Source organism: Empidonax traillii, unplaced genomic scaffold (genome assembly GCF_003031625.1).
Source record: "Empidonax traillii isolate 1590-97213 ecotype Southwest subspecies unplaced genomic scaffold, ASM303162v1 scaffold25:size3598162, whole genome shotgun sequence".
NCBI lineage: Eukaryota > Metazoa > Chordata > Aves > Passeriformes > Tyrannidae > Empidonax > Empidonax traillii.
This window is the reverse complement of record NW_020955218.1, coordinates 1152235-1220405: the sequence shown is the minus strand read 5'-3', so window position 1 is coordinate 1220405 and position 68171 is coordinate 1152235. Positions and strand designations below refer to the sequence as shown.

The 68171-nt window shown below is 39.9% G+C and overlaps 1 protein-coding gene across 1 annotated transcript; it reads left to right on the top strand.

Annotated features, from left to right (window-relative positions):
- The first annotated feature begins 9270 nt into the window (after nucleotides 1-9270).
- On the top strand, nucleotides 9271-41480 carry ETNK1 (ethanolamine kinase 1). Its single transcript, XM_027905293.1, has 8 exons — nucleotides 9271-9531; nucleotides 19906-20165; nucleotides 20978-21118; nucleotides 22589-22731; nucleotides 29179-29262; nucleotides 31081-31241; nucleotides 33296-33369; nucleotides 34464-41480. Exons 1-8 carry the CDS (start codon nucleotides 9376-9378, stop codon nucleotides 34534-34536), a joined length of 1092 nt encoding a protein of 363 aa, XP_027761094.1. The 5' UTR covers nucleotides 9271-9375; the 3' UTR covers nucleotides 34537-41480.
- Nucleotides 41481-68171: the final 26691 nt, after the last annotated feature.

Genomic DNA, 68171 nt, shown 5'->3' with positions numbered 1-68171 from the left:
AAAAAAAAAAAAAAAAAAAAAAAAAAAAAAAAAAAAAAAAAAAAAAAAAAAAAAAATCCCAAGTTCTCTGTTTGTTTGCATTATAATGACTTGTAACAGACATTCAGAAAAGCTGCTGACTGGCTGTGTTGCTCACCCTAGGCATTTCTTTTATTCTGTAGGTTAAATAAAAAGCATGAGCAAGTGATTTTTATTATTATTGCTATTAAGAAGAGGGAGTTGGATTAGAAATAGTCATTCCTCTGGGAAGTAACACCTCTAAAATAATCTTGCAATAAAAAGAACCCCAAACAACATCCCTTCCCCCCAAAACAACAAACAAACAAACAAACAAACAAAACTCTGAAAACCAAGCAACACAAAACCAAAAGAGTCATAATTAACAGAGTAGTTGACATGCTGTTCTTTAAAAGTTAAAGACGTACATCAGTTGGAGACAGGATATCAAATATCAGTAGGGAGAGCAGCAGGAAACTTTTTCCACTGGATGAAAGGGATAAAAAGAAGAAAAACAAGTCTCGGTTGCATGAACAGCTGACTAAGCTCCTGACACACTCGAAACACAGCCAATTGTAACGATACCAGGGAAAACAGTATCTTCTACACAAAAATGCTGCTACTTAGAAACTTAAAATCAAGATAAAAATGTAACTATGAGAGTAACATTGAGGCAAAAGATACAGGGATCACAAGGAAGCAAAACGCTGCAGCGGCAACTGCTTGCAAACGATTTTCTGCAGTACCCCGGGTGAACCTCAGCCTTAAGGATTGAGGGCAGGGAGGCCCAGCTGACATAAAAATGCAAAATTCCAGCGAGTGAGAAGGACTCAGAGGCCCAGCTCTGCACCTCTGGTGCTTTGGGGAGGGGGGTGCAGCCAGCATGAACATTCCTTCCTTTTCACATGTTAAAAGCTTGGTGGATTCAAACGAACACAAACCTTTGTGGTATGTCACATCTTCAAGTTCCAAGGCTGTAGAGTTGGATCTGCTGTTCAAACCAGAATATTTTACGGGAAGATGAGAAAGAAACAGAATCTAGGAAAGCTGGTAATGATTAAGAATATGCTTGCTTACACAGCAATGAGGCTTCCAGTTCTCTTTCAGGGTGTTTTGATAAAAGTTAAACTCTGCATTTCACTTGTACTAGGAGCTCCTAGGAAGACACGATGTTCTTGACATAGAGCAACTCTTGCTACCTTTCTCCTTGATAACGTTCCTAATTGCTTAATGATTGTTGTCCAAGCTGGCAGGAGCCAGGGAAGCAATTCTTCTCATCTGTGCTTCTGTGGTTGTTGAGCTCTATGACCCTATGGAGGGGAAGACAGAGAATTTGGCAAAATTTGGCCCTTTACTTTTGGCATAGTTGCTATAATTTTCTCATATTTTATTTATTTTCTATCATATTACTGTTTTACTTTTCCAATAGGAATACATACCTTTGTTATCCTTAAACTTGAAATGTAATTTAATTAATGTTCCAATCTCTCCCTTAACAAAAATACAGACGAAGCTGACTAATTCAGTAATTTTTCTATGCTTAGCAACAGTTGCAAATTGCAAACAGAGAAGTCTGTAAAAGATATTTACAGCCTATGATTAAATATCAGGCTGTTCTGAGCTGTTCTTCTGTTATGCCCACGGTGCTTCTTTGGTAAGGCCCCTGAGACTCAATGCCCTGGGAGTAAATAAAATCTGTAGGAATAAATAATGAAATAAACAATCCTGAAAACAATAATAACCCATAGGACTTCCAAAACCAGCCTGAAACAGTGACCTGCAGCCTGTAGGCTCAGAATGGAAATGTGAACCTGCCCCTCTGAAAGGCAGATTTGCTGCTCCCCTATCCCCCTGAGAGCAAGATGTTTTGCCCTGGGGTGGAACCAGTGAGGTGCTGCCAAACTCTGGGGATGCTCATGGGCTCTGGAGGCCTCCTCAGCACCCCCTTTCAGCCCCACCTGCCCTGCCCTTTGGCTGAAGTGGTGGGATGAAGCCTGCCCTGCCACCACAGGGGGAAGCCCCAAGCCCCCAAATCCCCAGAGCACTGACAGGGGTGCTGCATCCCAAGAGGTGGGTGGAATTTGTGCCCTTATGGGTGGGGGGGATGGCAGTGAGGGAGCAGGGCTTGCTCTGAACTTTAATCCAGGCTCATGTGACCATTCAGACGTAGGCAGCCTGTTTCACTTCATTTGGCTCCTAATGAAGGAAACGATGGTGGTGATCCTGGTGACGGCAATGGAAGCTGAACAGGCGGCTCAAAGGTCTGCTCCTCTGGCGTAACTGATTTTAACCACGCTGGGATACAACAAAAGAAGGAGAAGACCACAGGGAAACAGGAACTGGCTAAAAACAAACTCCCTGAGATGCATTGAAAACCCAAGGTAAAAAAAAAAAAAAAAAAAAAGTGTGTCTGTTATAGAACAAACAAAAAGAAAAGGAAAATGATTGCAGAGCCATGGACTAATTTGGGGTGCTGTTGCTTGTTCCCTGGATGCAATGCAACTCCTTCATTAAGGAGCTACCACTCTACCAATAGGAAAGGAACAAAGCAGGAAAACACTACATGAGAAGTAAGGCAGAGGAATCAAAAGAAAGAATAAAGAGGCATAGTCTGAACAGGTTATGCCAACTAAACTAGGTTATGTTAGTCAATTTTAATCTAGAGAAACTGGGATTACACACCTTTCAAAAGTGAAGGGACCTCTCCCCTCTACCCAGCTGAGAGAAAGTGGCAATTATAGAGACAAAATCTAAACAAGTTACTTCACTGGCAGTAAGAGAATGGAAAAAGGCTTAGCTTATCCTTCATTTAAATAAGAAACAACAGTGATTCTTTTCACCTGCAGTTACAGGATTTAAAACTATCTTTGAGATTTAAAATCTCAGTGAAATTCTAAAATTGCCCCTTCTCAAGTTATTAAGGGAGGGCAGACACAAAGACACATTGACCTTAATTCAGGCTATAAACAAGGCTGGAAGTAATGCTTAGAGAAAAGATGCACACAGGTGCACCAAAAGAGCATCCAGCTTGGAGTCCACTGGACACACAAGCCTCAGCACACAAACTCAAATGCTTACGAAAAGAATGTAGTGGTGGTGCCCCACACTCATCCTAGTTATCTGTCAACTTAATGTAAAGGAACTGGACATAAGCACAATAATGCAGCATAACTTCTGCATAATTTGGGGGGGTTTTCAGTTCTTAACTTACCGAAACTACCAAGAATGTTGCTGGGAATAGTGTTTTTGTGAGGAAGACACTTAAGCCAGTTTAGTAATTTCCTCTGTCCTTGACGAACACGGGACCACAACAATTTCCTGCTCTTTCTTTCCCCTATTTTCTCTCATCTACCCCCTTTGTCACACTTCCTTTCACAGAACCATGGAATGGTTGGGCTTGGAAGGCACCTCTGGAGATCCTCTAGACCAACCCCTCTGCTCAAGCAGGGACACCTGGAGCAGGTTGCACAAGATCAAGTTCAGGTGAGTTTTGAGTATCTCCAGAGAAAGAGACTCCACAGCCCCTCTGGGCAGCCTGTTCCAGTGCTCTGTCACCTTTAGAGTAAAGAAGTTCTCCTTCATAGTCAGATGGATATGCTGTGTTTCAGTTTGTGCCCATTGCCCCTTGTCCTCTCTCAGAGCACCACTGATGAGAGCCTGGCTCCATCCTCTTGACACCTGCCCTTGATAAGAGGCCATTGATAAGATCTCCTCTCCTTTGTCTCTTCTCCAAGTTAAACAGGCCCAGCTCTCCAAGCCTTTCCTCATAACAGAGAATCTCCAAGCTCCTAATGATCTCCATAGCACTCCTGTGGACTAGCTCAAATAGTTTCTTGATCTGGGGAGCCCAGAACTGGACCCAGCACTCCAGATACAGCCTCACCAGGGCTGAGTAAAGGGGGAGGATAAAACCCCCCTTGACCTGCTGGCAACATTCTTCCTAATGCACCCTGGGATCCCATTGGCCTTTTTGGGCACAAGGCCCATGGACAGCCTGTTGTCCACCAGGACCCCCAGGTTCTTCTCTGCAGAGCTGTTTTCTAGCAGGCCAAACCCCGGCCTGTGCTGGTGCAGGGGGTTATTCCTCCCTGGGTGCAGGACCCTGCACTCGCCTTCATTGAACTTGGTTAAGTTCCTCTCTACCCAACTCTCCAGCCTGTCCAGGTCTCACTGAACAGCAGCACAGCCTTCTGGTGAGTCTGCACTCCTCCCAGCTTTGTATCATCAGAAAACGGGCTGAGGGTACTCTTTGTCCCTTCATCCAAGCCACTGATGAGTAAGTTGAACTAGACTGGCCCCTGGAGACACCAGTAACCACAGGCCTCCAGCTGGACTCTGCACCACTGTTCACAACCCCCTGAGCTCTGCCATTCAGCCAGTTCCCAACCCACCACATTTCTCTCTTCTTCATTATTGATTCAGTTTGAATGTGAAGTGGCAGTCATTTATATGTGATAACCATACTCTCAGTCTCTTAAGATAATTCTGTACTCATTTTTTAATTGTTTTAATTTAGTTCAGCTATCTCCTCCCCCCACCCCTTTGTGCTGTAAAATTGATTAGAGATTTCACAAGAGAATACAGAATGACGTTCTGATAGTACTTTAAAAATAGGAAAAAGCATTTTGTGCTTCTTCTACAAGCTTGCATGACATTTAAATTCATGTTTGATATTGTCTTTTTTCACAGACTGTGTTTTGAATTGCTGATGTTTATAACTTTTCTTCATAGGAGGACATTTGATTAGTCAATAAAATGTTAGAAAAGCATAAATTTCTAGAAGATACAAAAGCCACTCAACTCCTCCTTCTATATTGCTGAAGGTAAATTTATTCATGTGTGCAAGGGATCCTAATCTGCTGAAGTAGACTCTTTTTGGGTCCTTACACAATGTGTACTTGTTGCCCCTGAGAAAATTACCATGATATGGTAAATCTTTGGACACATGTACAGTTCAAGTTTAGTCAAGGATGAGTCAACTTGTAATTGCTCTTTATATTTTAAAATACAGATATGTCTATTAAAATAAATGCAGGCACTGACCCTAATTATGATTTTTTTTTACTGCTTTATTTAACCTGTATTTTTGAGTAGTGTAATTAGTATGAAGATTTTTTTAATTCTTTCTTTATACCCGGTGGCTATGTTGTTTTATAAATGGCCCTAAACAAATGTGCAGTATGGAGAAATTGCAGTATTCCTTGCTAAGCTGCTCGTTTTGATTTAGTACCTGCTTAAGCATAAACGTGTATGTGGTCCTACCGACCTAAGCAGGTTTTGTCAGGTTTTGTCTCTTCCTGGTGTTGAGATTAATTAACAAACCCATTTAAGGGTTGTGCTTAGTTAACTTAGGTTTCCTGCAGGACATGTAACTGGGTAACTACTCACGGCAGTTCAGCCTACGAGTTCATGGACTTGGAGCCAGGGACAGCACAGAGGGAAGACTCGTGTGCATTCATCTGAAGAGGCCTGGGAGGTGACCAATCCTATTGGCACAGATGTCCAGACTTCCACTAGAAACTTCTGAGGTTTCCAGGTGAAATCCAGAAAAGCTGAAAGAGCTGGAAATGACTTCTCTATTCCCCAAGTAATCACATCTGTTACTACATAACATTATGCATCATGCCAGTGACACGTTGAAAAAGGAGTTAGCTAGTCAGGAACTAGGTTATCACGTAGAATGTGTTAAATGAGTGTCACTAATTGGTAGCCTACTAGAAAAATAAGCCATAAAACTGCAGTGAGCATTGAGGCTTGTACTCTGCTGTTGTATATAGCTTTCAAAATATACTTGAAAAAGCTATAACCTATTACTGTATCAAGCAGCTGCACAAGAGAGGAGTTTTTACCATTTCAACAACAAACCAAGCAGTATTGATCTTAGAGAAATTTCTAAACTGTCAAGATCCTTATAAAACAAACTATTGGCTTCACCAAGATTAAAATGAAATCTGTTTACTGAGTACAACGAATGTGACAGAATGATCAACTTTGTGTGTTGAGTGTTTCTGCTGGTAAATCAATATGTATGCTAGGCCACCACGCATTTTAAAAACCATTATGATAAATAAATAAATAAAAGCACTGACTTACAGTTTTACACTGTCTGTAGAGAGATGTGATTCATCTTGACACAAACAATACATGCAGGATAATGAACAGAAATGACATGCTTGAAAGCACTGAAGAAATCCTGTGATCAAAGGACTGGACTGGAAGTTAAAAAACTGTGTCCAGGCCTGCTGTCTGACCGGTCTAATGGCAGACTTAACCTTCTGATGACTCAGGTTTTTTATTTGTGAGATTAGGCCGACAGAAAGTATTTTGAGACTGTCTGCTATGCACAATGTTATAAAAATTAATTATAGCTAGAAGGGGTGAATTTTCCATTTGTAGTCACATTTATGCGATGAGTCGCCCTGAAGCAATTACTGAATCAGTGGCTTTGGAAAGCAGCCAGGTGAACTGCACCTGGGAAGTTAAAACTGGTTCTGAGTCTGATGTTGCTCTTTGTGCCTTTTTTTTTTTTTTTTTTTTTTTTTTTTTTTTTTTTTTAATTAAATTATTTATTCTTTTTTAAAGAGCTTGTAAAGCAACCAGCACTGATGTAAAGACAAGGTGGAAAATGTAGGAATAGGTTAAATGGCAAAACCTGGTTCTTGGCCAGCAGAAAGGAAGAGAATGGTAAAACAGTGAGGATAAGCAGACAGGCTGCCTGGTAGACAGGCAAAGCACCCTGTTTGCTTCAGTTCCATGCTGTGTATCTCTATGGTCAGCCCTATATATTTTGTAGCCACTAGAGTTCTCACTAAGGAATTTCACAGTACAGGTGTCTAAGAGGGGGGAAAATGAAAATAAATTTTTCAAAAAGGAAAAAAGTACTGTTCTTGGAACCTTGAGAAAGAGTCCTAGCCCTCAGAAAATGTTTTCTAGGGTTTGATATGGACACAGCAAATATTTGCATGAAACGAAAGGTAAAAAGGAAAGTTCATGTAAGTTCATAACTATAACTGCTATTGAACTGTTTCAAAACAGGAATTAAGAATTCCCAATGCTCCACGAGGACAAGCAAAAAGGATGTGTCTTTATACCATGACCAAAAAGATGAGGGTGTTACTGCCAAAGTGTTCTTGGTTCTTTCTATTTACTTCATAAATATTTAGTATACAGAAATACAGCTCCCATGATTTGGAAACAATCTAAGCACTATGGCTGCTCCAACTTCCCCCCTCTTTGTTTAAGATAAACTCTTAAACAACTTATGGAAATCTAGTTGGACTTGGGTAAGTTAGCAGGGCTTCTCAGAGCATATTATTCTCTGCTTATTGAGATTGAATCTCTGCTGAGATCAGTTCTTGTTGAAATTAACGTTTGGAAGCTGGAGCATTTAACCTTTGTTATTTTATTTCTACGAAAATGTCACTTTACCCTTAATCCATAAATAAATCTTAGTTTATCATCTACCAAACTGCCAGAAGCAGAGGTCACCATGTATCACATGCTTGATCGGGTAGAGTGATACCATGCTACTATGGTAATACAGACTTATAGGGCTAAACAATGTATAAAGGTGAATGTGCTTAAAGAAATCTATCTTTCAAAGCATTTAACTTCCAAAATATCCTTACTTTTAAAAAAGAAGAAGTGGAGTGGGCTAATGGAAGAAACCGGTAGGTCCAATCAGGTGAAATGGAGAAAGAAGATTTTAAGAAAGCAGTGAGTCAATGTACATAAAAGGCACAAAATCATAGGAAAGAGGGTTATGAAACCTGAAACAGTCTTTAGGAAACAGATTTAAACAAAGACATTTTACCACTAGAAATGTACTCAAGCTATAACATTTAGATCTGAAAATTATGGCATTTGAAATTTGATTCAGATGCTGATCTTCTGACCTTTTTAATCCTCGATAGAAAAAGGCTATTAATGTAAAATAACATATTTACACTAATAACACCAACCCATAAACTTTACATTTTCATCTAAAATACAACAGAAGGAAAATTTGTTTATTGAGCAACAAAAATAATAGGAATAGAAGCAATAGTACAGTTACATAGTGAAGTCAAGCAAAACATTTTGGTGACAAGAAAACAGGAATTCTTGGTAAAAGAGCCATTCACAAGTAGATGATCGTGGGTGACAGCATGGGAAGTCTAACAATGCACAGCATTTTAGGAGAGCAACACACATGAAATTCGTGAGAACTAAACCTGTAGAACTAACTGCTTCCCTCATGGCACAGTACATTTTGAGCACAAATTGTTTCTCTTTCCCCTGATGTGGGTCTATTTAGAGTAACAACTCTTTGGGGAAGTGACCAACCATTACTCTGTTTACACAGTTCTTGTGTTTTCAGCAAACTCAATAAAGCTGTTTTTACAGAAGAACTTCTTGTGTAGTATTTCTTTTGTGGGAAGATCACAGACTGTGACAGGAGGCAGGTACTCATAGGAATATTAGGGGGAGCATCAAAATATTTCTGAAAAGGATTGGATAATATTTTTTCTTGGTTAGTAAAATCCTGTGGTATGGACTGGGCTTTTTCTTTCTTTCTTTCTTTCCTTCTTTTTTTTGTTTTTTTTCTGAAAATAACTGAACTTCAAGGCAACAGAGTTTTCAGCGTAAAACAAGAGGAAGAGAAAGGAAGGAAAGAATGTAACTGTTCTGTAGAAGGAAAGAATATAACTGCTCTGTAGATGGACAGAATGTAACTGTTCTGTACTGCTCAGGGAAAAGGTGATCTTTGTTGGGATGTTCAAATCAGCCATACAAATCAGGTGCCCCGAGGGACCACAACCGGTACCGAACCGCACCCGGCTGGACCTGGGGAGCGGAGCGAGGTTCTGAGCAGGAACGGGCCCCGCGGGGCAAGGGCAAACAAAAGGGAAAGGAAGGGAGGTGTTACGAAGGCTGGCAAGCAAATTAAAGACAAAAAACCCCAAACGCAGCCGATAACCCCGGAGCCCGATTAGATCAGCCGCTTGCCCGGGGACTGGCTGGGCGGCGCCGCCGCAGCTGCCGGTCCCGCATTCCTTCACGCCCGGGGCCGCTCTCCCGCTCCAGCCCCGGGGAGATTTGGTTAATCCCCTCCCTGGCAGCCCCACGGCGGGCGGGGTGGCTCCGAGGGGCACCGGGGGTGCCGGGGGGCCGGGCGGGCAGGTGAGGGGCCCGGCGGGGGGGCGGAGGGCAGGGCAGGGCTGGGCCGGGCCCGGCCCCGCCCGCTCTCCCAGCCTGCTCCGCGCCGCCGCCGGGGGAGGTGGAGCCGCTTTATCGGGAGCCCAAGTGGAAATTTCCCCCTCAGTTGCCGGCACCGCCGCGGAGCAGACGCCAGCGAGAGCCGCCCGTCCTTGTCGCGCCGCGTCCCGCCCCGCCGTCATGTCCAACTACATCCACGTCCCGCCCGGCTCGCCGGAGGTGCCCAAGCTGGACATCACGGTCAGCGAGCAGGAGGGGCCCGGGTACCGCCAGGGCGCCCTGCAGCTCCTGCGCCGGCTGCGCCCGCACTGGAGACCCGAGGAGGTGACGCTGCAGGTACGGCGGGGCCCGCGGGGGATGCGGCGGCCCCAGCCCGGGCGGGGAGCGAGGCGGCAGAGGAAGGAAGGAACGGGGGAGGGCGGGCGGCCATTGTGCGGGGGAGCTGCCGCCTCGCTTCCTCCCCCGCCCTCCCTCCCCCGCTCTCCACCGCAGCCCCCTGCGCGGAGCCCCATTTGCCAGGCGGCCTGGCGGCGGGGCGGGGCGGCCAAGCAGCATCCCCGGCCCCCTCCTAACCTCCTGCCTTCCCGGCGCTCCTCCTTCCCACCGCCCGCTCCCCTCTGCCTCCTCCCGTGCCCTCCGCGCTGGAAACTCGGCTGCCCGCGTTAGGTCTGGCACTGGGAGGCAAGGGGACGGGGAGGTGTCCCCGAGCGTCGCCCTCGCCGTGCCCCTGTTTGTAAAGCGGTCGGGGACCTCCCTCCTCCCCGGGGCAGAGGAGGGATCAGGCCTCCCGAGAAGGAGGATGTAGGGGGAGCGCTCCCCGGGCGCCATGGGCGGTGAAGCCCTTGTTGGGCTCTCCCCGTAATCAATAAATATAATGAGTATGTGTCATGTGTTCTCAGCAGGGTTGGGTGTTAGGCTGACGGTATCTCGGTACGCACCAGCCCCGCTAAGGTCATTGCTCGCTTTTCTTAGCAGAAGTACCGCCGCTTAAGTCTCTGGTGTTCTCTAGGTGAGCAATCGTTTGTATTTATGACGAGTCATCTGCTGGAGGATTGGCTGCTTTTGTGCTTCTAGAATATACTTTAACTGGCCCCAGACAAGTCCTCAGCCAGTCTACTTGGCTGAAATAGCAGTTCAGTTGCAGCCTGTGGTTAGCTGAGCATTTTATTATACGGTTTTAAACTGCGTTATTCAGCAGTTATTATGTGGAGGTGTCTTATTTCAGTGAAGTTCCTCTGAAGAGAGCTGCTGAACCAATTTGTATAGAAATTTGAGCATGTCGAGGTAATGGCACATAATTTGACTGAAATTTTCTCGAGTGTCTTAAAAGGAAAATAAAACTCGACACATGCCAGTCCAATTAGTATGAAAATAAAGCTAATGAGCTTTTTCTAAATAAGTTCTTTGGGGTCAGTGGCCGTAAGTTACGCACAGTTACAACGTCTCGAGGTGCAATGAAAGTAGCTTTACAACATATAATGCTAAATAAGGTTGTTAGAGTTCATAGAATATCTCGAGTTGGAAGGGGCCTATAAGGATAATCCAACTCGTTGCAGGACTACTTAAACGTGTTTTTACTTTTTTAGCTCTCTGATGAGGGCAGTTCTCAACAGAATATTTGTTTTCCTTTCATGCAGGAATGCTAATAAATGAAATAAAAATATTTTCCTATTAAGGAGGGATTACAAACCTTTGGGGAAAGTTCTAGTAGGCTTAAGAAAAAAAATACTGCTTCCTCCTTCTGTCACCCCCTTTGCAAGAAGCAATTAACAGAATAAAATCCACCAGTACCATTGGTGTGGAACAGGGACTCGTTTGACTGGTCTTGCAGTAGATTAGTGTCTGTGGTTAGAGGTTTCTGTCTGAAAAATGTCTTTAGTTTTTAGTCTTTTACTTTAAGACCAAAACTTTTCAACTCACTGTTTTTCCTTTTGGCCAGCGGAAGAAAGTTCTATTCACAAAGCCCTTCAGTGGCCTTTTAACTCTTTAGTTTGAGTTTAAACTGCTGTGAGTACTTAAGCAAGAATGCCTGTGATTTGAAACTGGTTCTGTTGCCATCACTGCTGCTGGAACACATACATGATGCATATGAATTGCATACAGAAACATGTTGAACTGAAAAAAGACTGGTTTTGTGAAGAGGATGGAGTGAACAGAAGGATGCCTTGGAGTCCTCTTTCTAGAGGCACGTGTTTAGGAGGGAGATGAAAATGAGACTCGTATTGCATAGAGAGTGTGCCTAATCTGAAACAGCAAAGTGGACAGAGAACAGTGATAGGTGGAAGGAACCCCTACTTCCCCTGGTGAACTCTGCCATTAGCCGCCTTTGCTCTTACTAATTGTTCTGATCCAAGAATTATGAAGTTGAAGAGTCCAGAGTTTGACTTGAAAAAGTTAATTAACTTCTCTTGTAAAAATTTACTGTTGCGTGCTAATTGTTTAGTCAGCTGAACAATTTTGAAACAGTGTAGTTAAAAAATGTTAATGCTTAGTCCCCACTTTCTCAAAGATTTATAAGTAATTAATATTGGGAATATATTTTAACATGTAAAATGTTTTTTTTTTTCTTTACGGCATAGCATAGAACAGAAGTGTAGGATGGAGGATGAAAATTAAGTCTTCAGTGCTTAAATTATTCTTTTATTGCAGTATTTATCAGAAAGTCTATGATATCCAGAAGCTTTGCTGAATTGGAAACAGCTATACTGTAACCTATCTTCTTTATCTCAAGTTATGTGTAAATTTTTTTCCTACTACAACAAAAAAATAATTTTATCTCTACAATCACAGTACAAATATTCAAGTTATTATGCTTTGGTAAGGAGAAACCAATTTCTTTTGTCTCAACATTCATCTTCATTTAGGTACTTAGTGCAGAGGTCACCTGAAGATGTACTAGGAACTGTGTAGAACTTGTAATATTTTCTAACTCTTAAATTCTTATTTTTTCTGCTTTTTGCAGTAGTCACTTTTGATTCTGAAATAACATTTTTCAGGAGTCCAGGTTGGAAGGAATCTCTGGAGGCCTCTCTCCCAACCTCCTGCTGAAAAACCCACTGCTTGCTAAATTCAGAAACAGGCTGTGGTGAACATGAGAAACATTTTTTTTAAAATTTCATAAACAAAGCTATGCTTTTTATTCAAAACAGGGTCTCTGAGTTTTGTAAGCAGCTTGAATTGTGTCAGTGGGCGTTCCAATTTTTATGTTCTGAACAATTTTTATTAATGAAATATAAAATCTTAGTTATTTTAACTCTCTTTACTGTTTTAAAGAGGTTGTATCACCCTTCCTAATGTAAAAATACAGTCCTAGTTTGGAATCTGTTGCCCACCTCAAGAATTTTTTATTTTTCCTCTTTTGTGGAGATTTATTTGTGTTAGTATTTGAAGAAGGATCAGTGTTTCCTTACAGTAGAGAAGGTTAGTTACCGCTGCAGTAAGTGCGGATTTAGGATCCTTTTATCCCATGACCTGTTCCACCTCTTGTAGGTCTGGTTGCAATGAAAGATTCAGTAGGTTAATACATAATTTCCTCTCTGCAGTGTAGTGTTATGATGCAGGGAAACTAATTTCTATTTCTTACCATTCTGAAGTAATATTTAATAGAGAGAATAAAGGCTGCCTGCTTTAAATGGTGAAAAACCTTCACGTTAATAGTGCTAATTTCTACCACTATTTGGATAGACCAGCATGATATGTATGGGAAAAAAAAACCCCAAAACAGCTGAAAAGTAATTCAAAGATCTAAAATGATAAAAATGTTTGGCTGACAAACAGTGCTCTTGTCCTGGCTGAAACCTGAGGAGAGGTGGTAAAAATCTCTTTTCCAAGTGGGATCAAATTCTTCAATAAGACACTCCACAATCCTCCCTCTACAAATTCTGCAAGCAACTATCCTAATAATTGTGATTAGATTTGCTCTTTTAATTCTCTGACATAATTGGACCTTGTTTGTTTTCTGGTACTATATGTTTTGCAAGATTTACATGTCTTTGCACTTATCGACACTTTGCATGACTTTACTACTGTAACATTTTATAATTCTTTGCAGAGATTTGTCCCTGGGGCTATTAAATGTGAACACAGAGGACAGAGCCATGCTTATATAAAATTGTCCTTCAACCAGCAAAACAACCAACCCCTATTTCTATATATCCCAGATTAGCTTTTGTCCTTGTCTCTTAGCTGCTTCTTTTTGACTTGCACTCAATAGTTTTTCTTTAGGCAGTATTTTCTGGCTGCTAGTCTAATTTATTTGTTTGTGTTGGTCTTGGTATTCTCTTAATAACAAACAATTATGTGGTTCAGATTTCTGAGCTAGTTGCAGTATCTTGCAGTTTATTTAAACAGGCTGAGTGTGGGATTTTAAAGCATCAAAATAATTGAAACAGAAAATGTTAGTCTCTGCGAAAGTAAGTAAACTAACTATTTATTTTGTATCTCAGTGTTGTTACATTTTTTCAAGAGAAATGCTCACTGCTTAGCTGGTTTTGGCACATCGTGGTCTTCAACAATTGGGAAAATAATAGCCATGTAAAGAGGAAGGACTGAGTTCACAGAGAGACATACTGAAGTGCCAATACCTTTAAATGGAGAAGTGATGAGTGAAGGAAAGAATAAAAAAACTTTGAGTTGCAGAATGGGCTGCATTGCTGATGTGTTGTGGAAAAACTGTAATTTGAGGTGTGCCTTGAATGCAAAGTCACAGCAGAAAATACAGCCAGTATTGGATGTCTTCTGAGGCTGGATTGGTTTCTCCAATTTTTTTAAGCTTCTGATGAAGGTTGATAATGATAATCTCCTGTTTTAAAGGGTTTTTATGGTATCTGGGTGGGGCAGACATTGCGGTGGCATTTCGTGCAGTTGATGTGCTGTATCACAGTGCATGGTGTAATCCAGCTGTGCATGATACAGGTGTATCTGTTGATGGCTGTGGTTTTGATCACAGAGAATCAACATTTGTTTAGGCACAGCTTGGATGTGTCTGTGGAAAGGCATATCACTTTTGCTATGGACTTGTAACATGGAATAGGAAGGGAGCTATCTGAGATGATGCAGTCCCTGTTTTTCCCCTCCCTGCTGGCACATGGCCATTTCATATTAAAATACTCCAAGGGGAGGAGCAGCAAATTAGTTTTTGAGGTTAAAAAAATATTATAATTTATCTGTACCTGTTTCCATCGCTATCACAAAATTTGTAAAAATATCTTTTTACACTTTAATAATCACTTTAAAATTGTTAACTAGTTAGCTAATGTTGACTCTTTTCAGAGGGGAGTATATTTTTCAGAAAAAAAAATATGTAACTTCTCTGTAGTTTTTCTTTTTCCCCCTGACATTTTAAAAAAATAAAACCTTCGTGTCTTGTCATGCATTTAGATCAGAATCAGCCCTTGCAAGGGGTAACATATCTGCAGCATTTTATAATAGACTATTGAATGTAATTAGAAATGGTATTTATATGGAGAATATGGAGGATGTAAAACTTCAGTTAAGACCTTAAGGAAAAAAAAATCAGTGACAAAACGCCCAAAACAAAACCCACACACACCTTGAAGCTGAAGCATTAGATGGGTTAGTAAGCAAAAAAGAAAAAAAAGTTGAAGTGATAGCACCACTATCTATGGAATACAGCTTTGTTTTCTCCACAGTGCTGTCATGCAGAGCAGAAAGAGTTCAGAAAACCACTAGTTCAGCCTCTGGCCAAACTTACTGCAGAATAATGCCTTGAACTTACTGGCTGCCTGCTGGCCTCGGTGTTCTTAATGCCAAATGATCTTCATGATCATCTGACCATCAAAATCATGCAGACATGGCTTTCAGATGCAGAGTGTAATGAACTAGAGGATAAGGCTCCAGAACCTAGAGACCTTTGAATGATGTTTCTTGTAAGCCTTGCTGAGCATATGAGAATTTACCGAGGGCATTTTCCAGTAGTTGTACTTTGTCCTTGTTTTATAAATAGCTACAGAAAGAAGAGAGAGAGAAATAGCTCACCTTGTCTCTAGAAATTAAGTTCTTGACTTGTATGCTTACAGATATGTCTGTGTAGGCTATACTTTCCCAGGAAAACCCAAAATTAGACCTTAGAACAATAACTTGAAGTTTTGTGAAAATTAAGGAAGTACATTGGTAAAGTCTGTTCCTTTCTAGAGATCTTAATGTCAGTCTGGGTTTCAGCAGCAGAATCTGGGGAATCCCTATTTACTTATGCTGAAACTTCATCTCACTGTTCTGTTTTTACAGCAGTACAATACTGTTTCCTATATTCTCCTCCAATGAATGTAGTAACACAGTCTAGAAGGAGAAAATCTGCTTGGTTTTATATCTCTTCTGAGTCATAAATTTTTTCTACTTTGCCCCATAACAGTTTTATTTCTGGCTGTTCATGCTTGTTACACGTGACTGCAATTTTGCCCTCATTCTTCTCATTCTTTTGAATACCTGGAACAATAGGATTAGATATAAGCTTTTCATGAATCACCTGCTCATGATGTACCATCATGTACATCCATCATGTAACCTTTTCAGGGATCTAATAACCTGATAAGAGTGCCTTTGGGTAAACTCTGTCTCAAAGATGCTTCATGTCTTGCTTGAGTTTGCTCTTCCTGGTTCACCTGGCCTGTTTTGTTTGTACCATGTGCTGCTCTCTGAGACTGCATTTGAGTAACTCAAGCTTATTTGTAGCTTTCTTACCTTCTGTTGGCACTTCAGTAAAGAGTTTCTTTGTTCCCAAGGCTAGAAAGGCTTGGATTCAAACTAGATTGTGGGCAGTATAAATGCAATTTCCAGAAATGTTTCCAGAATTTAGTTTGAGCTGTCATCTCACCTGAAAGTGTGTATTAGAATGTGTTAAGTATACGAAACAGTAATTAAATATTTACAGATTACAGGAGTATCAGAATCTTGCTGCTGGATTTATTTTTTTTTTTTTTGCATTGTTCTTGACTTCTATTGCCTCTTTGTGTTTATTGATTTATTTCCTGAATTTTCTACCTGCTATACATTACATTCTGTAGGTTGTTCCATCTTCTTCCACGTGGCCCTGAGAGTTTACTGACTCTTGTCCATGCCTTCAGAGTCCATTCTTTGCTTAAGCTGCTGAACTGATGCTTTTGTTACAGAATGTCTGTTTTGCTCTGCTCCATCTCAGATTATGTTTTGGGCAAGGCCCCCTAAGCTGATTCTCGAAATGCTACAGTAAAGGCATTCTGAATAAAAGAATAAAGAGACTATTATGTTCTTTTACTGATAGAAAACACTAGATGTTTTCTTATGATGGAACATGGAAATCATCCACTCTGAATGTTACTAGAAAAGTAAGCAAGGCCTTCTGCTTTTTTAAGAAAGAAGAACTAAAATCCTCCTGGCTATAAATAATTACTTGTAGCAGCATGTTACGAATAGATGCTAATAAGTAGAGTTCCTAAATTATCAGTTGAGGGAGTCCAATTTCCTTGTTGCAGATCTCTTTTTATTAGCACTAATGAGACTTGTTTTAAGGGCATAATAGACCTGTGAAAGAAGCTGTGCAGTGCCCAGCAAATTTCTGTTCAACATCATAACAACTCAAATTCTTACTGTATCTTTGCATCAGCACTACTAACATCTGTTGTTGGTTTTTTGGTTTTGTTTGTGGGTTTTGTTTGGTTTTTTTTTTTGTTTGGTTGGTTTTTTTGGTAGTACTGGTGTTTCTGATGTCTTCAGGTCCTTGTCAGTACTGCCTGTTGAAATTAGGTAGCCCAGTATCTATGGTGCTAAATGGAACAGTTTTGTCAAACATTGTAACATTTATTTGCTATCAAGACTTTAACATTTTAAATTTCTTGTCTCCTGAGTTATTAAAATAATAGTTAATCATAAAATGTGCCCATAAATTGTGAAGTTGTAATTTTGAGTCAGTCGAGGAGGCTTTGTAAGCCGTTTTATTTGAATTTATATTTTCTTAGTCTGGATGAAAGTTCCATAATTTGCTGAAGCTACTTCTGCAAGATTGAGTGTTTGTAACTGTTTGAGAGAATGGAGTACCTTCCTATCTTATGCTGTTCTGCATCTTTCCTCAGGAACTTCAGGTGTTTCTTATTTGTGATGACAGCTAAAGCTTCCCCAGTCCTTTTCTGTATTGATTGGTGAATCTGTTCACCTCATCACATAGGGATGTTGAGGAAAACAAGGTGTATTAGCTGAACCACAGCATTTTCTGTTGTAAAAGTCTCGTCTTTCCTAAATAGAGAGACCTCAGCCAAGTTAAGAATTTGTTTCTTTAGTAGTTCAAAAACAACTGTTCCTTATGCTCGATTTCCCTAAACCCCTGAGATTTGGAAGTGGTAGTACTTTATTTTTCAAAATAAAGGCTATTCTTGAAGAGGAGGCAAGAAAGAGCCAAGGTTTCTGAATTGAGTCTTGCATTAAAAAAACCCAAGCAAAACCAAACATAAACACTAAACTGAAAAAAGCCCCAAAATTCATAATAAAAGAAGCCAGCACCCCAACTGTCCAAGGTTCTAAGGAATGATGATGCCTGTACAAAATTTGTTTGTTGACATGTGTTTTTAGAAAAAAATACTTTTTTGTTAACTATTAAGGTTCAATATCAGATCTGAAATGCAGCAGATCACTGCATTTGTCTGTATTTTTGTTCTGGGCCTCACTTAGGGCTTGATGGAGAAGCCATGTTGGAATGCCTCGATGGACATCAGTAAATAAGAAATTCAACCTGTTGTCATTGAATACTTAGTTTTCCAACTCTGATTAATGGGTTTCATTTTTAAAATTACAATTAACAATTAAAGAAAAAACCAAAAAACAAACAAAACCCAAAGTGTACTTGGTATGATTTTAGTATAAATTACAGTTACTGTGAGAACCTTGACTTAAAATTCTTTACTACTTAAGGCTGCAGGTGACTTTGAGAAGGTATGAAAGCATTGGTGTTCTTGCTTGTGGTGTTGTGAGAATATTAATTGTCATTCAGTCACTTACTTAACAACTAAAGGTTAGTGCTCATCTAGCAAGTCCTTAAGCATTCAGGTCGAGTTTACAGAGTGCAAAGAGTCTGAAAGTGGCAAACTTGTTTCCTATCTCACAGACTGTGGGAGGAGATTAAGAACTGCTGTTACCCTTGCAGGCACTGAGTGATGTCAAATGCCTTGACCACATGCAGTGGGATACAAGGAGCCCAGTCAGTAACTCAGGATCTAGTCTGATTGCCAGGCAGCATCTGCTCAGCTGGTCTAATGACTATTTTAGGTGTCTTGATCAAATGTGAAAGAAGTGGCAGTTAAAGAGTGGGGGATTTTTTTGGTCCACCCCCTCCTTTCCCTATTTGGGAATGTGTAGTTTCCATACCTCCATCATTATTTGAAAGGCAGTGAGTAGGTTGTCATTAGATGTAAACATAACGCTCAAATATTGCTCTTATTTTCGTAGCAAGTCACTTGCTTTGTCCTTATTATAGTTGGGCATCCATGATGAGACTGGGCAAAGTCTAGTAAAGTGCAGGGTTTTAAATTACGTTTATGTACATCCTAATGCTACGGACTTAAAGTGCTTTTTAAATTTTTTAAAATGGTGTATACCAGTTAGGAAGTAAAATGGGAAGATAGTGGCCCTTGTCAGCAGCTTTTAAATTTTGAATGGTACTTAAGGCTAAGGTCTTGAATTTCAAGTACAGTCTCAAACTTGTGGTGGAGCAAAAGTGACTTCAGGGATTGTTCTCAATCAGTAAATCCTGAGGGCTGGTGGGAAGGTAAGAAACATCAAACTTGAACTGTTTATTACCTGAATTTTCTTTTTTAAAAACACTAGTTTAGAACTCCAGGAGAATATTTTTTTTTTTACTAGTTGTCCACTGACGGACAAATATTAAGGTTCTGAGGTGAATCAAATTTGTCTTGTTTTCATGCTACCTGTATTGATGGATGTTTTCATATTGGTTTAGGATTGGTGCTTTACTGGGCTTTGATTTCAACCATCTTAAACGATCAGTTTTACAGCATCGTTCAGGTTGGAAAAGACCTCTAAGATCAAGTCCAGCCATTAACCCAGCACTGCCAAGTCCAACACTAAACCATGTCCCCAAGTGCCACGTCCACAGGCCTTCTGAACACTTCCAGGGATGGTGATCCCACCACTTCCCCAGGCAACCTATTCCAATGCTTGAACACCCTTTTGGTCAAGAATAATATCCAATCTAAACCTCTCTCCTGGTACAACGTGAGGTCGTTTCTTCCTGTCTTACCACTTGTTACCTGGGATAAGAGTCTGACCATCACATGGCTACAACCTCCTTTCAGGTAGTTGTAGAGAGCAATAAGGTCACCCCGACTCTCCTTTTCTCCAGACCAAACAACCCTAACTGTCAGGTACTCTAGACCCTTCCTCAGCTTCCTTGCCCTTCTCTGGACATTCTCTGGTCCTTCAGAGTGGTTATGTGGAAACTCATTTTACAACCTTGCCATTTACATGTAGCATTTCTGTAGTTCACTGTAGCATGTTTTCGGATTGTCCTCTTCTGTTTCCATGTATTACTGATAAAAATCCCTGCAGTTTTTTTTCCATGATATTCCTCTGTCTTAAAGATTTCTTTTGTTAATGCTCAGTCTATTAAACATTTGTGTTCGGGGAACTAAAGAATAACTCAGCATTCTCTTTCTGCACATTGAAAACACAGATCTGAGTTGTTTATGCATTATTTTTACTTTCCAGCTGTTCACTGATGGAATCACCAATAAATTAATTGGCTGCTACGTTGGTGACATAACAGATGATGTCGTTCTAGTTCGGATCTATGGAAATAAGACCGAGCTCTTGGTGGATCGAGATGAGGAAGTGAAGAGTTTCCGTGTGTTGCAGGCCCACGGCTGTGCACCCCAACTCTACTGTACTTTCAACAATGGCCTGTGCTACGAGTTCATGCAGGGAGAAGCACTGGATCCAGAGCATGTGTGCAATCCAGATATTTTCAGGTAAGCTTTTAAAATTATTATTATTGTTATTTTTTTTTAATTGCAGAATTTCATTATGCATTTATGGAGTTCTGTCAGGCCTAAAGAATCTCAAGCACAGTTTATGAGCAGGTGAAAAATAAATATTTCTATAAGCCTGCCCTAAGTCGATGTTTACACTCCTGACAGCTCACTGTGCTCTTAGTTAATAGTATTTCAGTGCTGAACAAGAGATCTTTGCTGCCTCCACAGAACACTGTGTACTCATTAGAGATGTTTATTGTGAGTATTTAAAATGTTCATTGCCATTAGAGAGGTTATTTAGCATGGTGGAGTTTTAAGGGGTTGGACTTTAAGGCAAGTACTTTCAGCGCTGTTTCCAATACATTCCTTTTGTGAGTAGATCCAGGAGTCTTCCATTGGGACAAAATTTAAACGATTAGCAGTGAAATTTTTTAAACAATCAGCACAGAAAGTGCTGGTGTCTTAAGATTTTAAATTTTCATGTGTGCATTGAAATGTATTTGCCTAACAAGGACAGCTAGTTTGAATCAATTCTTCTAAAGATGAGCAAGAGTAAATTGTGAATACAGGAGAAGTATGTGTGCTGTAATGGAACTCCAGTCCTTCCCCTCCCAGAGGTAGTGTTGCTAATGACCTTTTGAGTCTTGAAAGATTCTCCCCTGTGGCTGTGTTTATACTCTCTTTGAATTCCTGTGCTGCATTTTTTAGAATTTTTCAATTAAATATATTGTTGTTGTATTGCTAGGAAAAATATGATAGTCTGTCAGGTATACATTGACTATAACATTAATTTAACTTCTGTTTTTCAGACTCATTGCTAGACAGCTTGCTAAAATCCACACTATTCATGCACACAATGGGTGGATCCCTAAGTCTAATCTATGGCTGAAGATGGGGAAATACTTCTCTCTCATACCCACAGAATTTGCAGATGAGGAAGTAAATAAAAGGTGGGTATTTCACTACGTTTTTTCCTGACTTTTCAATCCTTCTGGTTAAGGGGTAGATGAATATTTAAGCAATAAACTTTATAAAATCCTGTGTTTTGTTATAGTCTTGTATATTCAAGTAGCTGTATATATGTAAATATGGTAGAGGTTTTTAACTAGTTTGGTACATTGTGTAGATATACGTATAACTCTTAGTCTGATTGGATACTTGAATAGTGGTAGCTTCCTTTGCTGTTTTTAAAGAACCAAGGTCAACTCACCTACTTCTTCAGGTAGTTTTTCTCCACAGCTTTTAAGAGAACCATCAGTCTCAAACTGAGAAACCTGTTTCCTGGGCTTGCAGGAGTGCTGCTGATTGTCCATTGTGACCTGCACCTCTTATCTGTTTTGTATGTGTTCAGCTTATAAGTCTGTTCCAAAACTGGGTAAAATAACAGTAAAGTTAGTTAAGTTTAGTTTGGGGACAGAGTGATCTCCCAAAGTGTTTTCCAGTGGAGGAAAAGGTATCCCCAAGTCAGTCTAGACCTTTACTATCATGGACTGTGAATAGTTGTATAACTTGGGTCTAAGGGTTTAATTACGTTTTGGTTTTAGTATCTAAATATAGTTGAGTTGTAAATCAAACTCTGGGTGTGAGGAGCTTAACAAAAAGTGAAATTGTTTCCAGAGGGTTCCACTGTCAGTCACTTGGAGACTGGGATGAGAGAAATGGCAAATTAGGAGCGGTGTTTAACCTAAATAAAATTTATCACTGTAATCTAAAGCTTGGGCTGAAGACAATGTTTCTCAGAGAGTGGAGATCCAACTTTTAAGCTAAAACTAACTGGAAAATGTTTGCACACTGTCAAACTTCATATTACTCAGGAAGCAGATTCCAGTTTAAAAACATTCTTCATGTAACTTTGAAATCACTGATACCAGCTGCCCCTCTTGCTGCACTGTAATAAAAAAATGCTTTAGCAAAGTTACTTTTCTTTTACAATTTAAATTTCTTAAGAAAACTGAGAGAACATGAGGAGTTAATAGAAAATCTAAAAGATAAAATGGCTATTTAAGTATATTTACTGAGACTAAACTAAAAGTTAATGTTAATTTTCTCTGTATAGATATATAGTACCTAGTACTTAGTGTTGTATATCCCTTTTGGAGGAAGTAATGTAATGTAAGCAGAAAGTGAATGAAATTCCTGCGATAACACATTTAGTCTTTGCTCCTTTAAAATTTACAGGACTGTATTCAAGTTCTATTCCTGATTTTTGGACTGCTATCATGTTTACAGCACAGATAATCTCCATAGAATTGTTTTCTGGGGAGGATAGAGGGAAATAATGGTCAAAATTTGACTGCTAAGACAATGGGTCCATTGCACTATTTGCAAGAAGAATGTAGAGGGAAATATTTCATTACAGTTGCTTGATATGGAACACACAGTACTAAGTGTTAACTCTCAATCTTCTTATACATGAAAAGGTTTTTAAGTGACATTCCAAGTCCTCAAGTTCTTCAGGAAGAGATGGCCTGGATGAAGGAAAGACTGTCAAATTTAGGATCACCAGTGGTGCTCTGTCACAATGACCTGTTGTGTAAGAATATTATTTACAACAAGAAACGAGGTAGGACTTGAACTGAACAATGAGTTGGCTTTGTTTGTGCTGTAATTGCATGTGCTGCATCAGTGGTGTTGCTTTACTGACTTGTTGAGGTGAACTCAGTTTGAGCTTTTAAAACTCAGTGCAATAGTAGTGATACCTGTGCAAAGACTTAAGTTGCTTAATTAGTCCAATTCTAATCTGTATATTACTGTGCAGAGGAAGAAAGTCAGCTGTTTTTTTGCTTTTCTTTAATGAACTAATGATTTTGTTAATCCCCAGCTTGTCTGTGTGACTAGGCTTCAAAATATGTAACTGTTGATTTTAATTCTACTCTGGTTGTATAGGGCTTTTTAGAAGAAAAGGAAATCATGCAAATATAGAAAATAACCTGAAGACTGTCTCCTGTAGTATATGTTTTGTTCTGGTTTGTGATTGTGAGCATACCCTTTCATAGTGAATTATATTAGTGATATTTAATATTACAGTCAGTAGCTCAATTTATTTTCTGCAGTAGGTACATAGATACCTTAAAAAATTTCTCTTATCAGTACATACTTTATTTAAACAGTTGTAGGCAGTACATGTCTCAGCTCAGTAACTCAGATGAGTTACTTTTTTGTTTCTCTTATAATACATTTAACTCATAATTCATGCTATTAAAATGTATAAAGCTTCTGTTTAAACCCACAGTTTATTGATTTTAGTGGTTTGAGGTTCAGTTACTAAGTGAATCAATTAGATATTAAAACAAACAAGGCAAAGTTGTGGCACTGAAATGGCCATTGTGCAGTAAAAATGCACAGTTTCCCTCCCATTTCAAATAGCTGAGCTTGGCTGAGTGCAACAAATTAATCAGATTATAAGTTTTCTTTTGAAGTAAGGGTGACATTCCTTCTGGTAGCTGTGTATGTGTTTGTGCCAGTTGGGTAAGATTGTTGGTATGTAAGCCCAAAGTGTTGAGGTAAATAACTGAAAGGAGCTGAAACCTTCTCCATCAGTTATTATTGGTCTTTGACCTATTAAACTTATATGCCTTAATTTCTAAAGAAAAACTAATAAAAACAAGCTGGAGTTGGTTCTAGTATGAAAAGTGGCCGAGCATTTTTAACACATTTCTGCATCATATACGCACTGGATGCGTGTGAACTGAGGAAATTAACTCCTCAGGTGATTTGTATACAAGTTTCCCTCTGAGTTATGCCACTTCTGAGGGGAGTTGCTAGTTCTTTTAGTTATATTGGTATGTACATATATATACACCTTTACAATGCTATTAATATAAATTTTAAATTCTAAGAATTCAGTACCAAGCTTCAATGGTTTTACTTAGTTTTAGTGATGGGTTATATAGCTCTGCTTAAAAAGAGGAGAGGGAAAAGCATAGGAGGTGTACAAAAAAATTGACTTGTGGACTTATATTGTTATGATACTGTAGTAGCAAAAATAAATAAATTTTTAACGTATGGTTTATTTTATTGCTGAAACTACCTTGAGTTTTAGCATTCCAGAACAGACCTGTTGAGGTAAAAGTAATTTTTATAGTTGCTTTTTGTAGCAGCACCACACAACAAAAAAGACAAAAATCCAAGGAATTCCTTTAAAAGGTTCACTATCGTGGTCAATAGACTTTAAGTTCCTAATTGAAAAACAAATGCTATATGCTTTTCTTTTTGTAAACAGAATGGAGGAAAAAACAATGCCAGGAGTGCATCACTTGTGAGCAATCCTACAGTAACAAGTGTGTGAGTGTTTAGAGTTTGGGGACAGGGTGGGGAGGAGGGAGGCATGTAAAGTACTTTGGCTTCAGGCAAGCTGAATACAGCTGTGGGGGGAAGACTTCGAAATATGAAATAAAGACATTATTAAACTTATGTTTGAATGTTGTACGTGCACTGTTGTAAAACTTGTGCAATCTGGGTACAGCAGGTACCATTTTCATAGTAACCAAGCCTCAGTGCCATCTGTAAAAGGAATGTTTGTCATTTGAAAGCTGTTTCATATAGTGCACTTTTTACAGAGCAGAAAGTGGAAGCTGAGTTTTAACTGCAAAGAAATATGTATATGTGTTGCTTGAATTCTGTTCAGCAGAGCAAAACCTTTCATTGGTATCTAAATAATTTTGCAAGAGCACAAAAGAATATCATTAAAGATGTGCTTCACTATAAATGGCATCAAACTCTATGAAAGTAGTTAACAGCTTTGGTGATGCTGTACCCTGACTAAATTTACTCTTCCATCTAGAAAGGCTTCTGTGAATCCAAAAGAGCTTGGTGACCCTAAGCTGGAAATAAGAGAGAGAACTGAACTTCTGTATTAGCTACTTTTTTTTTCTTTACTCTTGAGTAAAATTTATGCAAAGCTTGTAGGATTGTCTGGCTTTTCAGAAGCTGGCATGAACAAAAACTACTTGTTTTAGTACCACTGCATTTATCATTTTGTTTGTGAATGCTTAATTTGCCCATTTACTAGGCATGGGGGATGTGTATGTGTTTAAGCTACAGACTACCAACAGATACTAGGACTCACGTCTAATGCAACTACAAAGAATACGGCTTGTCCCAGGCCTTGTCCTCTGCATTAAATTCACGTTAAGTTTTCTGACTTGAAAGAAAAATGAGTTGTGCCACATACTGCTTTTAAGAGGAATCAGTCTCCTGTCCTTACATTTAATTTATGAGACTGGCATCGCATGTTGAGTGCTAACTTCATTTAATGGAGTTTCACTCATCTGATTTGAATTTTTTCCTGCTGTGGCTGAGAGAATCCTGCCTCTTGCTGTTTTGGTAATGTCCGTTCTCAGTCACTCAGGATATGAAAATCTGCAAGTGTTACTTTACATAACTTATAATTATCAGTCATCTACTCTTTGAAGGATATAGCTCGGAGCTTCACATTGCTTTTAATTACAGTTTTGACATCAAGAATACTAAAAATATGCTTGATGCTTGGTAGGGCTTAGTTATAGACCTTGTGTTCTGATGCTTCTAAGTTTTTTTTTAATTTTTAATTTTTTTTTTTAATGTGACTCTGGAGTTTCCAAAAATACCTGATGTTTTAAGAGTATTCAAATACTTGCTATTCAACATGATCACGTATCAGAATTTTTTTGTCTGTATCTATATGTGCTCTTTTTGAATATATGAAAATCACCTGGCAGAAAGTTAAGTGTGTTAGGTAGATGGCTGGTTTTGTTCTGTTTATTCCCCTTGTCTACCCAATGTTTTCTATGATCTTTGGTAGGAGTCTGTGCGTGCTCAGTGCTTCTGAAGACTGAGGTATGTTTAAGGCTTCTGGTTTTGATCTAAAAACCTGTTTTGTTTTGCAGAGCTCTACTGGGTATTTATAGCTAAAATTATTCTTTTGGGTATATGCCCCATTTGTGAATTTTCAAGTACGTTCGTAGCACAGACCATTGTTTTTGAAGCTGTCTTTTAGGGGCTCTGGCTCACCTGATGAGCAGGATGGGATGGAACTGAGGATACACCATTCAGCTGTGGTAACTACAGCCAGGACTTGCACATTGGAAGTGCTTACCCTTATTAGACAATTAAAAGGGAAGAGCAACTAGAAAGAGAGGTGTCATCATGCTCCTACCTGTCAGTACCTTGATACTGTTGATTACTGATAGTTCTATTTAAAATTTTGTTTCTGGCATGTATAACAAAACACATATTATTCTATTTTGTATCTTTCTGTGGTTTTTTTAGAGTACATTGCATGTTGTCTGCAGTAGGAGATCCCTGGAAGAGAGGAACGTGTTTCAACTTGCAATATTCAACACTCTTGATGTGTCTATTCCTGTTGATAACAGTACCTTCTCCAGAGAGATGGTAGAGCTTATTTTTAAATCATGTCTAAGAGCAGTGCCTCTTGTTGGTCTGCCTGCTCCCAGGGATATCAATGGGATGCGCAAATTCTTGGTACTTATTAGAAACCTCAGAATAAAAGCTACCTGCTAAACCACTAAAGTAAGCTGTGTCTTTGAGAAGTGGCTTTCTCATATGAGCTGCAGTAACTCTTAAAAGTAATTTCTAGTATTATAGTTATTTAAACAATTAATGAGAACTTTCTTCTGCTTTTTTTTTTTTTAAACAAGGTAGCTGGTACCTTTTATGCATTGTGCATTTATCCAGCAGCAAACTTAAAAGTTTTGGCTTTCTTTGAGTTTCACAGAAGGAACTGTGTGTCATTTTGAGCCTTCATGAAAAAATTAACTTTTAAGGTTGAGTTCCATAGTAGCACGAGTTTGAAAGGGATCAGTATAAATACAAGACTTTTTCACTTTGAGCTTTTGTCTTATCAGATGTGAGTTTGCCAAATTTTCTTCATCTGTTTCAGACTGGGTATGGCGTTGTTGCTGCCTTGTGGTGCCAGGCACTGTGCTAAATTGCACTGACTGAAAGCTTATCTCATTGTTCACATTCACTTCCTCATAGGACAGGTGCCTAGTAACAGCTTCAGCTTTATCTTGCTAGATTCAATTTCTGGTTGTATGATATGTTCTTTTATATCTGGAAGTGAGTTTTTCAAATGTTAGCTCTAACTAACCATGGATTTAATTAAAAATCCGTGGTAGCACGTAGGTATGTTGTAGGTGTAATCCACACATGAAAAATTTAAAGTATTTACATCCATATTTTACAAGCAGACTTTTATCTCCTGTGTTTGGATTTTATGTCAGGAAGGCAGTAAGAAACCTCTATAAATACAGACAATATTAAATGTTTGGGGGGTTCAGGAGATCAGTTCTGTAGCAGAATATTAACCAGGGTTGGGCTGTGTATTTTGTCTGGCTTGTAACTTAAAGGTGTGTCTTTTGAAAAGTAGCAATAAAGAACCAGTGGGAATAGCAAATGTATTAATTTGCTAGTCAGGCAGTGGCAGAAGTTCATTTGTGGCAGATCTTATGATCTTTGCTGCAACTGCTGTGAAATTTGTCCCTTCAAAGTTCTACAGAACTTCACTTTTCCATTGCCAACAGAGTTTCCTGGAAGGAGCTTGTTGCTTTGTAGACCTATTGGTTTGTTAGAGCCTAAAAGATTTAACCTCATAACCTTAGTAAGCAATCCTCTCTTTCAGTGGAAGGAAGGGTAAACTCTGACTTGGAGGATTGTGCCTATGTGATTTTTATTTATGTTGTGGAGTTTAATTTCCATTTTAAGTGCTTAGACAAGAAGATTTGTCCACCTGGAAAACATTAATGTGTTAGTATTTCAAATGCAGTAAAGATGAACTGCATATGCAGGAACATTTTTAATAATGTTCTTCTGTGCAAATTTGGCAAGGATGTTGGTGAAACTATTGTGTTTGAGATGTATGATATTCCTAAATCATAAGGAGGCAGTATTCTAGGCTCTTAAAATCCTTAGTCTAGAAAAAAATGTGTATATAATATACTTAATTTTAACGTTGTTCTTGTTTTTTTTAACCTGGAGTTCTGACAGCGTTGGTATCTGTAAGATGTTTTAGGTCATGTTAAGAAGATTACTCTCTGTAATAGAAGGAGTGTTTTATTAATTAAATTTGCAGATAGTAAAAAAAGAATAGGTATAGAGACAGAGAAGGGTGAAAAATACCTATTCAGCATAGCAATGAGAAATGCAAGACTTCTATTTTAATGTTCTAGTGCAAAGTTCTTATGTTTACCAGTTACTTCCTCCTCTGATGTTTTTAGTAATTTTGCTGGTTTCCCTTAAAATACAACAGCTCTAGCTTTTTACCTGTTCTATGTTGTTAATTTTTTGACACTTTTACGTGCTGTAGAAATTAAGTGAAGCCTTTTCCTGCGTTTCACTGCAGGCAAACATAATTTGGAAACATTTGGGGCTGTGTTTTGCTGTTTTGTTAACCCTTGTTTACATAATACTACATAGTTAGATAGTTTTGAGTACTTGAGGACTGTCTGGCAGTTTCTTGAGACCAGTTTAAGCCAGATAAAAAAAGGAACAGTTAAGAATAGTCTTGCTTTGTAAGTGTGGTTGGAGGAAGCAGGAAGTATCAATGTGTTAGAGGAAATATCAGCATTGTTGCAACGTGTTAGTAGACTGTGGTTTCGCTTCTGTTTGAGAATAAGCAAAACTTTTTTTTTTTTTAAGTCAGGGAAAAATTGATCTACTATTTCTACATAAAATTTAAATAAATAATCTGCTACTCTACTTCTTATTTTGAGGGTAAGGGGTGCCCTCATGTGGTAGAAGTTGAAATTCTCTTATTTAGATTTTAAACATGGAGAATTGTAAGCTCTAATTATTCAAGAGCTTTTTCAAGTGAATATTTAGGGGAATCTCGTATTGTAAAAATCACCTTACACTGGAATGTCTGAGTGCACACAACTGGGCACAAGAAAGATGAGTGCATAGTTTGGTTTGGTTTCGTTTTTCCCCAAAATCTTCAAAGGACACCAAAGAATTAGGGCTGTGACTTCACTTGATCTTAACTCTGATGTTGTTGCTGTTGTCTCTCACACAGGTGATGTGCAGTTCATAGACTATGAGTACTCTGGATACAACTACCTGGCTTATGACATTGGAAATCACTTCAATGAATTTGCAGGTAAGAATTGGATTTAAGAATTGGATTTCTGAGGTAAAGTTTGAATGGTTTATGAATAAAAAAAATCCCCAACTACCTCATTCTTGCACATTCTTTGTTTGTTTATCTAAATGCATGTTTACAGCTCTCAACTCACAGTATCAGAATATGCTGATGTCTCATTTTGCAGGCCAGTTATGCCTTTACTTTGCAGCTTCTCTAAGCCAGATATGGGAATGTCATGTCCTCCATGCTGGTAGAATTACATAAATACAGAACCCACAGCTTTCTCAGTGTCCTTCTGTCAAGTGACACAGCAGAGACTGTAGTGAAATACTGTTGATGTCACACCACAGGTATATACTGAGAATACTCTGTGTGGTTCCGCAGTGCCAAAAAACAGGATTGTCTGGTTTCTTGTTGGTCTGAATGGGTGTGCTAAGTACTTGCCCTGTCCTAAAATGAGAAGTAAAGGTAAGACTGTCATAGGAAAAAGGTGGTATTTCAGGAATAAGATGTTTGTATACTCACTTATTAACTAGTTCAAATTTTCTTGGTGAATACCTGTTCCATTTACTCCATAAGGGAGAAATAACCTCAAGTGTGTGCTGTGGTGTTTCAGAGCATGGGGCAGTAGCAGAAACCTTCATAATGATTAGTGCAAATGGAAAGCACAGTGTGGAAATTAGGAGCATTAATCTACAAGTTGTTTCACAATGTGAAGTTGAGGTAACTTAAAAAAAATCAAGATGTGTAGTTGGTAATTTTAATTGTAGAATTGGTAATTTAAATATTTGGAAAGCAAGTTAAATTCTTTTACTGGTTATAATTGAGTGCATTTGATTTTTTTTTGTCTTGCACTTCTCAAAGTCTTACATTGGTAAGAAGATGAAATGCACAAATACATTTCTTTAGCTATGAAGAACAGTTGTGCTTCACTTTTACTCTTCATCCAGTAAAAATCTTAATTATGTTTTCAAGCTAAATTTCAGTAGATCTGACACACAAAAGAGTTTAGGTGCAAGGGGATTGCACTGTTTGTAGTGTAAGACTTCAGGAGCATTCCAAAATCCCTGGGGAGTAATAGTGGGATTGAGCTGAGATGCAGGTGTGGGGCTCCTGCCACACTCCCTATGGTCTGTGACTAAGCATCTCCAGTATAGAAAGAAAAATAGGATAAAAAGGGGTTATAGAGATAAGACTTCTAATTCCACCAAACCCCGTGGAGGAGAGAGACAGACTTGTAGTAAATTTTCTTCAGACATGAGCTTTCTTAGTGACAACTGGATATGGCTCTCAACTCAACTTGGGATGTTGTTGCATACAAGTCCCTTTTCCTACCAAATATGTAGTATTTGATGTTTTTATGAGGGCTTTTATTTCATACTGCATATACTTTTTCTTGAAGCTTCTCTCAAAGCCCAAGTTGTTGAATCTCAGCATACAAGTAGACTCTACGTGGCTGAAAACGCAAATCAGATGTTGAACACTGGTTTGTGTGTGGGAAATTCTTGACAACATGTAACTGATAAAGTCAGGTCCAAGTAAAAATGCTGATTGTCCACAGCAATTTGTGCCTGTGTGTTGGGCTGGGAAAGGGAAAGTAGTCTAATAATGGACTTTTAAACATAGAGGATTGTAAGCTCTACTTATTTAAGAGCTTTCTTGAATGAATATTTAGGGGAATCTCATACTGTAAAAATCACAGCCTTACCCCTGGAATGTCTGGGAGCACACAGTTGGGCACAAGAAAGAGAGGTATGCAAGGAGCAGTGTAGGTACTTCTAATGGTTTTTTTAGACTACAGAAGTTTTTAATAGGTATTTGTTTCTTTTCTAGGAGTAAATGAGGTAGACTACAGCCTTTATCCTAACAGAAAATTACAGGAACAGTGGCTGAGATCTTACCTTGAGGCCTACAAAGAATATAAAGGATTTGGCACAGAAGTCAGTGAAAAAGAAGTCGAGATTCTGTATGTCCAAGTCAATCAGTTTGCACTGGTAAGTAAACACTTGATTAGACACACTGTGGACAAATGTAATTCCCAGTTTCTTAATCTGAGTGCTCTGGCACATAAAGAAAATCTTCTCTAAGAAGCTTACTTCCACTTGCTGGTGTGTTGCATGTTTAAAAATTGTCTGTAGAATATTCCCAGGGAAAGAAGCATTGGGCATTCAGGAAAGGAGGAGATGAGCTTTTACTGAGTGTTTCTGTTGGCTGTTCATTGGTGTGGCAAGTTTGAGTTGACCAGAGCTTATGGTGTATTGAACTTTTGTTTGTAGTGGTAAGAAGACAGAAGAGCAAGTTCATAAAGACAAACTTTAGAAGCCTTTTTAAGATAAGATGATAAAATTCTGTTAGAGTAAGACCAGGATATTTTGAACTGACTTTTTGATGCCTTGCCCGTCAGGGAAACAAAACACATCAAATGTAAATCACAGAGGTAGAACAAGTCAAGTCACATAGGTGTGGAATTAAATCTTTAAATGTCATGATGATATATACTGTTAGAAGCAGTTTGATGTTGTCTTTCTCTTTTCCTAAGCTTTTTCTTTGTGTGATTTCTGAACAGATACTTAAAAGGTTCACATTTTTCAACTAGCCCTGATCTTTTTTTGCCTAGACGATGCGATTGGACATGTTACAACAAAAGTTGCCTCTATTTTGTTTTCTCCTCAAGACTAACATGGCAAACTATTTGTAGGGGGACTAAGTCTAAAGAAACCACTCTAGCCTTAATTTAGTCCTCTTTCCTACTGATCCAAGCACACCTCTGTTATTGTAATACTCTGTTTTCTGGCAAAAGCTAATGGTTGCAGTGAGGAAAAAAAGTTCACAAAAAGATGATTATTAAACAAGTCTTTGAAAATAGCAGCTTGTTTGGTGCTATTCTTTTAAAAATGTCAGCTGTTACTGTTAAACTCAGCTGTCCCATTCATTTGGGGAAGTTAGAGATGCAATTAGGTAGGCTGATGGTCTGTTTTAAAATATATAGCATTGTTTTGTCAGTTTTAAACGATGGTCACAGTAATGTTTAAGAGGATAGAGCTGTGTTTAGAGAACAGCTCAAGGCTTGCCTATAGACCACACATGATGCTCAAATACTGTGTGACACTTGTGTCACTTCATGTGGGAAGCTTTGTCATGAGAAAATATGACCTAAAGTTAATGGATCCTGATGTACAATGCTGAACTTCTACTCTCTGGCAAAGTTATCTAAACTAGACGTACAAGATTCACATGGACATATATTAGTTACCGTGTTAAGATGCTTTTGGGTGCGTGTGCATTTTTGTGCCTTCTAAACTGGTCGTTACATGCAGTCTTTGGAAAGCCATTTAGGAAATTATTGTAAGCAGTTATTCACTGAAGTTTAAAGTCTGTAATTTGTAGCCTGGGTGGTCCAGAGATGTCTTTCACAAGGAGACCGTCATGACCATTGCATGTTGATTTGAGGTGTATTAACAATCAAATCATTAATGGTTTCGATCTTGAAGTGAACATGGAAGTAAGTTTGGAATGAATGAGAAGTTTGTGTCAAGGCTGATGAGTTAAAGGTTTTCTTACAGCACTGCACATCATCTTTGTCTAAGTCAGCAGTGAAAGTGTGTGTAGTTATAGAGGTCTAAGGGTGTAGTCAGGGATTTGAAAGGAATTTCATATTTGTACTACATTTGAATACATGTGAAATCATATATATTTAATTAGCAGAAGTGGATAAGATAATTGAATTTCGGTGCATTTTAAAAGTATAGTTTATATAGTCGTACAAAAATCTGCTTCATAGGTGACCTATTTTATAAAAGCAACATTATTTTTCTTGAAAATGGCACATGGAGAGTTAAGAGTCCAATAGGTTTACTCCTCTGATTGCCAGTAATTTATTCTATAATACTGCTTACCAGTCTGTTTGGTAAAAAATTATCAAATAATTTTACAAAAAGTTTGTGTTTTGAGTGCTCTTTTGTAGATAACTTTTTTGTCGCAATGTGAGACTATGTCTGCAAGTTAGGTTGGAAATAGGCTGATTTTTCACTGATAAATTTTCTTTCAGGCTTCCCACTTCTTTTGGGGATTGTGGGCTCTAATTCAAGCCAAGTATTCCACCATTGACTTCGATTTTCTAGGGTAAGTGTGCTTGCTATGTACAAACATGGAATGCTGGGGGCTGGAAGGAACCCGGGGGGCCATTCCACTCCAATACCCCAACTTATCAGAAACTGAGACCTGAGAGACAGACCTGATCTGTGTGGTCATACAATAACATCTTTCAGAGAAAACAAGATAGTAAAAGCTGTCTGTGCTTTTTGTTGCTGAAAGTTCTCTGAGTAGTATGTGCCCCTGGGTTAAAGCTCATGGTATAAGAAGGCAAGGAACATACTGTTTTGGGGCATTTAGTGCTTTTTTTTTTTTTTTTTTTTTTTTTAATTGAAGAGGTAAGGGCTTAAAATCCAAGTTGGTCAGTGAGGTGTGCTGTCTTTCAGATCTGAGACCTACATTTCCAACTGCAGGAGTCAAAGAAATGGGATTCTTGTAGTAAACAAGCTCTTTTGTACTGATTGCATGGAGTGTTGCTCCTGGAAAATCCAACTATTTTTACAGAGTCTTTCTAACACTGATGAATGTTAAGCCCTGTTTCCTGAGGTGCTGGCCGGGGTGGTTGTGTTTCAGGTGGATAAGTGTGTCTTTGGCGTTTTTTAAATGACCTTTTATATCTTTGGAGTGTTTTGCGCTGACTAAGCCAGTTTGCTGGGTTTCGTTGTGTCATTTTGTCAATGAGACCACTGTGGGTTCCTGTGACTGATTATCTACTGCAGAAGTACCTGCGCGTCACCACGAGATGGCGCGACAAACTAAGAGAAAACACGGGCCACAGAACCCTGAAACTTGTCAGCTCTGAATAAAGTGCCATTCTTGTAATAATCAAGGTCAGAGTTCTGTGGGAATGTAGTTGGACAGTCCATTGAGAACTATTAAACCCACAACCACTACGTTTTGATAATCCCAGAACAACACCTGTTTTGCAAGCTGGGAGTGGGGTGAGGAAGTACCGGAACATCGATGATCTGTTCTGAATTTCTTCCTTTGGCAGCTGCTAAGGGTCAGTGTTGGAAACAGGGTCCTGGGGCCGGTGGTCTTTTGACTAGTACTACTTAGCATGGATGTTTTCATGTAAGGAGTTACCTGCTCTTCACTTGGACTCTCTCTCTCCCTTTCAATAGGTATGCAATTGTTCGGTTTAACCAGTATTTCAAAATGAAACAGGAGGTCGTGACGTTAACTCTTCCTGAGTAACGAAGAGGAGGACACTTGCCAAGTGGATGGACAACCCCTGGATCTTTTCTGAGAACAGATACTGGAAAAAAGCTAAACATTTGTTGAAGTGCTGTAATGCTCACTTGGTGGTTCTTGCTTTATAAATAATGCCTCTAAACAGTCCTTCAATGTTAAATTTAATATGAAGAGCATACATACTGCTGTTGATATAAAACGGATTAGAAACTTGCTAAATCTATAAAAAGTTGTAGAAATGGCAATTTAATTCTTCTTTGTAATTTAACATATGTTGTATGTGAATTATTTATTATAAGTTTAACACGATTCCATTGCTGCTTTCATCAGTTTTTGTTAAAGTTGGGTGCAGACAGTGAAGTTGTTCCAAAGGATTCATTTAAACAACTTATTTTATTGAAGTTGCATTAACTTATGCTAAAGAAGACATGTCAGAGAATATTACCCTTTTAAGATGAGTACAAGCAAAACGAGTGAATATAGACTTGTGAGATCTCCTGTGTAACTAGGCAGAAGGGTTAGGATTGTCTTTATTTTTCCCTTTTTTTTTTTTTTTTTAAAGAAAACTGTAGCTTTCCGTATGATGGTACAGGTGTTTTTTTTTTTTTTTTTTTTTTTTTTGCACAAGAATCAATCAGCTTGCTGAAGTAATAATGTTTTGGGTTTTTTTTTCTTCTTGATGTGTTAAGCTGCAGAAATGTGAAAGTTCTGTGGCCACCAGGTTCTCTGAGGGCATGTACCATCTGTAACTTCCGTGCGAAAGCTGCTTGTTTATTAAGTGTTCTCTTGAAAGCAAAAGACCACTATTCCAAATCTATATTCCTTTTTGAAACTTAATTCTAAATTTGAACACTATTCTGGTGTCTGTATTTGATGTGCTTCAGTAGGATCTAATGGAACAGATGTTGAACTGGAGACGAGTGAGCAGAGATCCTGTTGCACTGAGGAGCAAGACACAGGTTTACAGTTCATGTGTTGTTGACATCTTTCTGCTTTGTCATCTTTTAACCTTGGATTCTAAGTCTTAAACGCCTGGTCCTGTAGCTGTGCAGATTCTGGTGTGTCTAGTGGTTCTTTTTTTTTTTTTTTTTCTGTCAGCAAATCGCTTTTCAAAGTCTCCAGTTTGAAGGACAGTATGGAAAAGTGTATGACTTGAGCAACTGGGCTTTGATCATCACACACACTTTCTTATTTCTTAAAGCTATTATACCAAGAATGGTCTGGATTACAAAATGTGAATTGAAAAGACAATGTTTACTTAGTGGAATAATGTATAAGTTTGTGTGGAAAAGAGGCTTTAACTCTGAAAGGGGGGTGGGGTGGGGGGGTGGGACACGAGAAGGGAGAAAAAACCCACAACAGAAAAATCAAGCTCACCAATGCAGTGTGGAGCTGGGCAGGCATGTACTCTCTACTCTGATGATACTCTGAGAAACTTTGCACTTTGGTCACATAAGTGCCCACATGTACAAAGTCTGTGCGTGTGCAAGTACACGTGCAAACACAAACTTACTTACCTGAAGAGTAAATATTATGGGGAGTCTGTTGTACAGACTCCAGCAAAGATATTTATTCAAAATTGCTTTATGGCACCCTGCTGTGTGTGTATGTGTGTATCCCGTGTACACACGTATATACATACATGCTTTACAAAAAGCTTGGATCGATTCAGGACAAAGAAAATTCATGTGAATGAAAAACTTTCACCTTTAAAGACCATTTTAAATGGCATTCTGTTCTTTTACAAAAGCACGATTTAGGATTTTTTTTTCCCTCCTATTTGTATTCATCTCTGAATGTTTCCATTTCGTTTTTTGGGGTTTTTTTTTGGTGTTTATTTTTAAAATATTTTCTTCAGTCAAAACCTTAAAAATTCTTATACAAATGGGAGAACTGGGATTTTTTTTTTTATAACTTGAAATGAGGTAACCATTTTCATTAGCTGGAGGCTACTATACTGGACAAACTTTCTTTGTAGTTGAAACAAATAGCTAAAATAGACATTTATAATTTACTTTGTAGCAGTTACCAAGGATGTTGCTAGAGCTCATGAAGGCACTGAAGACCTTAATCTTCTGTACTTTCTCCCTGTGGACATTATTGACATGTGATGAATAATACCCTGCTGTCTTGTATTTCCTTTAAGTTCAGCAAGATGTGCTTGGAAGTAAGACTGATCAAGATCTCTGAACTCTTTTATTAGTTTTCTTCCAAATGGTGGCTTTATTTCTGACAGCGTTGCTTTGTATTTGTGAAATATTTGAAAGAAGGCAGTGAAGTTCACTTGGTCTTGGGAAACCCAACACCTGAGTTTCCCAATGGCTTGCAAGACACATTCCCTTTTCAGGTACCAGTACTGCTTGCATTTGGAGTTAGTTTAGTTTTTGTCAGTAGTATTTCTGCTTGTGTAGCTCAAGTAGCAATAACTGTAGGAGTGGAAGTTTGCTTCTGCAGAACCAAAGCTTTTCCTGAGTGCAGCTCAGTCTCATCCTTGTGAAGTTCCACTGAATCCCATAAAAGCACTTTGAAGCAGGTAGTAAATATCCAAGCTTTTCCTGAGCCACTTAGAAGAAGCACAAGGACTGCCGCAGGTTACAGTGGTGGACTTTACAGTAACGGTAGAAGATTTAATTTTGCACGTTGAAATTTAATTTTACACACTTAAGCGCTGCTTTGCATCAGCTTTCCTTCAAGACAAGTGCAGATTAAACCAATTTGTGATCAATTCTGAGGAAATACTGTAAAACATCTCCCAAAAGGAAATGCCAGTTACCTTGAGCCTTGTTGCACATCCCTTTGAGCCAGTAGCACTTGGATATTCTTGCTTGCTGAGGAATATCTACAGGTGCATTAAGTTTGAAGCAGTAGTTTGCAATGGCATTGCAGGTAAGGTAGCTTGAAACTGTGAATACAGGACGTTCTGAATGTAAGTTAGGTACTAGAGAACATGTACTTGTTTCAATTAATTTATCTCAGTCTCTGTAATACCAACATTAAGATATTTGAAGGAGGACAAAAAAAAAAAAAAAAAAGACTGAGCTCTAGAAACATCCTGTATTAGTTTTGACTGTGACTTGCCAAGAAGATACTCTGTTGCCTTTATGTTACGCTAAGGGCATGAATGCCAAAATTAATAATTCTTGCTGTAGTTAAGCCTATATTGTAAATATAAAGAGGATTATTAGTAACGGCATTCCTGCAGAAATAGCATCAAGTCAATAGACCGTAGTGGCCTGGTTGCTTTTGTAAAGCAGAATAGTGTGAATTTTTTTCTTCTCATTTCTGCAGTCAGATCTGGCTAATCCAGGCCTGATTTCATAGGTCACCCAAACACTAAAGATTTCTGAACGGTAACTAGTCTCCTGTCACATAACTTTAAATACCTTCATTTACACTTTTTGATTTGCATTTTAAAAGGACATACCAAATTTGCATTAACCAGGTCTGACTGTACGTGTATATACAACAGTGTAAATAACCATTTGTAAATTAGTGTGAATTGTACTGTATCTTGCATTTATGGACTTGTGTATTGCATTGTATTCTCTCCTATTTTGTAGAAATTTTGATGTAAAGAAGAAATCTAATTCTGTGTGCGGACTTCTTTTGTTAAATTGACCTGTAACACAACATAGTAGTTTTATGTTAAGGTATCCATTTATAGCCTTGGGCATCCAGGGTCTTTTTTTCCCCTGTTAGCTTTTTTGACAACTTGCTCTTGGGAATCATTCTGGGAATAAAGGAATTTATACAGTACTTAGATTAAAAGAAATTCTGTTCTAATAATAGTGCAAACCATGCATCAGAGGTACATGTAGTCCTGTGGGATAGGGAAAGCTGTTAAAATTGTTTACTTAAACTTCCAAAAGTTTCCTATACGTTCTTGAATGCTGGTGACTTCAAAACATAAGTGTGTTGAATTGAAGCACTCCTAAAGTGTGTGCTCCCATGGGGACAGTGGTTGAGGTAGTTGTGATAGGAGTCCCCCAACTTAAATATTGATGTTAAATATCCAACTTAAAGAAGGATAGAACCTTATTCTAGAGTTAGTTCCTAACTTGTAAATGCTTATACTGAGTGCTCAAATCACCAAAATAGTTCTGCCACTCAAGTTTCCTCAATGCTAGAACTATTGGTACTCCCTTTAGACTATCTGAAAGTTAGCTGAGGTATTTTCCCTGAGCGCCACTCCCTCCCCCTACTCCCTATGCTCACAACCCTGCTTGGTTAGGGTAAACATGAATATAAAACTTCCTTTCCATACTTAGCCATCACGATTTCCTTTTTGGACTAAATTTACTTTCTGTTTTGTCAGTACATAACTTCTCATCAGAATTTTTTTGTATAGGAAGTCCCTTTCTGAAGAGGCCTTTAACCTTGGAAACATAGACAATGAAGCAATGTTTTTTCCCTGACTATATTCCATCACTGTTGCCTTTCACTGTCTCTTTTGAACCCCATTGTGCCCTTCAAGCTGTTGGTTTGTTCTTTTCACTGGTGTTTAACTCTGCTGGAAAATGCTGTGCAAATCTCATGCTCCATCTGACAAATTGATCTTGATACAGTTTGTACAACGTGTCAGCCTTACCTGTGCATATCAGTGGTGACACTTCAGATGACCAGGGTCCTGGGAAGGGAGTTTAATCCAAGAGGTACTAGTCAAGAGGAGGGATGGGCTTGGTAAATGTAAGTAAAAGGAAATCATTTACATGGAAACTCAAGCTTCAGCTTTTGGTGTAGCAAGGTATTGTTTATGCTTGTTTACTTGCATGGTTTAAGGACAAGAGCAAATTGTAAAGGGTAAAGTTTGCTTCAAAATAAAGTTCAGATTTTTTTAAAGCCTTAGGTAGCTAACAAAAGCTTACAAAATACTGTTTTGTTACTCTTACCAAAAGAAATCTTAAATTTGGGTAACTTTTTGATTAAATAAAGCTTTGTTCTAAAACCCAGTGGACTATAATCTCTTGCTTGGAGCAGTCCTTCCTGTAGTTTGAAGAGGAGGTTGACCACATCTTTCCTTGTCTGTGTTTGAGGTGTCTGGGTGTCCTTTGTGTTAATGTTTTGTGTTATTGACTGTGTTCTAAGGTGTGCTAGTTTGCTAAACTACTGGAATTGGGAGCTATCTCCTATCATCTTCCACACCAGATGGGTTGTAATCACTGTATTAGAGCAGAAAGCATTTGATGAAACCTTGAGGTAAATGCAAGGCCGACATGGAGCAGTCTTGCAGCTGATTTTTTTTACCCCCTTTTTATGACTGTGGGTGGCAAGATGATTGTTTTTAATAGTTGTGAAAGATATGAAAAGCCACGACCTTTAGTCTTGTGCAAATAGGTGTTCTGTTAGCCAAACACAATTTTTAAGAAAGGGTCTCTCAGCAGTGAGCAACCACACCATTCCAGGTGGCTTAAACCACTTTGGGGCTTAGAGACCTTGAGTGGGAAGGAAAATGTGTGAAATGCTTACACAGGCCAGTTGTATGAATGTGCTCCATCCAAGTGATGGAGTGAGATACTGGAAAAGGCACTGTTTGATCCTCTTCCCCCCCACACTTTTTTTAAGTGACTTCCTCTTGGTCTGATTTGTAGAGATTAAGTGTGATTAGGAAACCAGTCAACCTGGGGTGGGGGGAGAGGGAAGAAATGGTTCAAAAGATGATAATTTTAAAATCCCATCAGCCCCCCGTGCAGTTGATTAGTTGGCAAAACTGTGTACTGGGCTCTTCTCTGTATTTAATGGTGTAGGTGGTGCTCAGCACCAAATTCTTTAAGAAAAGGGTTTATTATTGCTGTGAAATGTCAGAATATGGACTGGGATGGCCCTGAAGCCCTTTAGGATCTTGGATGGCCAGACTTCACCAGATTACCAAGTTTCTGGTTCAAGGTTCTACACTTGCTGTTTCTGCAGCCTTCTAAAATGGTTGAGCTGCTGTTGCAGATTCCCTCTGGTGTGGAATTTAATTCACAGACATCCCAAATATGTTTGATATTTATAGAGAGATGACACAGAGGGAAACTTCATGGAAGTGAAAAGTTGTGTGAACATTTAGAAAGCAAACAAGTTACTTAAAATCTGGCAAACTTTGACAAAAAAACCTGAAATAACTTTGGGTCCTGCACCAACCGATTTTTGTGTCATTGTAAGTGCATTTTTCCTCTGTTTACTGGGGTTTTTTTCCCTACATAGAGACCTATGCAAAACACAAAATAAAAGAAACCTTGGAAGAGAAACGTGAAAAATATTGTATAAAATACCACAAACCACAGCGTGAACTGGAAAAAAATAGGTAAATGTTTCTAAGTTTTTGGTAGTAGTAATTAAGTGTTATAAAAAAATGTGTCCAGTCTTCAGTGTGTGATTTTTATTTTTTTTTTTTTATGGTAAGTTTCCATTTTTCATTTTGTATCTCAGATGCAGTCTGTGGTAGTTAATGCTGCTGCTTTGTACACAAGTGCTTTGAATAGTCTCAGCACCAAGAATGTATCCAATCTTTCTTAAATATGACTTTGAGTTAGAGTCATTAGTTCTGTCTAAGCCTCTTAACACAGCTGTCCAAAATCCATTTAAACATTTGCAGACACAGGGCCACAGCATATTAGGAATATATTCACTTTTTTTTTTTTTTTTACTGCATATTATTCAGTGTACTTTCAAGCACGAGTCCACTTGTGTCCTGTGAATAAACTAAGCTCAATTTATAAAAGAGCCTTTGTCATCTTCTGGCAGTGTCATCCCCCAAAAAAGTCCCCATGACCCTTCTTGTATGTTGTGGAGTTTAGGTGCATCATTTATCCATTGGAGTGAATTGTATTTCTTTTGAACTAAATGTGATTGAAGCTATTCTAAGGCCTTCTACCACTGATTAAATGAAGTAATGTACCTTTCAAAGAGATTTATATTGTGTAAATAATTTGAAACTGCAACAATAAAGTTTGTTTCTAACTGCACTGTTAGCATATATTGTGATGATTTTGCTTTCCCCAGGTTTGAAAATTTGATACGGAATACTTAAGAGTTCTTAAAAGCTTTTGACTTGTGTTCAAATGCATAAATCTCTCTGGGATTAACAACTCATCTAAAAATAAATACTTTGAGTCAGTATTTGGCTTATACAAAGTTTACTCTTAACAGTTTTGCATATGAAATAGGCTTGGTCATCGACCACTGAAATTTAACGTGTGGGATGCAGCAATGAGATGGAACATGACTGTCAGGGGGCATCACTACCTCTGAGGAAATGGAGGAAAGCATGCAAGTTTTGGGCTGCTCTGAAGTTTAATTTATCCCCACAGGGGCTGTGTTAACTCTGGGAGACCATTTTACAGGCTGATCCATGGTGCTGCAGCCAGGCTCTGCATCCAGTGGTACAAGGTTGGATACTTGCTTGGAGATCAGCTGGGATGTGTTCAAGGCCAAGGTGGATGGGGCTCTGAGCAATCTGATCTAGTGGAAGGTGTCCCTGCCCAGGGCAGGGGTGTTGGAATGAGGTGATCTTTCCTTCCAAGGCCAACCATTCTATGATTCTGTGTTTTGATGTACACGAACAAAACCGCTTCCTTCGTCTTGGTTGTGCACCCAAAGAGAATGATTTCACTAAGAGCGTGGATTTTACTTGGGCTTCAGTTACTCTCTGCAATTGCCAGTGGTGGATTTATTGAGGAAAATGTTTCTTGGGCCCAAGTCTGTGGTCCTTTAGGTGCCTGCCATTCTGAAAATGGACATTTCCTCCATACACCAAATACAAAATGTTGTGGGGTTTTTTGTAGTGGGCTTGATTAAGATGTTATTAGAGTTTGTGCCCATGTAGTAAGGGACAGATAGAACAAGCAAGTAAAGCAGTGTAGGAGGCTTGAGCCCCATATATCTTCACTTAAAGGTTTCTTATGTACATAACAATTCTGTCTTCATTTGCAAGGCCCCCATCTCTTCACTCTGCTTGTTTTCTAGTAATGATCACAGAGCAATGGTTTGTTCACATAACCAATGCACAAATGAAATTCTCAAATACCCCAAGCACTGCTGGATCTTGCTGACCTAAACAAGTGCCCTATTCTACTGGGCTTTTTGCTGCTGAAGTTCTACTACTGCTACAGGGTGGGTGAGTTAAGAATTGTTTTTCAATTTAGTAGAAAATACTCAGACTATGAGTAGATATCTAGGGTTACTCATCCCTACTGAGTTGCTGCTGAGAGCCAAGAGATGGTGTTTATCTGGCATCCACTACCCAAATACTCAAAGCTTTCCACAGGGAGGGCTAAGCTGTGGCTAGTTGTTGTTCACTGTTGTAATTGCAGTGAAAAGGAGATGTACTGTGCCGATGAACTAGTCCAAGGCAACATGGAATCTTTCTTTTCTTCCCCAGGCAAAAGTCCTTCATTCACAGCTTGGCCAGAAACTGCAGAGCAAGCTCTTACTTGAGCTAGAAGTTGTCCATGGGAAGTAATGAAGAGTTTTTGTGAGGTCATCCTAGAAAATACTGAAGAGGTTATTCATTTTCCTTGAGATAAAGAGCAAACTACAGGCACACAATAGGAGGGAAAACAGTGCCGTGTGGTGGATTCCAAGATGTAATGTTTTAAAATGTTAGCTTTCAAGTGTGCATTTCTAGGAGTTTTCCCTGAGTGAATTTGAAATAGCACATTTTACCTTATTAACAATAGAATGCTGATTTGGGTTATATAGGATGTCTATAGGATTATGGGTTAAGAGTTATGTTTAATGTGTCTATATTGTTAATAGATATGGTAAATATATATATATATATATGTTTCTTTCCCATTCCTTGTTAATATCCGCTGCAATTAATCTGCAGTTCACTCTCATCCTGGTCTCTTACCTTGCTATTTAAAATAAAGCTGCTCATCTGATTTTTAAATTTTTTAGGAGTGAAAGGAGCACTCACTTGAAAGGCCAAAGGTGATGTTTACTTGAAATTACTTTACGTCTGACCAAGGCAAGTCAGAAGCACACTCTTACTTTTTATCCTTACTTTCTGTGGATACCTTTATTTCTCTGTGCCCTGGGAAACAGAGCGGGCTGACAGACTCCAGCACTTACCCGCAGGTGGCAATGGAGCTGCAGGCTGTGTCTCATTGTTGAAAAAGCTTTTTCAAGACAGCTTATTTTTGTAGTGCAGCATGTCATACAGTGAGTTAAACAGGAAAAAGGGTATTCTTTTATCTCTCAATGAGTTGCAGCCAAGATCTGTAATTGCCTTGCTCTTAATGTTGCGTAACTGTTAGCAAGACTCAAGCCAAGCATTAATGAATTTCATCAGAACTTCATTTTTTAATGAGCATCATTAATCGTTAGTCATGCGTGCTACAACCTACACTTCTCTAAAGTGGGGGTTTGCCAATCGTGTTGCACTATAAAAACAGCAGCATGTCCTCCTCAGATTTTTATCAGTGAAATAACAACAAGACAAGATTGTGGAGAGAGCGAGGTACAAAAAACTCATTTATTCGACCTTTTAAACACTTAAGATGCTCTCTGAAAGTTGCTCTGCAGCTTCAGCTCGTGAGCAGCTGCTGCCCTGCTTTTCTCTGGGCTGTGATAATGCTGTGAGAGCTCTTGAGTTGCTCCAAGCCACAGCGTTGATCCGGCCTCTTCAGATGGGCTCACTGAGCTCCCTCGGCTCTTGTTACAAAATTCAGTGAAGCTTTTAAGGTAAAACTTATTTTCAAGCTTGGAAAAACGATGACTAGCAATCTACTGGCTAGTCTCTACTCCTTTGGATTGTGCAACAGGATGTGTTTAGAAGCTACAGAAGGAGTGTTGGGTTCCTGGCTGTCCTGGCATGCTTTTCCAGATTTAGCAATTCCGGTAATTAGTGAGTGGCAATGTTTTATCTGCACCAAACTGTCTTGCAGCTCGTTCATGCTTCCTCTGTATAAAGCAAAACTGACTGACTTGCACAGGTGGGTGAATTAAGTTGTTGTGCAGGTGTCAGACTGCCACTGCTTTACAATAAACGAAAGCTTTTCCCTTTTGTGTATACGAGGGATGCAACGATGGCTTGCAACCTCTCCCGGGCAACAAGTGGCAGGGCAAGAAGGCATGGCCTTAATCTGCACCAAGGGAAATTCAGGTTGGACATCAGGAAGAATTTCTTTGCTGAAAGGGTTATCAGGCATTGGAACCAGCTGCACAGGGAGGTGGTGGAGTCACCATCCCTGGTAGTGCTCAAGAAAAGACTGGACATGGCACTTAGTACCATGGTCTAGTTGACAAGGTGGTGATTGATCAAAGGTTGGACTCGATGATCTTGGAGGACTTTTCCAACCTTAATGATCCTGTGATTCTGACTCTGATCCAAATGCTGCAGTCTCTCGCTGCAGTTCCTGACTAGTACCAAGATTTCAGAAACAGATTAAAACAAATAAAATCAATAAAATGGCATCTAATAATACTGCACAACAATGAAAAACTATTTTCTGTACCTTAAACGAAAGACCAAGAAAATGTTTTGACCTAATCTTAACCTATATGAACAATGTTTGTGGTTCAAATGGAGGAGGTGTCTGAGGTAGTGCTGCATAGGGGGAAAAGTGAAATCATGGAATGACAGAATCATTGAGATTGGAAAAGACTCCAAGATCATCAAGTCCAACCTTTGACTGATCATCACCCTCTCAACTAAACCAGAACACTAAGTGCCACATCAGTTGTTTCTTGATATATAAGGGATATTAGTATATTCAAATAAGGGATCTTCCTTTGCAGGGGTCAGAAAGAAGAGTGTGTCTCTCTGATGAGAGGAGGAACTAGCACCATGGAGGAGAAGGATGAGGAAAGGATTTTGAGAAAGAGAATGGAAAAAAAAATATAAATAAAAAGGTAGACATAGGAGACAGTGAAAGGCTTAAAAATGGGCACATGAAATAAAAGAGAGCAGCAAAGATGAGAAGGAGAAGATATTGAATAGTGGCAGGATTAGATTAGAGGTTTGCTGCACATAATGAGTTTGCAACTGAGAAAAAAATGGAGACCTCGTTATGAAGGTGTCACAGTTAATTATTTTTATTGTTTCTATGGCATATATTATCAAAAGTAGTGGTGATTTTGGATATTTTTGTTTGATTGTTTAATTGGAGATCCAGTGGTATTCAGGGCTGCTTGCTACAGTGTCCCAATACCAGATCTACTTCCAAGTTCTGAGCTTCATGAATCTGAGCTAACGTGAATCTGGAGATCTGTAACTGCCCTTCACCTAGCCCAGATGATAATGCAGAAGCTTGAGGAAAAAATAGAAGGGCAAAACTGAACTTATAGTTCACCTCAGAGAAAACAAGAATATCTGGGATAAAAAGGTTTCTCTCAATTTTTAGCTGGTTTTGGCTTTAGGTGCAACGTGGTGTCATTGCAGAATTCCTCAGAGCCTAGTTTTCTACGGCTAAAATGAGCGAAATTTGCTGCAGCTGGTTTTGTGTTGTGAATCAGAAAGACTGAGATCTTTTTAAGTTACCAGTTAACATCTTTTCTGGGAGGGGATGGGGTTGTGTGTGGAAAGAGAGCTGTAAATGTTACCTCTAACTTTGTGTAACCTGGTCCTCAGCAAGGAAGGCCAGAGGAAGCTGACAGGGCGAGATGGCTGAGAAACTCAGTTAAGAGAAATAATATAAGGACCGTGTCATTGGCTTGATGAGATGGAGGATACGGAGCCCTTCATGCCAAGTTTTTTCAAGTCTTGTCATTCAGCATCCTGATTTACAGCTGCTTCATTTGAGAAATATACGCTTGTGTTAGGAACTTGCAGGTGGAGAATTTCTTTGAGTGACAAAAAAAAAAAAAAGAGTGGCATTTCAAACTTTGCCACTGAGTAATGTTCTTGTTGCTGTATTATGTTTCACAATGCTGGACCAAACAGGGTGTCACTGCTGCTCCAAGACTGCTTTGGGCTGGCAAAAAAGATGCATCTGAACAGCTGGGTTCACTAGTAGCAATGTGCATCTGCCTGAGCAAAATCACTGATTGAGTTTAACACCTTGCTCTGCTTCTAACCTGTTAACTAACCTGGTCTGGACAAGTTTTGTGTTCTCCATTTCTCTTTTGCTGCTGTATTTTATTTTGCATATTTAAATCGCCAAAGCCTTAGATTTGTCCTAGGTACAGATAAGTAATGGCTGATTATTCTGACCTGTGTCAGAGATACAAACAGTTACTACTGTCACAATTAAAACAAGGAAATCCCTTTCTTGATATGTAATTCTGCATAAGAAATATAACACAGAAAATTATTGCAAACAGTGTAAACATACCTATAAATAAATTAAATATTATTAAACTTCTAAATACATAGCATCGAATATAATTCTGTATGATACACTATTACTAAGCATTATATGTTTTGTATAATTATGTGTATTATAATAACATGCAATTAAATAAATTCATTAAAAGCCATCTTACTCTAAAAGCAAAATAATCAAAGACTTCTAAACCTGAAAAGCATGAGCAGATTTTGAAAGCTGAAAATACCAGAAGCTGATACAAAATTTTCTATCATTGTATTAGTTACTAAATTAATTGTGAACAATGTTCTACTAACATCAGTTCAACCAGTGTCTATCATTTGTACAGTAAAGAGACTAAAAGAAACCAGCTGGCTGGCAAATATAATTTCCTTGCCATGGGAAATGATCTGAAATTGCAAAGTGTTACCGTACTGTCACACTGTTCTGCAAAGAAACACATGGCATACAATAAATCCATTCTTTCAGATAATTCAATATTTTATTTAAATATATAATATTCAATTCACGGATGGGAAAGAATATCTCTGAGTTGCACCTCCTAACTGTTGGCTGTATTTTTTTAAAATAGAGCAGTAGAAGAACAAACATGATCTGTGCCACAGATGAGCTGATACCCAAAGCTGGTTTGCTTGTTCCTTTGTGTGTAAATCTACACACATAGGGAAAGAGAGAGTCTTCTGCCCAAGGACCTCATGATAAAAATAAAGGTCAGATTCCCATTTTACATGTAGAGAAGAACATAATAAAAATATAAATTACAAACCCAGCTTCACACAATGAGTTTTGTAGCACGAGCAGGAATTAAACACAAATATTATATTGATTAAGCTCCTCATTTCTTTCCTGAGGAAGCAGTGCTCTCTGAGAATGAAATGGAAATTTCCTGAGATCTTGGGCAATGTCTGAGGCACCAGGGAAGCTTTGAATGGGAAAGGAAAGCAGGTATTCCTGTTGCATCTGCATGAGTCTCCCTGGCACCAGTGCAGTGATTCTAAATCAGCTCTCTTCTTCTTCCTCTAAAATGAAGGCTAAAAGCTCAGTGTCCAAAGTTAGTACCAAAATTTGGAAAGCTGGAAATGCTTTTGTAAAATGTTGTCCAGGAGCATATTTTTAATCCAAACATCCACCTTTAACAACAGTTGACAATAGTGATGATAAATTCATGATTTTCAACATAATTTGACTCAATTACAAAATCCTTGCTATCTAACCTAATCTAGGTTACTTGCCCTGTGCAAGTAGTTAATGTGTGGATGTACATAGATTATAAATGTAGTGGATATTAAAAAGAACACTCTGATTTTTCTGTAACTCAGGTCATATAATTTTTTCTCCACTTCTGCTGGGCCAAACCAAATTAACTGTGCCTCCAGGAAAGCAGCCAATCTTGATTTAAAGACAGCCTGAAATGGTGAGTTCACTGCTCTGACAGGTACTACTTTGCTGTGGTCAGTCAGAGGGACTGGTAAAAGAAGTTGCTTCATTTTTCCTCTGAATTTGTCTGCCTTCAATTCTCTTTTTATAACTCTATCTTCTTTCTGACAGGCAAAGCAACAAAGCTCACTAACTTGGCTTATCCTTTCTTCAGTGTATTTTTCCATCCTTACAGTTGTGTGCTGCTGATACCAGAGCAGGACACCTTCTTCCTCTTTTGTTCCCCTCTCAGTATCCTGCTTGTTTGTCCCCTGCTTCCATTTCACTTTCTGCTTAGTTATTTATTGATTAAAACTCCTTGATGCTGCCTTGCCAAGGCAGAGTTGCTCTCAGGAAGAAAAGTCAACATCATTGTTCGTGGGGGCAAGGTCTGGATTTTCCTGACACCTGGTGTTTGAGTTACTGCTCCCCCAAGGTGATCCCCATCACACTAGGATGGCCCTGACCACTCTGCTGAACTCCTTATCACCTAGAAATTTTTCAGAAGTGTTTCTACATCCATTTCAGGATCACAGACGGTAATATTAAATAACACTGGCCCATGAACTGATCCCTTCCACCGTACATGTGAAGAACAGTAATAATTCACCACTGACAACTATTTTTTGAGATCTGTGAGTTAGCCAGTTTTTAATTAGAGCTCAGTGAAACAATTCTTCTGCAAAAAAGAATTCTGTTTGTCAAAATCCAAATGTTTTTCTAGAATATGTCAATTCTGACAAATATTTTTAACAAGAAAAAGTCAAAACATTTCATTTTTACTTTCTTGATTTATTTTAATAATATCAAAACATTTTGTTTTGATATAAAATAAAGTTGTTTTGACTTTATCATGTTTTCATTTCATTTTCTTTCTATATTAAAATATCTTTAACATGCTCCATATTAAATATACCAGCTAACACATCATATTAACATAAGAGAAACTCAAATGAGATGGATAAACATTATCCAAACGGAAATATGTTCATTGCTCTATATCAAATTGAAGGCAATTTTTAACCCATTGCTGATTTTGAAGTCACAAAATTTTACTCTGGTTTGCAAACCTTTCAGCCCCTCTCCACAGCTCTGAATTTTCTGCAAGGTAGATTTGCAATCTTGATCCATTTAATATCCACTCTATAAATGAGAAGCAGTAACAGTGGTTTAGTTATAATGGTAGTAACATTGCTCCACCTACTGAAGTGAGCTCATTTTGTCACTTTCTAAATGGAAAATTATGTATTTTAAAGGTTTGGGTTTTGTAAAAAAAGTTTTAGCTATGCAAGCTGTCTTGATCTGGGAGGCTCAAGGTTTAAGATGCTGAAGCTGTGGTCTGACACATCACAGACACTGCACAGGTCACTACACACCAGGGTTGCAAAATCAGGGCCATTTCAATGAAACACAGCCATAAAACTGAGGAGTTCTCTTCCAAATCTCCTGGTAAATGGATGAACAATGTGAAGCAAAGGCTAGAGCTGTGCTGCTCATCATTTCCCACCTACAGGAGCCCATCAATCTAAAGTTGTTTGCAGACCCACAGTCTTGATGTAGCCCCAAGCCTGGGCAGGACCAGCCTGATCCCCAAAAGTCAACTTTTGGGAGCACTTAATTTTTAACCAGGGCATTTTCTTGTCTCAGCTTATGATGTGGCTGTGGAACCTCCCCAAGCTGGAAGGCCGTGGTAGGAGATTGGCATCCAAAATGAGACCAAAGCTGTGGTTTTAGGCAGAAGCCCATGACTGGGTTGGACTGTAAGTCTTGGTGCTGGCTGCTGTGCTGCAGCAGCTTTCTGGCCACTGAAATATGAAAACCTGCAGAGGGACAAGGTCAGGTATCCACTGGTGGGTAGATGGGCAGTAAGAAAATGATTTGTCTTTGACTTTTCCAAGTTGTCCGTGGCTGGAGTGGAAGAGAAAAAGAAAAAAGAGATAATAAATTGAATGACTGAGAAAAAAAAGTTTGAAATAGGCATGTGAGTGGAAGGAGTAACAGTAAAGAGGGGAAAGATGGAGGCACTAAGAAAAAAAGACAGAAAGGAAAGTCATATATGGAGCCAAAGATAAGCAAGTTCTAGTATTTTCCTTTGCAGGTAGATAGTTAATTTGAGACTTATCATCAAAGAACGGGAGAAATCTGCAGTGGAACTGGCAATCAAGCATGTTTATGTAAGGACAGGCACAGCCCTTGGGCTTTTGGGGAGCTGCTTGTGTGGCCAGGACCGTGATAAAGTTGTGTGTTATGATATTCCCCTTCTGTCTATCTGGGGCATAACAAAATGAAGCTGTTCTGGATGAAACTGGTAGAAATATTTCAAAAAGTTCTTTAATTTCAACAATAGACATGGGTAGCGAAACTATGGGACAAAGACATCCCTGGCAGAAATTCCTGCTGCGATTCCACATTGCTCAGGTCAGGAAGGGGGATCTCATTTTTGATGAAAATCTTGAGGAAAGGAGTGGTGATACTTATTTATTGAAGTGGACAATATTCCTGGGAAGTACCGATGCTTACTGGGTAGAGTATCTAAATTTTTCAAGCAAAGCCTCTGTTTGCATATTAAATAGCAACAACTAGAACCAGGCTGATGCTGTCTCTTCCCAGGTGTAGCAGTGGCTGCTCCACTGCACACCCAACACAGCCAGGACACAGAAATACTGAAGTGCCATTGACACCACAAAGTACCTCACCTATCTTAATATCTACGGGTGTGTGTCAAAGAAACAAGTGAAAGACTTTCAAATCAACAAGGGTGCTAAAAACTGCAGGCTTCCCCCGACCAGGAAGTGTTCATCGTTTTGCAGTTCAGATGTGGGTAAAGAGAGGCACAAAACGAAGGTGATTTGCCAAAGCCCACTCCATGAAGGATTACAAATTAAAAGACAAATTCTAGCACAATGGGGAGCCTGTGGCAAAACTCCAGATGATGTTGGGCAGCCTGGCACACCTGACATCCCCTCACAGCCCTCCTTCTTGTTTGGATGTCTTCCCTCCCCGTAGAGCTAACGGAGCACAGTAATTTTTATAATGAAGGGCCAGGTCTTCAGCTTCTGTTCAGCCACCAAGCTGCAGGGAAATCCCTGGAGATTGGCAGGTTCTATGGAGCTGAAGTTCCAATACCTGTCATTTCGTGCCCAGTGCTCTGGGCTCCTTGTAGCAGCTGGAGGCCAGTGTTGCTGGTTGGGAGCCTGAGCAGAATAGATGAGCAGAAGCTAAAAAAGGGGGATTTTCACTGTTCTCTTGTTCCATGACTGGCTCTGCTTATAAGCCGGCACAGTATCCTTACCCAAACAACACATTGGATTCTTGTCAGCCAATTTAAAAATAGACCGTCAGGCACAATCCTGCCTTTTCCTGCAGTTTCTGGCTAGCATGTAGGTTCTTCATTTCAACTTCTCTCTCCCCCCAAGCTTTTCTCTTTCGCTCCCCTCCTCCTGTCCCTGCTGCAGCCTGGATGAGTGTCTGCCCATGCACGAACAAATAGTCCTGTTGTTGAGTCCGCGTAGGATGGTGACATCCCAACATGAAGCCGTCCCCACGCAGCTGGTGCTGGCAGGCAGCCCATCCCGCAGCTTCCCAGGTGCAGTCAGTGCCCAAGGAGCCCCAGCCGCCTCTTCTCCTACCACCACACAACATTGCAAGGGATAGCTGGAAAAAAAATCAGGTTAAGTCTCTTAAGGAATAACTTTCTTTCCGCTTCAGGCCCTACCACAGTGGAGAAGTATGGTGAGCGGAGAAAAGGCGGTCCAAGACCTGCTTTTCTGGTGGAAATGGCATTTTAAGTGACCGAGTGAAGTTAGGAATTGAGTGAAGATTTTGCTCTTGCAGAGGAGCTGAAGGCATCTGCTCGCTAATGAACGTGTGAAGGAAGCAATCGCTCGTATCGAGCTGCGGTGGAAGACAGCTTGCTTTAAAACCAGTGAGTCATAAATAAGCTTCAAGTGAAGCCTTCTCATTATCAATCCAGGCTGGGGGATGAGCAGATTGAGAGCAGCCCTGCCGAGAAGGACATGGGGTGCTGCTGGATGAGAGGCTGAACATGACCCCCAGAAACCAACAGTGTCCTGGGCTGCATCCCGAGCAGTGTGAGCAGCAGGTGAGGGAGGGGATTCTGCCCCTCTGCTCTGCTGAGACCCCACCTGCAGTGCTGCATCCAGCCCTGGGGTCCCTGGCACAGGACCTCTTGGAGTGAGTCCAGAGGAGGCCACCAAGGTGATTAGAGGGATAGAGCACCTCTGCTGTAAGGAAAGGGAGAATCGGCATTGTTCAGCCTGGAAAAGGGAAGGCTTTGGGGTGACCTGATTGCATCCTTCCAGTACCTGAAGGAAGCCTGCAAGAGAGATGGAGTGACAGGACAAGGTAGAACGGCTTCAAATTGACAGTCAGTAGGTTTACATTAGATATTAGGAAGAAATTCTTTACTGTGGGGGTGGTTGAGTACTGGCACAGGTTGCCTGGAGAAGCTGTGGCTGCCCCATCCCTGGAAGTGTTCAAGGCCAAGCAATCTGGTCTAGTGGGAGAAGTCTCTGTCCATGGCAAGGGAGTTGGAATGAGATGATCTTTAAGGTCCTTTCCAATCCAATCCATTCTGTGATTCCCAACAAGTATCCGGCAGGTGCCTAAACCCAGTGGGGTGGGGGGAACCAGGAGCACTGTAGTACAAGCCTAAACGGCATAATATAAAGAGTGAGAAACGATGACAGAGGCTACAGAAAAATGGTCATGAAACCCCTCCCCCACCTTGTGTGTAGAAAAACAACTGCTTGGTCAAAATGGAAAATTTGATGAAATGGATGTTCCTGGGGGAAATGTCTGTTTTCAATTCTGTATCATGTACCAAGACTTAAATCTGTTACTGTTTTGGTTTTCTCAAGAAAAAAATATTTTCTTAAAAATTTTTTTTTTTTTGAAGAAGCAATTGCTTTCCAAAGTACAGCTAAACTTTAAAACTTTTTAATAATAACCATTAAGTATCCAACCTGGGGAAATATTTGGCTAAAAGGTACACATGCTATTTTCAGCTTCAGTGTTTCATCTTGTACATGTCCAAACTTTTATGGTTTGAAATGCTGGACAAAAAATGTTTAAGAAAAAATCCTGAAACAAGATTGTCTTCCCTGTCAACATTTTTCATAAAAACCCCCAAACTTTTATTGCATCTATATAACTGTCCCCATGTAGCAGTAAGTAACATTATACCCAAAAATATACTTTCCTTACTGTACAGTGGTGATGTTACTGGCAATGACTAATCTTGCTAGAACTCAAAGTCCTCTCTCCATCTGTAGAACTGAGATGTCACCTCTTAAGGAGAAATAATCTTAACCCAGGCTGCTTTTGAAATACAAACACTTGCAGTGTTCCTAAACTTTTTAAAGGCTTAGATACTTAGATTTAAAGTACCATTTTACTTCATTAAGTAACCACTTAATTAAATGAACAACCCCCCCTTTGCCTTATCAGTAGATCTTCTGTCTCTTATTCTGAGTCATATTCCAAGCGACAAAAATTTATTACTTTTCCTCTCATTAACACTGCAAAGAAAGAGTAGCAATGACTGACCTAGATGCTCTTTTGCATTAGGAAGAGAATTTTACTAAACTTTATTCTGTTTCTCCCATGCAAATTCAATGAAACACGTTTTTAATGGAGAACCTAATTTTTGCTTGAAGGACCTTTAGTGCTAGTGGTGCATAAGGAAGATACTTTGCTTACAGTACTTGGACAGTAAAGTCATAGGTCAGGGTAAGTGGTTAGATTTTGATTCAGGTACCTGAAGGTTTTGAGATAGGTGCCTAAATTCTTGATCCTTTGTGTTGTGATGAGGTGGCATCTTTGGGGCTAGTAGCAGCACACACGAGCCTAGTGACAGACCCTGTCCAGTTGATAAGTGCACTATTTCTTTCTGTGGTTGCTTTACAGAAGAGAAATTACTTTCAGTACAAGTTACAAAAAATACAGAAGTGAAAAACATTTTGCTAAAATGTTCATCTGGAGTACATATGTGTAGAAAGATATAATATGGGTGTATGGAGAAAGTAACTCAGCTATATTTGTATGTATGTACACTATAGAATGTGTATTATTTACGTTATGCAAATAGAGTCACAGAATATCTAAAGCTAAAGGGACTCATAAAAGGATCACCAAGCCCACCTGCCGGCAGGACTACTTAAAACTAAACCACATGACTGAGAGCATCATCCAGATATTCCTTGAGCTCTGGCAGGTGTGGTGCCATAACCACTTCCCTGGGAAGCCTGTTCCAGGGACCAACCACCCCCTGGGGGAAGAACCTTTTCCTAATGTCCAGTCTGAACGTCTCCTGTTACAGCTTCATTCCATCTCCTCATGTCCCATTGCTGGTTGCCATCCCTGGGCACCTCTCCCTCCACTGCCTACCTTGAGGAAGGTGAGGACTGTGATGAAGTTGCCCCTGAACCTTCTCTCCTCCAGGCTGAACAAGCCAGATGACCTCACTTGCTCCTTGTAAGTCTTGCCCTTGAGGTCATTCACCATCTTGGTCACTCTCCTCTGGTCACACTCTCATATTTTCATGCCCTTCTTCTACTATGGTGCCCAAAACTGCCCTCAGCACTCAAGCTGAGGCCACACCAGTGCAGAATAGAGTGAGACAATCCCCTCCTCTGACAAGATGTTGATGCTTTGCCTGGTGCTCTCCAGGACGCAGCTGGTCCCTCCGGCTGCCAGAGCACTTCTCACTCATATTCAATCTGCCATCAACCAGGACCCCTGGGTCCCTATCTCTTCTCATCCCCCAATTTGCATATACAACCATAAGATAATTAGTCTCTAAAAAAACTCCACAACTTATCTTTGGGTTTTTTTTTTTCCGTGCATTTTTTGTTTATTTTTTTGTTTGGGTTTTGGTTGGTTGGGTTGGCTGGTTTGCTTGTTTGTTTGTTTGTTTTTCCCTGGTAGGTATTTTATGTCCTGTCTGGAAGGTCTGCAAGCACTTTTCTGGCTCGTGTTCAGACTGAGAGTTTTTAATTCCTTTGATCAAATGAAGTTTGGACCCAGAATTTTCCAGGTCTCAGGAGTTTTTTAGCAAGTAGCTACATTTTGCAGAAATTGATAAAAAGATAACCTCAATGTTTCCTGCTTGATTTGTGTCTCACCAAGCAATATTTAACAAAAAAAACCACAAAAAAAAACAAAGAGTGAAACAGAACTAGGAAAATATCCAACCTAAACAACACAAACCATTCAGGCAACAAGAGATATTGAAGAAATATAAGAAAAGAAGTGGAAGCAACAAGACAACATCAACATCTGGAAGCATTACAAGTATGAAACTCATGTGTTATTCAGTTTGTGCTTTATCCTCACTATAACATGACCAGGTAGATACCCTTTTCCTCTTTTATTCAGGAAAAGCTTCTCAAGAGGATGCTGTTCTATAGCAAGGCCTCACAGGGGGCCACAGCACCATTCAATTCATTACTACATCAGAGAAAACCCAACAGGCAGACTGTGGTGACCACTGTTATCTATCACTTGTATTTTTAGCTGACTTTAAGCCCATTGATTCTGTCTTAGGAGAGTAAAACCTGTGAAACAGTAATATTAAATTAATTCTAAATAGAATCTCTGCCAGATGACCCCTAAGGTCTCTGGGAAGTTTAAGAGCAGAGCTGGCATTTTCGAATGGACACAGAAGAGAGGAGTTACAAATCCTAGAATCATAGAATGGTTTGGGTTGGAAGGGACCTTAAAGACCATCTCATTCCAAACCCCCACCATTGGGAGGGACACCTTCCACTAGACCAGGTTGCTCAGAAACTCATCCAGCCTGGCTTTGAGCACTCCCACAAATGGGATGTCCACAGCTTCTCTGGGCAACTTGTGCCAATGTCTCACCACCCTCACAGTAAAGAATTTCTTCCTAATATCTAATCAAAACCTACTCTCTGTCAGTTTGAATCCACCCCTCCTTGTCCTGTCACTCCAGGCCCTTGTAAATTGTCTCTCTCAACCCTTCTTTTGGGCTCCCTTGAGTTACTGGAAGGCCACAATTAGTCCATCCTGAAGCCTTCTTTTCTTCAGTCTGAACAATTGTTTGCTTTTAAGAAAGACTAGATTACTTTTACTTTTTGCATGGATAGCTCTGCTTTCTGGACGAGAAAGCTGCGTTTTTCCTCCTCTCCATGCAGACTTTTCTGGATTTGGCTTTTTCACAGTTGCTCACTGCTAAAGCTTGTTCAATGAGATGATGAGTTCAATGTGCTCTAGGAGAAAATAGGACTAAAACCTGAGGCAGACTGGCTGCCACCCCCAAACGTCTGCAACATTCAGACAGGATTCTTTCTTTAGACTTAATTTGGGATGTAACTTTGAACATGCTTTTCAAACTAATATTTTATGTAATATAATGCATACAATCTAACGTTTTGAGTCCTGCAGTGCTTTGAACTGTGTGTAGGAGGGCTGTGCTGGGCTAATACCTCACTGCTCATGTGGCTTATTCACATTTCTTACCTACAATCCACGTGTCTTCTGACTGGAAGTCTCCAGGGCAGGCTGAGCTTATGTATGTATAGCAAGCTCCACAGCCAGGTCCCTTCCCAATTATTCCTTTGCATTGTTGTTGTAGTTGAAAATCATATGCAGACACAACCAGAAATAGAATGGTCTGATGTTCTTCTGTGGAAGCTTGTGTGAGGTGTTCACTAAATGCTGTTGTCACATAGGCTTTTTTGGTAAGTCCATTTCCTCTGTGAGTTTGACCAGTGGCACAACACTGATTGTAGATTTGCTCATGATATGGACATCAGTGTAGCCCCTCCTCTTCAGTTACTATACTTTTTAATAGCTTTTACTCTTCCTCTGAACTATCAAACTCTTTGTGCTAAGTTGCTTCAGTGTGAACAATTTTTTTTTTAAAGCCCTTGAGGTATCTCTGGCAAAAATTTATTTATTCAAATTGTCAAATTAAAAATTAACTACCTAAGCCTGATTATTAAAACCTATTGCAAATTTTCTGAAAGAAAAAATTCTGAGTCAAAATACAACCTTAAAAATTTAACAAAATATTTGTGTCGCAAAAGAAATTGAAAAAAAATCAAAGTGTGGTTTTAGCTGACTTGATTGAAGTAGAAATATTTAATGCATAATGTTACAAAGAACATTTAATTTTTTCACCCTGAAAATTTTCACCCTGTCAGCTGGTGCACAACAAGGTAAATCCCAAGATGAAAATGAAGGCACTGGGCTCCTGAGGGAGTGCCATGGAGACACAGTGCCAAAGAAGATGACCCTGATCTGTGTAAGGATGACGTGTCAAAGCTCAGCTTAACACACTGAAATGAAACAATTGATTTGGGAAATATCAGAACAGCTGTGATTTGTTTCTAAAGTCACATAAAAGCACTGGATTTTTTTGTATTCATTCTACATAACCATCAGTTTGACGCCTTTTCTTTGGACTTGGGTCCTAAGAAGTGCAGCTCACTCAGTGTTATTCTGTCAATCTCCCTAATTCCTTCGCTCTGACAGTCACGTTCCTGGTAGCCTTTATTCTTGAACTACTTTCCTTGGCTTGATTTTCCCTGTGTTCTCCCTTGTGTTACTTCAAACCATGAGTCAGAGTTTTTAATAGGGATTTTTATTTGGTTTTATTGCAAGATACCTCTTTTTCTCACAGTAATTTCTTGTTTGCTCTTCCCTGTAACCTGCCTCATAAAGTACAAAAATCTTTGTATAACTGAGATATAAAAGGCACACAGCAAACCCTAAGCATGGGAAGAGGCAGTTCTGGGAGTTAGTTGCAAATAGGAGACATGAAGTTTTCCCAACAGATCCCTGAAGGTACAGCCAGCCATACAGAAAGGTCTTAGGACAGTCCAGCAATGGCAGACCTGGGCAGGTTAATTTGGGTACACTGGGATAGCAGTAGTGTGTAATATCAGATAACACTGTCTGCCTACTGTGGAAATTTAAAAAAGGACTCAGGAAGGGGTCTACTGTGTCGAGAAACTTTCCCCTCCCCTTTACTCAGGGATTTTCTGAGCTGGAAACTTGTGGCTTTCTGTTCAACTGCCCTTGATAGATTTTCCTCCAAGAATTAGTCAAATTACATTTAAAACTATATTATACTTTTGGCTTCCAGAGTTATCTATACTTGAGCTTAATTGTGTGCCACATGGAAAAGTGTTTCCTCTGCTCATTCCAGTTCTGTGGCAAGACAATTCATTTCATGTCTTTAGGTATTAGATGCTGAGAAATAGCCACAAATCTTCCCTTCCTGCCCTTCACTGCAGCCACCAGCACATCAAAGGCCAAGCTCCCTCTTCTCCAGCCTGACAGGAGAGTCCCAGGGTACCTCTGTTCCCTTCAGGGATGCTGCTCTTTAACTGTGATCATGGCTGTTGCCCTATTATTTCTGTATTCGTTGTGTCATTTTTGGGAGAAAAAAACAGGGCCTTGAAGCAAACATGGGCACAGTGATTCTCCTTTCTATTCTCTTTGCTCTTCCTTCCTTCATGGCTCCTACTGTCCTTTTCAATTTCCATGGAGCACAGGCTTGACGTTCCTATGGCACTATCCGCAGTGATGCCAAACTCCTTCCTGAGTGATAATTAGTGACTCCATGCCTGAGAGCAGTTCTTTGCTTTCCTTGGTGTTTATGTGCTTTTCCTGGCTACCTTATCACCTCCTCACCCAATAACTTTCTCCCACAGATGGACCGCTGGATTTCCGAGATGCTGCCTGTGCCAAATAGTTGTGCTGCTGGCTTGTGTCACAGTCCCAGCGTGGGAGCTGCACTCGAGATGTTTGGGAGCTCAGCTTGGCTTCTGCTGCCCTACAAGAAGTTTCCGCTCTGTTTTCACTCTGAGTTTTGAAATGAGTCTCAAATGTTTCATAAAGCCCCTCGGTACCAAATGAGTTCTTGCATGTGCCTCCCCACCACTTCCTCCCTCCCAGCCCTCCTCCTGCTCTGGTAAGAAGACTCTTTCACAGACTTGTGTATTAGTCCACTTTGAAAAAGCATGGCTGTTTATTTTGTATGTGGTTAGGCTGGAACTGTTTCCTTTTCATGGCACAAGCCAGCAAGCTGACTTACATTCCTTGATTAGCCGGTTAAACTTAGCCAAGATTCAAAACTCAGTCTTGAACAGAACTGAATCTGACATTTTATTTTCCAGCTGCTTCTCTGAGTTCAAAGTGCCATGCTACCATGAAGGAGAGTCCCAGAAGAGAGTTGTTTTCTTCTAATCCTGGACAGGACAATTTACCATCACAAGAAAAAAATGCATTATTTATAAAATTCCCCTTTTCATCCTTTGGGATAAACAGTGTGTGTGCTTTTAGGGCTGCTCGGGCAGAGGAAGCAAAAGTCATTGTGCCACGTGTGAAACATTTTGTCTGAACTCTCCACATCTGTTAATCTGCCCAAATACACTTGCACTGTAAAATCACAGTAGCACATACTCTGGTTATCTTGCCCCATGGCACCACACCTGAAGGGAAGGCACTCAGAAAGGGCTAGACCAGGACTCAGTGATGAAGATGTCTCTTCCAGGATGTTTGCTGTGCTACCTGCCAGCACATCTCATCGGGACATACAAATAGGGCAATGACTATTTTATGCTGTGGCCTCCTTTTCTTTACAAACAAGAAGAACAAAAGCAGAACCCATAGCGTTGTTTCTGCTGGGGTCAACAAAATAATTAGGCCTAATGGTACTTTTGCTGCATGCCTACAACTGAAGGCTCAAATTGCTGAGGATCTTACAATTTTTAGTGCAAAACCAGACTCCTTGAATGAACAATAGAGTGGTAACAACTAATCCACGGCACCTGGTAGTGTTAAAAATCCTACTCTATGCATTAAGCTCATGGTGTGCCCCTACTATTGCCGGTTTCCCACATTCCAAAAACAATATAACAGTCTGTCTTTGCATTAAGCACAATAATGGTGCGACGTTTCCATGACTAGGAGCGATTGTTAAACAGATCTCCTTATTATATATAATTACCTCTCTGTCTAAGCAAGCAGCCACACAGAGCAGGCTTAATTTTTCTTAAATTTAATTGAAATCTGACAGTATTGCAAACTCTCAGAACACTGTAACAAAAGGGCTCAGTATTCATAAAGTAATTTGTTGCTAATTTTGTTCAATGCCTCGAAAGGTTTCTGGAAGTAGGGGACCACAAAAGAGAATATGCTGCTCTAAGCTGGGATTTTTATCACTTGCTAAATGACGGAGTGAATGACAGGGAAAAGCTGCACGATAGTGGCTGACTGGGTATTGATGGCTGCTGCAGCGCTGAAGGATACATTGGCACTGAAAAGAACAAATCATCAGTGACTTTTCTATTTCACTCTTTCAGGAACAAAAACCCTCATCAAGACTTGCGAAACCTGAATTAGGTTTGTTAAAAAAACAATTAGCTGAAGGAAACCCGGAGCAGACAAGCCCAGTTTTGTGCCCACGCTCTCTCACCCATCGCTGCTGCAGCACAATGGGCACGGGGCTCTGAAAAGTGCAAGAGCAGTTTTGTTGGGATCCAGGTTGTGCTTTTCACAAATCTGACAAGCTCTGGAATGTGGCTGGAAAACTGCTAGAGGGACCAAAAAAAAAAAAAAGAAAAAAAACCATAACAAAAAACTATGTGGAAAGGGGACATTGTTCCTTCTGCCCACCTTTGTACACACAGCTCTGGTGCCTGTATTAAAAAGCAAGTCTTCCTTGTCTGTGGATGGGCACAAGCTCTTCCAGCTGCTTATGTGGAGAAGGCAGGAAAAACAGCTCCCTCTGATCTCTGCTGTCCAAACCAGGCTGAGTGCAATGCATGATGCATAATTGGTATTGTATCTGCTACTTTATCTTGTTAGTAGGGCAGTGAACTGGGGGCCTCCCACAACACTGCCCAAGTATTTCTCCATTTCACGTTAATACATTTGGGGTGTGAGAAATGTGACTGATTAACTCGCTTGCCCTGTGGTTTAGGCACCCTCAGCCAACTAACCCACGCCAACCAGTTGCTACCATGCATGCACCAGAATTTGTGGGACAGATTCCAGGGCTGGCCAAGTTCAGCCCTGTGGTGTATCAACTGCACAGAATGTGCAAAGAGTAGGTGGATCTAGATTTCTCTTTAAGCAGAGGGTCCAGGGACTTATAAACAACGTCAGCTGGAGGGGGCGGGCTGGGCTGATGAGCAGTCTGGAAATTCCTGACACTCTGCACCCCTTGGCTGGCAGGGCTGAGCTCAGTTCCTGCTGAAACCACAGCAGTTGTGCTCCAAAAGTACTGAGTGTAGGGTTAGAATGGACTCCACCCTCCGTTCTCCATGGGGGGTGATAGCTGCCGTGTGAACGACTGCAAATTCCCTGCATCCTGACATGGTCTGGACATGATCAGTGAGCTCATAGGCTTATTAATTCTTCTTACTTCACTTACATTTTTTCACTGGAGTTTTTCATTTACCCATCCAAAATTTTAATTCTCTCAGTATTTCTTAAGCTACCCTTGGGTCCTATTATCAGCAAAAAAAAAGGGGGAGCTAAGAATAATTTTGCTTACACTGCTGGGGTAGAAGTCAGTCTTTGGCAGCAAAGATGTTTGTAGTTCTACTAATGCAAAATTACTTATTTAAAAAAAAAAAAAAAAGAAGCAATCAGTCAGATCTCATATGTCCCCAACTAAATGAGAGTTCATCCTCAACACCCTCTGTCTACACAGCTATTTCCTGGCAGACGTTTGAGGAGACATCACACCTCGCTGTGAGAATGTTCGTAGATGGCATCTAGTGAAGGGAAGGGAAGAGCCAAAAAAAAATCCAGCAGGCCCTGTATGCTGGACTGTTCCTCAGGGCAGCAGCTAGACTGATGTGTCCAAAGGAGTCCAAGGAACAAGGCCGATGCAGTGTCCACACTGTTGGTGTGGAAATGACTGAAATGATTATGTTCAAGCAGCAGTAGAGCTGCTGCCCATGCTCTGTGGAATAGGACCCTTTGGAACACAGCCAACAGAAATGTGTAGAGAGAAAGGGAAACACCTTTGTGGCCCAGCTGTGACCAGAGAAAGGGAATTTAGAAATCACTTGCTTCTATGGAGTCACCTGTTTTAATTTGGGTCTGTTAAGCAACGTTCTCCCAACAGGAATTAAGGGTATGTGTCAATAAAATCAATGAGCATCTGCAACTTGGGCTGGTCAATAAAACTTCCATAAATGAATCACTAGAGTTGCTTCAGTAGAATGCAGCAGCTCAGAAATGAAATGCTTTTAGGAGCTACACAATTAACTGATAACCCAGGGACTCGTGAATCAACTGCATTTATAAATATTTAGCCTTACTTAGTCAAGTCAGCACAGGTCAGAGCAGAGTACCTAAAGTCTGTCCTTTCACACCTCTCCCTGGGTTGTTAGGAAACCAGAGCACATGGACCTTGAATCCTCTGCTCAGTTTTGGGTCCCTTATTACAACGAAGACCTTGAGTTGCTTGAGTGTCCAGAAAAGGGTAATGGAGCTGGGAAAGGGTCTGGAGAACAAGTCTTACAAGGAGTAGCTGAGGGAGCTGGTGGTGTTTAGCCTGGAAAAAAGGAGGCTCAGCAGGGACCTTATTGGTGTCTCCAATTACCTAAAAGGAGGTTGTAATGAGGTGCAGATGAGTCTCTTCTCACAAGTAACCAGCAAACGGAGGAGAGGAAATGGCCTCAAGTTGCACCAGGGGAGGTTTAGATTTGATATCAGGAAAAATTTGATATTAGGAAAAATTTCTTCACTGAAAGTTTGGTAAAGCTTTGAAATCAGCTACCCTGGGAAATTTGCAAAAGATATGTGGATGAGGACATGGCTTACTGATGAATATGATGCTTGCTGCTGGATTAATGGTGGGTTCAGTGATCTTAGAGTGATTCTATGATTTGTGAGGACAGCACACCTGCCTGAGAAACTAGGTGTGCAGCCATAGGAAGCTTCTGTCTTTTACTGGTTTTATATTTTTTAATAACTTTTTACACTGTATACTTTCTTGTTCAAGCACTGAAAGTGAGGCAGGGCAGATTTATCCTGAAGATAAGGCAAGTTCTGTGCCTCACCATTTGATATCATGCAGCCCTTAAAGCAGCAAGTGACTCTACAACACCCTGCCTACAGCCAGGAAGGGGCACTGCAGGGATGAGAAGCAGAACATTTAGGAATGATGGATGTTTCTCCTTTCCTGGTTTCCTAGCGAATTTTTCATTGCAAGAATCTGTAACCAGCGGGTTGATTCAGTAAGCAAAACAAAAATGAGTCAAAACTGTTGGATGGCAGTGCCACCATCTTGGCTCCAGCTCCAGGAAGTCTGGACTCTAAAAAAACCCCAAAACTTGCTTTCCAGAAGCGAGAACAAAAAAAGAAAAAGGAAGTAACACATAGAAAAGAAGTTAAATGCCCCCACAGTGCTGGCACACATTTGTGAGGCTCAAAGACATATCAGCAGCAAGACAGGGGGCTGTATCTCCTGACAGGACTTTAGGTACCCACCTAAGAGGGGCTGTGGGTAAAGCAGGTGAGGGCAGTTAGAAGCCTCATCAGAGAGCCATGAGGAAGGAGGGGTTTTACACAGGTTGTATCCTGATCTCCCAGGCCACCCCCCAAATCAGCTCTTAGGGTTTCCACCTGGAGACTCCCTCTGAAAACCCTGTGCGAGGCTGCTTAGTGTGGTCATGGGTGTATGTGAGGGTCAGGTTGTTGTTCCATTCCCAGAGATGGTGATGTGTGAGGCTGGCCCAGCCTGGTCCAGGTGAAGCACCAGGAAGAAGCAGCAGCAGCGGGAAGCAAGTGTGTGTCAATCAGTGGCTGGCATTGCAGTATCATTAGGCAGAAGAGGTTAAAAATAGGATTTTGCAATCTAGCGAGCGGAAATATCAACCAGATGGCAGAGGAAGGAAAGAGATGCTATTCCCACCGTCTAGGTAAGGATTTTTGTTAAATTGTTCAGCATCAGAAAGCTGGAGAGGAAGAAGGTGCTGTGCAGCCCTGTGCCTTCAGAGAATGGGGGAGGCCTGGGCTCTCTCAGGGAGCTGATGCTTTTCTGTCCCTTGTGGTGTGGCTCATGGGGAGCTACTGTGGTCCTGCCAAGTGTTGTGTTGAAGGTGTGAAGTGCTGTATGCATCTTCTGCCTGCTGGGTGGGTGCTATGTCTGCTGTGGGCAATGGCTGAGAGGAGCTTCACTGAGGAAGGAAAATGCTGTTGCTCTGCCTACTTGGTTCCTGTGCACGCTGTGTGCAGGTGTGGAGGTTTGGCTTTCACTTGAAGCACAGAAGTAGCTTCTCAGCCAAGTACTGGTAGGCCTGAGGTTGCTCAGGTCAGGTCCCACGTGTTCTGTTCTGGTATGTCATGGAGAAAGTCTTGGCTGGGGAGCCCCAGTGCCAGGTCTTATCCTGCTGGCAGGGACAGCCTGTGGCCAGTTCAGTGTGTGTGACAGTAAGCTCAGGTTGGTTTTTGTGTTACCGTGTTTATAGTGACTTATCCAGTGGTAAAGGGGGAAACCTGCACCTGTTGCTATAGAGAGGGACATGTCTCCTGTGTCTGCTATCCCCTCTCCCTCCATCTGCCCCATCCCCCCTGCTCAGTGCAGAGTTTGTCACTAAGCATACAGTGAGTAGATCCAAAAAGTTATTGTAGGATGAGCAATATTTTCTTATCCAGTTTAAGTTGTTCTTTACATTAAAATTTTCATGTGACAATTTGGACCTTGTGTTTACCTGAAATAAATCCTGGTGATAAGGAAGCGCTTCGTCTGCTAGTAAGAGGTAAAAAAGGAAGTTGCCAGTGTTAGCTCCATTATAACATTCTGTATCTCTACATCTTTCAGATACTTATCTGTCATTTCCTCCACCTGCCCCGCAGTGTGAGATCTCATATGAGGTCATGATGTGAACTGCTGCAATTGTGGGGTTTGGGGCTGTCCTGGGACCTGTCAGTTGTGCAAAAGGCTCACAGTCAGAAAGAGCACAGTAAATTAGCTCATACTTTGAATTTACTTCTTATGGCTTTCTTTCTCTGAATTTATAATGGATTCGTTCTGTAAAAGTGAAGTTGTATAGTGGTGTGTGAAAAGGTGCTCTGATGAAATGACTGTTGCCTAATGGAATCAATACAAAAATATCTGATATTAATTTTCCAGCTACTATGACAGAAAATTGTGGAAGGAGGAGGGATCCTCTTGCAGATGGGCAAACCTTATGACTCCCTCAGTTATCCCCCACTTAAAAGCTATCAATTTAGAGCTGTCCTGCGTATTGCCCTGTGAATTGAACAAGCCTTTTCAGTCTTTAATTAAGGGTGACAAACTCTTTGAACATCACAGCATTCATCTGTTCATGTGTGGAAAGCCTGGTATAACAAAAGAATTTAATCAAACTACAAGCCTAATAAAGACTACATTGCCTGAACTAAATGATGTTATTGCTGCTGCAGCTCATAGTTTTACATTTAAAAAAGCGGGTCAGAGTGTTCATTCATCTTGATTAGCAATGCCAACCTAATTACTTCTGGAGGAAACAGTAATTAGCTGGAGTCTCACCTCATTAATCATGACATTCTTCTAGCAGACTATTTTTGTCTGATAAATGGCTTGGATTGGAACAAGGTGTATATTTGAATTCTAGTTAATTGTACACAGCTTGCTGCATAACATTTCACATTTTTATCATTTAACTGCTTCCTTCCTGTGAACCTCTCAGCCATTTTTGCAGGCTGTTCATGTTGAATAAAAGGTGAATGGCCCACATAAGATAAGTCAGCTTTAATTATGGACAGAGGAAGATGAAGGTGTGTTCCAGCAGCAAGGAAATGGTGGAGTCCCTGCCTGCATAGGAAACTAAAGGCATTTTTCTGAGGCACAAACCAGTGTACAGCCTCTATTTCACTGACCCTGGTTACTCTTAACAAAGGCCTGGGCCAAAATTTTCAATGGGGAATGGTGATTTAACACATCCTTGCTCTTAAAGCCAAGTTCCTGGGGGTGTCTCCATTTAGGTACCTTGAAGTCAGTGCACCTAAATTCCCTTTCAATTCTGGACGTTTTAACTCACAAAAGGTGTGTGTCTTTAGAAACTTAGTTCTGTATTTAGTAAGGCTAATAAGGATGCATGTGCTGGGTGTTTTTCTTCTTTGGAGGGGGCAGGAGAGGGAGGTTGTGTTTTGAAAAGTTACTTTAAACAACAGAGATGCTTCTTAACTTTACAAATCATGACTGTCTTATTCATCTGAACTTTAGGAACTGTAAAAGAGGAAGAGCCTGGAAGTCACAATTCCAGATTTAGTTTACTGAAGAAACTATCAGGTCCTAATATTCTAGTGAGGATGGTTATGGCTATGTTAGTCCGGGAACATCAGATTTTTCAGAAGTAGTAAAATAAATGGATCTTTGGATGTATGCTTATTAAACCTATGCTAGGTGTGTACTACCACTGGTCTGCTGTGAAGAAAGTTCTACTGCAATGGTTTTAATTTATTTTTTGTATGTATTGAATATAGGGTTTATGTTTTCCTTACTTGGAATCTGTCTTTTTTGTTGACAAGTAGTTTGTTAACCTGAAGCAATCTCAGAAGATGCACAACAAAACATAGGAAAAATAAAAGTTACACTTTCATTTTTGGTAATAAATATTGTTATGCTTGGCATTAGTCATGTGCAATGTTTTATGTTTCCAAAGCACACAAATGTGAACATCAGCTTTTTGTCTGCTTAGAATAAGTAAAGAAAATAGCTGTATTTTAGGAGTTGATCTGTGGTCTATGAGTAGCTTACCTTTCCATAAAGAGGTAAGTTTACTCTTACTACTGTAAATGGAAATTAGTAGCTATTTCTGAGTGCTTCCTACAGGAATCTTTAGCTATAGCTGCCCTACTGATTATACTGTAACCCACTCAGCAGCCATGGGGGTAGTTCTGGAACTTGCAAATTAGGGAACAAATGTTCTTGTCAGTTTTTGAGAAACCATCAAATTATTTTCATTTGAATAATGAAAAAGTAGTACTCTGCCCTGTTTATCCAATTGTGCTTTAAAGAAAAGTTTTATTGAAGTCTTCTTTTCTTCTTTCAACTACAAACAAACATCTCCCTCTCTTCCTCTCCCCTGAAAAAAAATACTTTTTCATGGAAAAGAATCTGATATAAGAGACAATATTCATACTAAAAAGATATCAAATTACAATCAGCTTCACACAGTCTTGATAAAGCAAGAAACTTCTTAACTTCTCTGCCAGAAGTATCCCTGCGTTTTTGCAGGTGTGAAATAGTTGCAGAAAAAAGGGCATATTTGACACAGGCATATGATATGTGTAAGTGACTTTTTGATATTCAAATTATTAATTTAAAAGTCTGTTTCCACAGCTGGTATTGTTTCTAATCGTTAACTTGATTATTAGGCTCCAATATGCTTTAGGCTGATATCTTTGATCGCAGGTCCCAGTTACAGTGCTATGCTAGAGGCAGTACTTGTCAGATGTTAGAAGTTTAGGAGTTTTTCTAATGAATATATACATATAAATTAATAAAACCTGGGTAAGTCTCTAATGAAAATTGTAGGCTTGTTTGCTGGCACATTGCTTGTGTAGATATCACCCACGTGTCATAACTTCAGTCATGGATCACTTCTAGGTGATTCCTCCTATCTAGAGAAAATTACTTTCTGATTTCTAATAGGTTAGGAGGAACTCATAGTGAGTTTTTAATACTTAAGTAGTACTTCTGACATCTCAAAGGAATTTATAAACAATTAATTATGCCACTCCTTCTCTTCTGATAGAGGCTGGGGTTACCATGCCCTGCTTAGAGGAGGAACTGAAACCTGAGTTGATTCAGGACAGCTTTCTCAAAAGGAGGTTAATGTACACAGGGCTCAGAATAACCAACCTTGTCTCTTGCTACACATAAAAAAGCTCTGTAACATAAAAAAGCTTAGTAACTTAGTGAGTTAAGTGCAGAGCTGAGAGTAG

Excerpts from the sequence above, each read along its gene's own strand:
- ETNK1 (XM_027905293.1), top strand. The coding sequence starts at position 9,376 with ATGTCCAACTACATCCACGTCCCGCCCGGCTCGCCGGAGGTGCCCAAG. Across the intron at positions 20,166-20,977 it reads TGCAATCCAGATATTTTCAG|ACTCATTGCTAGACAGCTTG; the intron begins GTAAGCTTTTAA and ends TCTGTTTTTCAG. Across the intron at positions 29,263-31,080 it reads TCACTTCAATGAATTTGCAG|GAGTAAATGAGGTAGACTAC; the intron begins GTAAGAATTGGA and ends TTTCTTTTCTAG.